This window comes from Triticum urartu, chromosome 5A, assembly GCF_056163025.1.
Source record: "Triticum urartu cultivar PI428250 chromosome 5A, HENAU_Tu73, whole genome shotgun sequence".
NCBI lineage: Eukaryota > Viridiplantae > Streptophyta > Magnoliopsida > Poales > Poaceae > Triticum > Triticum urartu.
This window is the reverse complement of record NC_141877.1, coordinates 480,734,063-480,806,151: the sequence shown is the minus strand read 5'-3', so window position 1 is coordinate 480,806,151 and position 72,089 is coordinate 480,734,063. Positions and strand designations below refer to the sequence as shown.

The window sequence follows — 72,089 nt, the reverse complement described above, 5'->3', positions numbered from 1 at the left end:
ATTCTACGAAGATCTTTATCGGTCAGACCGCATAACAACATACGTTGTTCCCTTTGTCATCGGTATGTTACTTGCCCGAGATTCGATCGTAGGTATCTCAATACCTAGTTCAATCTCGTTACCGGCAAGTCTCTTTACTCGTTTCGTAATACATCATCTCGCAACTAACTCATTAGTTGCAATGCTTGCAAGGCTTAGGTGATGTGCATTACCGAGAGGGCCCAGAGATACCTCTCCGACAATCGGAGTGAAAAATCCTAATCTCGAAATACGCCAACCCAACATGTACCTTTGGAGACACCTGTAGAGCTCCTTTATAATCACCCAGTTAGGTTGTGACGTTTGGTAGCACACAAAGTGTTCCTTCGGTAAACGGGAGTTGCATAATCTCATAGTCATAGGAACATGTATAAGTCATGAAGAAAGCAATAGCAACATACTAAATGATCGAGTGCTAAGCTAACGGAATGGGTCAAGTGAATCACATCATTCTCCTAATGTTGTGATCCCGTTAATCAAATAACAACTCTTTGTCTATGGTTAGGAAACATAACCATCTTTGATTAACGAGCTAGTCAAGTAGAGGCATACTAGTGACACTCTGTTTGTCTATGTATTCACACATGTATTATGTTTCCGGTTAATACAATTCTAGCATGAATAATAAACATTTATCATGAAATAAGGAAATAAATAATAACTTTATTATTGCCTCTAGGGCATATTTCCTTCACTCCTCCCCATAAAATTACCTCACGGTACTTCTTGCGGGTCTGCTTTCTTGTCCAATGACGTAAGTTTACTTCGCATGCTTTGGATTAGTGTGGCGTAGGGGTGGACTGGGGTGAGGAATAAGAATTCCTCACCCAGGGTGACGAATAGCGTGACCCTACACACACACACACACATATATATATAGGGGCAATACTACTATCCTTTTTTCACACTTGTGTGCTTCAAAGTAGCACCATGATCTTCATGATAGAGAGTCTCCTTTGTTATCACTTTCATATACTAATGGGAATTTTTCATTATAGAACTTGGCTTGTATATTCCAACGATGGGCTTCCTCAAAATGCCCTAGGTCTTCATGAGCAAGCAAGTTGGATGCACACCCATTTAGTTTCTTTTTGTTGAGCTTTCATATATTTATAGCTCTAGTGCATCCGTTGCATGGCAATCTTTATTCACTCACATTGATATCTATTGATGGGCATCTCCATAGCCCGTTGGTACGCCTAGTTGATGTGATACTATCTTCTCCCTTTTTGTCTCCTCCACAACCATTATTCTATTCCACCTATAGTGCTATTTCCATGGCTCACTCTCATGTATTGCGTGAAAATTGAAAAGGTTTGAGAACATTAAAAGTATGAAACAATTACTTGGCTTGTCATCGGGGTTGTGCATGATTTGAATACTTTGTGTGGTGAAGATGGAGCATAGCCAGACTATATGATTTTGTAGGTATAACTTTCTTTGGCCATGTTATTTTGAAGAGACATAATTGCTTAGTTAGTATGCTTGAAGTATTATTATTTCTATGTCAATATTAAACTTTTGTGTTGAATATTTTGGATCTGAATATTTATAACACAATTAAGAGAATTACATTGAAATTATGCCAAGTAGCATTCCACATCAAAAATTATGTTTTTATCATTTACCTACTCGAGGACGAGCAGGAATTAAGCTTGGGGATGCTTGATACGTCTCCATCGTATCTATAATTTTTTATTGTTCCATGCTATATTATATTATGCTTTGGACATTATTGGCCTTTATTATACACTTTTATATTATTTTTGGGACTAACCTATTAACCGGAGGCCCAGCCCAGAATTGCTGTTTTTTGCCTATTTTAGGGTTTCGCACAAAAAGAATATCAAACGGAGTCCAAACAGAATGAAACCTTCGGCAACGTGATTTTCGGAACGAACATGATCCAGAGGAATTGGACCCTATGTCAAGACATCAACCAGGAGGCCACGAGGTAGGGGGCGCACCTACCCCCCTGGGCGCGCCCTCCACCCTCGTGGGCCCCCTGTTGCTCCACCGACGTACTCCTTCCTCCTATATATCCCTACATACCCCCAAACTACCAGATACGGAGCCAAAACCCGAATTCCACCGGCGTAACTTTCTGTATCCACGAGATCCCATCTTGGGGCCTGTTCCGAAGCTCCGCCGGAGGGGGCATCGATCACGGAGGGCTTCTACATCAACACCATAGCCCTTCCGATGAAGTGTGAGTAGTTTACCTCAGACCTACGGGTCCATAGTTATTAGCTAGATGGCTTCTTCTCTCTTTTTGGATCTCAATACAAAGTTCTCCCCCCCTCTTGTGGAGATCTATTCGATGTAATCTTCTTTTGCGGTGTGTTTGTTGAGACCGATGAATTGTGGGATCATGATCAAGTTTATCTATGAACAATATTTGAATCTTCTCTGAATTCTTTTATGTATGATTGGTTATCTTTGCAAGTCTCTTTGAATTATTAGTTTGGTTTGGCCTACTAGATTGATCTTTCTTGCAATGGGAGAAGTGCTTAGCTTTGGGTTCAATCTTGCGGTGCCTTTTCCCAGTGACAGTAGGGGTAGCAAGGCATGTATTGTATTGTTGCCATCGAGGATAACCAGATGGGGTTTATTTCATATTGCATGAGTTTATCCCTCTACATCATGTCATCTTGCTTAAAGCATTATTCTGTTCTCTTGAACTTAATACTCTAGATGCATGCTGGATAGCGGTCGATGTGTGGAGTAATAGTAGTAGATGTAGGCAGGAGTCGGTCTACTTGTTTCGGACGTGATGTCTATATACATGATCATACCTAGATATTCTCATAACTATGCTCAATTCTGTCAATTGCTCAACAGTAATTTGTTTACCCGCCGTGAATACTTATGCTCTCGAGAGAAGCCACTAGTGAAACCTATGGCCCCCGGGTCTATCTTCCATCATATTAATCTTCTAATACTTAGTTATTTACTTTGCCTTTTATTTTACTTTGCATCTTTATCATAAAAATACCAAAAATATTATCTTATCATATCTATCAGATCTCACTCTCGTAAGTGACCGTGTAGGGATTGACAACCCCTTATCGCGTTGGTTGCTAGGATTTATTTGTTTGTGTAGGTACGAGGGACTCGTGCGTGGCCTCCTACTGGATTGATACCTTGGTTCTCAAAAACTGAGGGAAATACTTATGCTACTCTGCTGCATCACCCTTTCCTCTCCAAGGAAAAACCAACGCAAGTGCTCAAGAGGTAGCAAGAAGGATTTTTGGCGCCGTTGCCGGGGAGGTCTAATCAAAAGTCAACATACCAAGTACCCATCACAACCCTTATCTCCCGCATTACATTATTTGCCATTTGCCTCTCGTTTTCCTCTCCCCCACTTCACCCTTGCCGTTTTATTCGCCCTCTCTCTCTATCCTCCCTCTCTTTCTCTATTTGCCTCTTTTTGCCCGTTCCTGGTTTGCTTGTGTGTTGGATTGCTTGCTTGTCACGGTGGCTTTACCTAGATTTGGTGATCCTCACCTTAAAAGTTTTGAAGAGATCGAAAGAAACATCAGGAGTTTATGGTTTTACAATTTGAGCATAATAGTTTCTTTAGAAATGAGCTTAAAGAAAAAAAAGTTTTATGAGTTATATGAATAAAGAGCTTGATGATATGTCTAAAGAATTTGATGGTTTGAAATCTCAGATTGCTTATCTTGAGAAGTTAATAGCTGAAGTTTCGGATAAGCAAGCCACCTTAGTTAATAAGATGGCCGCTAAGCCGGAAAATTTTCTGGAAGATAAAGATGAAGATCTAAAAGTTATTGATGTGTCCCCTATTAAATCTTTGTTTTGTAATATGAATCTCTATAATAATGGGACTGAATATGATCCACCTTTACCTAGACGGCGTTCCAAAAATTCGGAGTCTTTAGATCTTGATGCTAAAATTGTTAAAAGTGGGATTGAAGAAGTGAAAACTCTAAATATTGATGAACCCACTATTTTGGATTTCAAGGAATTTAATTATGACAATTGCTCTTTGATAGATTGTATTTCCTTGTTGCAATATGTGCTAAATTCTCCTCATGCTTATAGTCAAAATAAAGCTTTTACTAAACATATCGTTGATGCTTTGATGCAATCTTATGAAGAAAAACTTGAGTTGGAAGTTTCTATCCCTAGAAAAATTTATGATGAGTGGGAACCTACTATTAAAATTAAAATTAAAGATCATGAGTGATATGCTTTGTGTGATTTGGGTGCTAGTGTTTCCACGATTCTAAAGACTTTATGTGATTTGTTAGGTTTCCGTGATTTTGATGATTGCTCTTTAAACTTGCACCTTGCGGATTCTACTATTAAGAAACCTATGGGAAGAATTAATGATGTTCTTATTGTTGCAAATAGGAATTATGTGCACGTAGATTTTATTGTTCTTGACATAGATTGCAATCCTTCATGTCCTATTATTCTTGGTAGACCTTTCCTTAGAACGATTGGTGCAATTATTGATATGAAGGAAGGGAATATTAGATTCCAATTTCCGTTAAGGAAAGGCATGGAACACTTCCCTAGAAAGAAAATTAAATTACCTTATGAATTTATTATGAGAGCCACTTATGGATTGCCAACCAAAGATGGCAACACCTAGATCTATCCTTGATTTTTATGCCTAGCTAGGGGCGTTAAACGATAGCGCTTGTTGGGAGGCAACCCAATTTTATTTTTATTCCTTGATTTTTGCTCATTTTTAATAATAAATAATTTATCTAGCCTCTGTTTTGGTTGTGTTTTTGTGTATAATTAGTGTTTGTGCCAAGTAGAACCGTTGGGAAGACTTGGGGAAAGTCTTGTTAATGTTGCTGTAAAAACAGAAACTTTAGCGCTCACAAGAACTGCTGCCATTTTTATTTGGAAAGTGATATTTTGTTAATTATTTTTGCAGATGATTAATAGATAAATTCCTCATGTCCAGAAATTTATTTTAGCATTTTTGGGGTTGAAGATCTTGCGTTAGTTACAGATTACTACAGACTGTTCTGTTTTTGACAGATTCTGTATTTTGTGTGTTGTTTGCTTATTTTGATGAATCTATGGCTAGTAAAATAGTTTATAAACCATAGAGAAGTTGGAATACGGTAGGTTTAACACCAATATAAATAAATAATGAGTTAATTACAGTACCTTGAAGTGGTGTTTTGTTTTCTTTCGCTAACGGAGCTCACGAGATTTTCTACTTTTAAGTTTTGTGTTGTGAAGTTTTCAAGTTTTGGGTAAAGATTTGATGGATTATGGAACAAGGAGTGGAAAGAGCCTAAGCTTGGGGATGCCCATGGCACCCCCAAGATAAACTATGGACACCTAAAAGCCAAAGCTTGGGGATGCCCCGGAAGGCATCCCCTCTTTCGTCTACTTCTATCGTTAACTTTACTTGGAGCTATATTTTTATTTACCACATGATATGTGTTTTGCTTGGAGCGTCTTGTATTATTTGAGTCTTTATTTGTTAGTTTTCCACAATCATCCTTGCTGCACACACCTTTTTGAGAGAGACACACATGATTCGGAAATTATTAGAATACTCTATGTGCTTCACTTATATCTTTTGAGTTATATAGTTTTTGCTCTAGTACTTCACTTATATCTTTTAGAGCACGGTGGTAGATTTGTTTCATAGAAACCATTGTTCTCTCATGCCTCACTTCGATTATTTTGAGAGTCCTACAAAACAGCATGGTAATTTTCTTTAATTATTTGAGGCATTCAAGATTAAATAAATAAAAAAATTCTTATGGGCGTGTTGAATACTATGAGAAGTTTGAAACTTGATAATTATTTTGAGATATGGAGATGGTGATATTAGAGTCATGCTAGTTGAGTAATTGTGAATTTGAGAAATGCTTGTGTTGAAGATTGTGATTCCCGCTGTCGGGGGTTGGGTGCGACATATGCCAATGGATGACTTATCATGGTGGGAGCGAGTAGAATGTCGCCGGTGCCCGGAAGCGGGATGAGGCGTAGAAACGAACGCTGGCGTACTTTACCCAGGTTCGGGGCTCTCCTAGGAGATAACACCCCTAGTCCTACTCTGCGGGGTCTCTGCATGATCACTAAGGCAAAGGGAGTACAAGGACGCTCCTCGAGCTGTATGCTGGAGGTAGGAGAAGGAAGGGCTAGCTCTCTCCTCCCTCTATGATTTGTTCTAGTTCTAATGGGTGGAACCCTTTGCATGGGTGCCCTGGGGGGTTTATATAGGCCTACCCCCAGGGGTACAATGGTAACTGACTGGGCGCAGGGCCCAGCCGTCAGTCTCTTCGCCTCCCGGCCTCTTTGCCGACTGTTGGGGCCCGCCGACTGATGGGCCCCACCAACTGGTCTGGTATGGAGCCGACAGGCCATACCCACCGCTTGCGGGTCTTGCCGGCTGCTGATTACTGTAGCTGTGCTTCTAATGACGTAGGATTGGTCATGGGGTCGTGGCTACAGCCCCGCCGCCTGGCAGGCGATTACTGTAGCCACTCCCTGTCTCGTCTTGTTAATGGCGCGTGCGACCCATGGGAGGGGCAGGCCGACTCCCGGGGGCCGGCTCCCTTCGGGTCTGACTGGTGGCGCTCTTGCCGTCTTCTAGACTCTCGCTGACCGGTAGGGCCCGTCATCCGTGGGCCGTACTGACAGGCCGTCGTGGGTGCAGGACTCCGCCCACTGTTGCTGATGTCAGGGATGGCATGGCAACAGTGCCACGCCAGACGGAGATCTCCGTTGGTACAACGCACTGTGGCCTAGCCATCCCCTGAAAAGGGGAGGGAGTGGGCTTCACGGTTGCCACTCCCCGTCCCATCCCCCCTGATGAGGGCATGGGCTTTGTTGGTGTCATGGGCCGACTCCCTGTGGCCGGCTTCTCTGGAAGCCGCCAGGCAGGGATCGGCCCGTCCTTATCTCGCTTCCAGGACTCGGCCGCATGCAGGCAGTCGGCTGTTCCTTCAGCCGGCCTCCAGAAGGCGGCTCTTCATCCTGGCATCTTGAGGGGCGCAGTCAGCCTGATGTCTTGAAAGGTTCAGGGCCTCGGGTAAGCCTACCCGTGGCCCATTACTCCGACACCTGTAGCATGCACGTATGGTGAACCGTTATGTTAAGAAGTCGAAGCATGATGTATTTATTGATTGTCCTCCTTATGAGTGGCGGTCGGGGATGAGCGATGGTCTTTTCCTACCAATCTATCCCCCTAGGAGCATGCGCATAGTACTTTGCTTCGATAACTAATAGATTTTTGCAATAAGTATGTGAGTTCTTTATGACTAATGTTGAGTCCATGGATTATACGCACTCTCACCCTTCCACCATTGCTAGCCTCTCTAATACCGCGCACCTTTTGCCGGTATCATACACCCACCATATACCTTCCTCAAAACAGCCACAATACCTACCTATCATGGCATTTCCATAGCCATTCCGAGATATATTGCCATGCAACTTTCCACTGTTCCGTTTATCATGACACGCTCCATCATCGTCATATTGCTTTGCATGATCATGTAGTTGACATTTTAGTTGTGGCAAAGCCACCGTTCATAATTCTTTCATATAAGTCACTCATGCATCATTGCTATCCCGGTACATCGCCGGAGGCATTCATATAGAGTCATACTTTGTTCTAGTATCGAGTTGTAATCATTGAGTTGTAAATAAATAGAAGTGTGATGATCATCATTCGTAGAGTATTGTCCCCAAAAAAAAGAAAGGCCAAAGAAAAAAAAGAAGGCCCAATATATATATATATAAGGGGCAATACTACTATCCTTTTTCCACACTTGTGCTTCAAAGTAGCACCATGATCTTCATGATAGAGAGTCTCCTTTGTTATCACTTTCATATACTAGTGGGAATTTTTCATTGTAGAACTTGGCTTGTATATTCCAATGATGGGCTTCCTCAAAATTCCCTAGGTCTTCGTGAGCAAGCAAGTTGGATGCACACCCACTTAGTTTTTTTGTTGAGCTTTCATATATTTATAGCTCTAGTGCATCCGTTGCATGGCAATCCCTACTCACTCACATTGATATCTATTGATGGGCATCTCCATAGCCCGTTGATACGCCTAGTTGATGTGAGACTATCTTCTCCATTTTTGTCTCCTCCACAACCACCATTCTATTCCACCTGTAGTGTTATGTCCATGGCTCACGCTCATGTATTGCGTGAAAATTGAAAAGGTTTGAGAACATTAAAAGTATGAAACAATTGCTTGGCTTGTCATCGGGGTTGTGCATGATTTGAATACTTTGTGTGGTGAAGATGGAGCATAGCCAGACTATATGATTTTGTAGGTATAACTTTCTTTGGCCATGTTATTTTGAAGAGACATAATTGCTTGGTTAGTATGCTTGAAGTATTATTATTTCTATGTCAATATTAAACTTTTGTCTTGAATCTTTCGGATCTGAATATTCATACCACAATTAAGAGAATTACATTGAAATTATGCCAAGTAGCATTCCACATCAAAAATTCTGTTTTTATCATTTACCTACTCGAGGACGAGCAGGAATTAAGCTTGGGGATGCTTGATACGTCTCCAACGTATCTATAATTTTTTATTGTTACATGCTATATTATATTCTGTTTTGGACATTATTGGGCTTTATTATACACTTTTATATTATTTTTGGGACTAACCTATTAACCGGAGGCCCAGCCCAGAATTGCTGCTTTCTGCCTATTTTAGGGTTTCGCACAAAAAGAATATCAAACGGAGTACAAACGGAATGAAACCTTCAGGAACGTGATTTTCTAAACGAACATGGTCCAGAGGACTTCGACCCTACCCAAGACATCAACCAGGAGGCCACGAGGTAGGGGGCGCGCCTACTCCCCTGGGCGCGCCCTCCACGCTCGTGGGCCCCCTGTTGCTCCACTTACGTACTCCTTCCTCCTATATATACCTACGTACCCCCAAACTACCAGATACAGAGCCAAAACCCTAATTCCACCGCCGTAACTTTCTGTATCCACGAGATCCCATCTTGGGGCATGTTCCGGAGCTCCGCCGGAGGGGGCATCGATCACGGAGGGCTTCTACATCAACACCATAGCCCTTCCGATGTAGTGTGAGTAGTTTACCTCAGTCCTACGGGTCCATAGTTATTAGCTAGATGGCTTCTTCTCTCTTTTTGGATCTCAATACAAAGTTCTCCCCCTCTCTTGTGGAGATCTATTCGATGTAATCTTCTTTTGCGGTGTGTTTGTTGAGACCGATGAATTATGGGTTTATGATCAAGTTTATCTATGAACAATATTTGAATCTTCTCCAAATTCTTTTATGTATGATTGGTTATCTTTGCAAGTTTCTTCGAACTATCAGTTTGGTTTGGCCTACTGGATTGATCTTTCTTGCAATGGGAGAAGTGCTTAGCTTTGGGTTCAATCTTGCGGTGTCCTTTCCCAGTGACAGTAGGGGCATCAAGGCACGTATTGTATTGTTGCCATCGAGGATAACAATATGGCGTTTATTTCATATTTCATGAGTTTATCCCTCTACATCATGTCATCTTGCTTAAAGCATTATTCTGTTCTCTTGAACTTAATACTCTAGATGCATGCTGGATAGCGGTCGATGTGTGGAGTAATAGTAGTAGATGCAAGCAGGAGTCGGTCTACTTGTTTCGGACGTGATGCCTATATACATGATCATACCTAGATATTCTCATATCTATGCTCAATTCTGTCAATTGCTCAACAGTAATTTGTTTACCCGCCGTGAATACTTATGCTCTCGAGAGAAGCCACTACTGAAACCTATGGCCCCCCGGGTCTATCTTCCATCATATTAATCTGCTAATACTTAGTTATTTCCTTTGCCTTTTATTTTACTTTGCATCTTTATCATAAAAATACCAAAAATATCATCTTATCATATCTATCAGATCTCACTCTCGTAAGTGACCATGTAGGGATTGACAACCCCTTATCGCGTTGGTTGCGAGGATTTATTTGTTTGTGTAGGTACGAGGGACTCGTGCGTGGCCTCCTACTGGATTGATAGCTTGGTTCTCAAAAACTGAGGGAAATACTTACGCTACTCTGCTGCATCACCCTTTCCTCTTCAAGGGAAAACCAACGCAAGTGCTCAAGAGGTAGAAAGAAGTAACCGGCTTGCCGTTCTTCTTGAAGTTCCCCTTCTTCCCTTTGCCCTTTTCTTGAAACTAGTGATCTTTTCAACCATCAACACTTGATGTTTTCTTGATTTCTACCTTCGTCGATTTCAGCATCATGAAAAGCTTGGGAATCATTTTCATTATCCCTTGCATATTATAGTTCATCACGAAGTTCTAGTAACTTGGTGATAGTGACTAGAGAACTCTGTCAATCACTATCTTATCTGGAAGATTAACTCTCACTTGATTCAAGTAATTGTAGTACTTAGACATTCTGAGCACATGCTTACTAGCTGAGCTATTCTCCTCCATCTTGTAGGCAAAGTGCTTGTCAAAGGTCTCATACCTTTCGACATGGGCCTGAGTCTTAAATACTAATTTCAACTCTTGGAACATCTCATATGCTCTGTGGCGTTCAAAACGCCTTTGAAGCCCCGATTCTAAGCCGTAAAGCATGGTGCACTAAACTATCAAGTAGTCATCATATTGAGCTCGCCAAACGTTCATAACATTTGCATCTGCTCCTGCAATCAGTCTGTCACCTAGCGGTGCATCAAGGAAATAATTCTTCTGTGCAGCAACGAGGATAATCCTCAGATCACAGATCCAATCCGCATCATTGCTACTAACATCTTTCAACTTAGTGTTTCTCTAGGAACATATCAAAATAAACGGGGAGCTACATTGCGAGCTATTGATCTACAACATAGTTTATGCAAATACTATCAGGACTAAGTTCATGATAAATTAAAGTTCAATTAATCATATTACTTAAGAACTCCCACTTAGACAGATATCCCTCTAATCATCTAAGTGATCACGTGATCCAAATCAACTAAACCATAACCGATCATCACGTGAAATGGAGTAGTTTTCAATGGTGAACATCACTATGTTGATCATATCTACTATATGATTCATGCTCGACCTTTCGGTCTCAGTGTTCCGAGGCCATATCTGTATATGCTAGGCTCGTCAAGTTTAACCCGAGTATTCTGCGTGTGTAAAATTGTCTTACACCCGTTGTAGATGAACGTTGAGCTTATCACACCCGATCATCACGTGGTGTCTCGGCACGACGAACTTTGGCAATGGTGCATACTCAGGGAGAACACTTTTACCTTGAAATTTACTGAGAGATCATCTTATAATGCTACCGTCAAACAAAGCAAAATAAGATGCATAAAGGATAAACATCACATGCAATCAATATAAGTGATATGATATGGCCATCATCATCTTGTGCCTTTGATCTCCATCTCCAAAGTACCGTCATGATCTTTATCGTCACCGGTATGACACCATGATCTCCATCATCTTGATCTCTATCAATGTGTCATCATATGGTCGTCTCGCCAACTATTGCTATCGCATAGCGATAAAGTAAAGCAATTGTATGGTGCTTGCATCTTATGCAATAAAGAGACAACCATAAGGCTTATGCCAGTTGCCGATAACTTCAAAAAAACATGATCATCTCATACAACAATTTATATCTCATCACGTCTTGACCATATCACATTACAACATGCCCTGCAAAAACAAGTTAGACGTCCTCTACTTTGTTGTTGCAAGTTTTACGTGGCTTCCATGGGCTGAGCAAGAACCGTTCTTACCTACGCATCAAAACCACAACGATAGTTCGTCAAGTTAGTGTTGTTTTAACCTTCAACAAGGATTGGGCGTAGTCACACTCGGTTCAACTAAAGTTAGAGAAACTGACACCCGCCAGCCACCTGTGTGCAAAGCACGTCGGTAGAACCAGTCTCGCGTAAGCGTACGCGTAATGTCGGTCCGGGCCGCTTCATCCAACCATACCGCCGAACCAAAGTATGACATGCTGGTAAGAAGTATGACTTGTATCGCCCACAACTCACTTGTGTTCTACTCGTGCATATAACATCTACGCATAAACCTAGCTCGGATGCCACTGTTGCGGAACGCAGTAATTTCAAAAAAAAATCCTACGCACACGCAAGATCATGGTGATGCATAGCAGCGAGAGGGAAGAGTATCGTCCACGTACCCTCGTAGACCGTAAGCGGAAGCGTTATGAGCACACAGTTGATGTAGTCATACGTCTTCACGATCCGACCGATCGAAGTACCGAACGTACGGCACCTCCGAGTTCAGCACACGTTCAACTCGGTGACGTCCCACGAACTCCGATCCAGCAGAGCTTCACGGGAGAGTTCCGTCAGCATGACAGCGTGATGACGGTGATGATGTTGCTACCGACGCAGGGCTTCGCCTAAGCACCGCTACGATATGACCGAGGTGGATTATGGTGGAGGGGGGAACCGCACACGGCTAAAAGATCAACTGATCAACTTGTGTGTTCTAGGGTGCCCCCTGCCCCGTATATAAAGGAGCAAGGGGGAGGCTGGCCGGCCCTCCTAGGGCGCGCCAGGAGGAGGAGTCCTCCTCCTAGTAGGAGTAGGACTCCCCTTTCCTACTCCTACTAGGAGGAGGAAAGGAAGGGGGAAGAGGAGAAGGAAGGAGAGGGAGAAAAGGAGGAAAGGGGGGGGGGCGGCCCCTAGTCCAATTCGGTTTGGGCTAGGGGGGCCGTGCGCCCTGCCTCCTCTCTCCCACCACTTGGCCCATGAGGCCCAATACTTCTTCCCCGTATTCCCGTAACTCCCCGGTACTCCGAAAAATACCCGAATCACTCGGAACCTTTCCGATGTCCGAATATAGTCGTCCAATATATCGATCTTTATCCGTCGACCATTTCGAGACTCCTCGTCATGTCCCCGATCTCATCCGGGACTCCGAACTACCTTCGGTACATCAAATCACATAAACTCATAATACCGATCGTCATCGAACATTAAGCGTGCGGACCCTACGGGTTCGAGAACTATGTAGACATGACCGAGACTCGTCTCCGGTCAATAACCAATAGCGGAAACTGGATGCTCATATTGGTTCCTACATATTATACTAAGATCTTTATCGGTCAAACCGCATAACAATATACGTTGTTCCCTTTGTCATCGGTAAGTTACTTGCCCGAGATACGATCGTCGGTATCTTAATACCTAGCTCAATCTCGATACCGGCAAGTCTCTTTACTTGTTCCATAGTGCATCATCCCGTAACTAACTCATTAGTCACATTGCTTGCAAGGCTTATAGTGATGTGCATTACCGAGAGGGCCCAGAGATACCTCTCCGACAATCGGAGTGACAAATGCTATCTTGATCTATGCCAACTCAACAAACACCATTGGAGACACCTGTAGAGCACCTTTATAATCACCCAGTTACGTTGTGACGTTTGGTAGCACATAAAGTGTTCCTCCGGTATTCGGGAGTTGCATAATCTCATAGTCAGAGGAACATGTATAAGTCATGAAGAAAGCAGTAGCAACAAACTTAACGATCATCGTGCTAAGCTAACGGAATGGGTCAAGTCAATCACATCATTCTCTAATGATGTGATCCCGTTAATCAAATGACAACTCGTGTCTATGGCTAGGAAACTTAACCATCTTTGATTCAACGAGCTAGTCAAGTAGAGGCATACTAGTGACACTCTGTTTGTCTATGTATTCACACATGTACTAGGTTTCCGATTAATACAATTCTAGCATGAATAATAAACATTTATCATGATATAATGAAATAAATAATAACTTTATTATTGCCTCTAGGGCATATTTCCTTCACCAATTTCCTCTGCTCCTCCTACACCTACACCAAGTCCAATTCTTCCTTCTGCATCAGAAGCGAAGAAGACCAACACTGCGGAGCGTGCAGCTGTGAAGAAAGAGAAAGCATCAACTTTATCAAAATCTTCAGCTCCGAAGAAGATGAAGAAATTGACCAGCTCATTTGAAAATCCGATATATATTGTTTCCAGTCTCAAGCATGCCATCAAAAGAGCTCGTTCCTTTTGATGAATAATACGTGATCCCAAGCGGATCCTATGAAGATATTCCCTCTGCTGCTTCTTCAGAGCAGTTGGATGAAGAAATTGAAGTGGATGCAATCCCTTCAACCCCGGTTGTCTCATCGCCCATGCCTCAGTTTACTGCTGAAGAGGCCGGCGTTGAAGAAATGAATGGAGAAGATGAGGATGTGGACATTGGGTGCAAAACGTCAGTGATGAATGATGACTTTTGAGAAAGTCAGCACCCAAATTCTCCTTTGTTCACTCATCTTCAACAAATTCCTCAGTCCACAGTGACTACTGAAGTTCAAATGGGATCTAAAGAACCACACCCCACTTCGTTTATCCCTGAAGAGATTCCAGCCACTAGTGCTGATGAAATTGCTGCTGAAGAATTGAAGACCCAGGTTGCCACTGAAGAAGAAACTGAAATTCCTCTGCCTGCGGATCCTGAGATTGTGATTCCCGAGGTTGTGATGCAATTGACTGACACTCCTTAGCCCAAGCCAAAGGATCCTTTCTCAAAGAAGCAAAAATTCAAGGCTGCTGACTTCTTCCATGAGCATGTATTCTTCCCGGACTACAAACCCTATGACTCTGCTCATCTTAGAAGGAAGCGTTTCTGGACTGCCAGCCAACAAAACTTCTATTCTTCGCTGCTTTTCAACAAAGACAAAGTCTTCGACCATGAGCATATTCCTCACGTGGACATGGAATCAATGCCTTGCTTCATGCCAGTCCTCGGTGTTCTTCATGATGTTGGACTGCTCAACTTTTGCACTAACATTGTTAATTGGAATGAAGAGCTAATTCTTTAGTTCTATGCCACGCTGCACATCACAGGAGAAGCTGAAGATGTGAACTTTTGGATATTGGACTGGATGACATAGAATACACACTTCAAAGCACCGGCCTCTGAATTGCTTCATGCCCTGCCTGTCAGTCCCCCCTTGAAGGCGCTCGTTGCATATACCATGAACTTGAACTTACCGCTCACTACATGCAAGTGTTGATGAAGCCGCTGAAGCCCGGTCAAGCCCCAAGGACCAAGTTCCTCGTGAAGGAATTGTTGTTTGTGCATAGAACTATCTATTGCATTCTAATGAAGACATTGAGTACAATAAAAGGCCACGATTCGAATGACGAAGAAGTTGTTGGCAACATGAAGAATCTGCTATTCAATATCATACATGGCATTCCTATCAACTACCATGACTTCTTCATGAGGACTCTGGCAAATGTTGCACTCTCTCCATTTGATTTGAAGCCTTATGCTCCTTGGATTATGAGATTCCTCAGAACAAGGTCTTCACTCAACTACAATGCTGATTTTCAGAATCATGTCAGTTACCTGCCCCCAATAGAAGTCCTCAAGCGGACATTTTCCTCATCTGATGAAAAGGGCTAGGCTATTGTAATCATTGATGAAGGCATTCGTCCATTGGATGGTCTGTTCCGCAAAGCTGCATCCTACTCCACCAATGATGACTCTGCCACTCATGACTTTGCCGCAAATGCTTCAAAGCAAAATCCTCAAGGCACAGCTCCAAGGGTGATGACTGATCGTGAGCTTCTCCTCAGTCTTCACCAGAAGGTCGATCGCAACCACAAATGGGTTAAGCGTCAGTTTGGTTCTATTCTTCACAACATGACTGCTACGCACAATGCAGTGAAGAAAAACCAGTACTACCTCCATGAAGTTTTTGGTCGCACCTGGGCTGTTTTGTCACATCTGTATGGTGAAAATGATCTGAAGCAAATGGGTTTCAAGCAAGACTTTGACTGGTCTCAGCCACCGGCGAAGAAATTCAAGAAGACCAAAGTTCCTTCCTTGGTAACCAGCTCATATTCTTCATCACGCGCGACTGATGAACATGAAGACTTGGACGACACTGCGGCAGGCCCTACCTCAACAACCGACTCCAATAATGCTGGCACTCCTTCATCGACTCCGTGATGATATTCTTCAAGGGCGTTAGTCCTCATTTTTTGTTCCTTTTGGTCATTCGATGACAAAGGGGGAGAAATTTGAGTTAGTCTTCAAGCGGGTCTACTTTATATGAGCATTTTTTTGCTAAGTTACAACTCTCGTTCTTTTGAAGACTTTGCTGGATCGAGTTGTAAACTTAAACCCGATGGTGGTCTGATACTTTTGTTGTGTTCTTCTGCATGCTTATTCCTCATATATGTTAATGCACGCATGCTGAATTACATCAGTCACCATATTTCATCATGCATTTCAAATTCTTCATATTATATGTTAAATGCGTGTATGGATTACAAGATATAGGGGGAGATCTCCATGATTCTACTCTTCAAGTGTGCATTGCTTCAAAAGCAAATTCCTCACTATGCACATCTTCAGGGGGAGTTCTTCTATATCTTGCAATCAAATTCCTCAATATTAGTATTTACACTTCATATGTTTATCCCCGTTGAAAACTTAACCTATATTGTCATCAATCACCAAAAAGGGGGAGACTGTAAGTGCATCTAGTACCCCTTAGTAATTTTGGTGTATTGAAGACTTATAGGTTAAGAGACCAGTGCGTTTGTGAGTGTACACAGGTCTATAAGTCTATGAGGAGTTTGATATATACAGAGAAAGTCGGCCCCTAAAAATGAAGTTCTTCGACTGAAGACTTTGGATTTCTGAAGACTTTGAAAGTGAAGAAATTGGTGTGACCGCTAAGACTTGGTATTCATTCTAGGAACGTGAAGCGTGAAGACTTTTGTTTTCATAGTTTCATTTTCTCTTTCTTGAGTCATAGGAACACCGTACTATTAAAGGGGGTCGAGGAAATACCAAGGAAAAGTTTCCAAGTGATGCTCAATTCAAAATCCTACACCTACCAATCCCTTCGATTGAAACCATTGGAAATCTCATGCAGTTCAGTTAATTTCTTCAGTGACAGAGACGAAGCTCTTTTGGTCTCTGAGGAATTTGTTCTAACTGAGGAGTTAGAAATTCGCGAGGCGAATTGCCTACAAGTGAGGAACATGATACCCCTGAGGAATTTGATAGTCAAATTTCCGGCCGTTGTTGTGCTATGCGCCAGCTGTCCCAAAATATCTACCCACCTAACGGTCATATCATTGAAGGGCATTTATGTCTTATCATGTCGGGCTGCTCCCTAGGCTATAAATAGCAGCCCCTACAATCACTAGCTGGGTGGCTACTCCGAGAGAAACTGACACTTGTCATTTGAGAGCATCCCATCCTCCGAGGACTTTGAGCGAAAATCATCAAGTGAGGAAAACTAAAACCCAAACGCAAACACCTACAAACCCAAAGTGATTGAGCATCACTGAAGAGATTGATCCTGTGTGGATCCGACGCTTGTTACCTTTGAAGACTATGCATCTTCCAGACGGTTAGGTGTCATGGTCTAGAGCATCCAAGAGGAAATTGTGGATCACCGAGTGACTGAATTTGTGAAGGTTTGGAAGTCACCTGAAGACTTACCACGAGTGATTGGGCGAGGTCTGTGTGACCTTAGATCAAGGGCAATACGGTGCGGACTAAGTGTCCTAAACTGCGTGTTCAGGACTGGGTGTCCGGGACTGTGTGTCCTCAGGTTTGAATACCTAGCCTCCCTAACCAGACGTATGACTGTCACAGCAGCTGGAACTGGTCTACCAAATCATTGTCTTCACCAAGCCTACTGGTTCTATTTCCTCAACCCTTCCATTTCCTCATTACTGTGTTGTGTGCTTGTTCATATCTGTTTGAAGACTTTGATTGAAGTCTTTCTCAATTTCCTCAGTTCAATTTCTTCAGTCTGTTTGTCTTCATCCTGTTTTATCCTGTGTTTACGCGTTCTGTACTCTGTGCTTGTTTTCATTTCATCATGAAGACCATGATTATGTTCTATTATGTTTACATCTGAGTACTTATTCTGCTGCAAGTAGTTCTTCTCTTAGGAATTTCCTCACCCTGAAATTCCTAAGTGAAGATTTCATAAAAATCTCCTATTCACACCCCCTCTAGTCGACTTAACGCACTTTCACAAACACTTAGAACCCTATCCCTAGAAGCCAAATCGGGGTATGGAAAGACAACACTTACGAGATACCGCCGAAGGAGGATGCGTAGTGATGGCTCCCCTCTGGATCTTCCTTGACGGCCTTGGCGAATGCCCTCGCCGCCGCGTATTCAACAAAGTAAGCCGACGATGGCGGCTGTGGAGGAGTCGGTGCCTGAGATGGGTTGAACTGTCGCAAACCTCTGTTGGATCTGCAGGAGCACCACTGCCACCAGATGCATCGCCAGCACCACCGCCACCGCCATCATCACCGCCACGCGAGGTGGCCATCACCGACGGCGAGCAGGGGCGAGAGAGGACAGGGGAGCAGGGCGAGAGAGAGGACATGGGCGCATTGGAGGACTGTTTGAACAGGACCGACTGGCGCGACGTCTTGACCGTTTTGGTCCTAACGGCGCCGTTTGCCTGTCCGTCATGCCACATCAGCGTTTTCGGGGCCCACCTATCGGAAAAGAGATCAAACGAGGCTAAACGGCTGTTCAGTGCTTTTTGCAACAAGTTAAGAGATTTTATGGTGTTTTTGCAACGGATTAACGAGTTGGTAGTTTCATGCAAACCTAGCCACAAATGTGGTGGTTTCTTGCAATGAGGACCGCGATGACGCCTTCAAGAAGTGAAAGTGCGTTATATCGACTAGAGGGGGGGTGAATAGGCAATTTTTATGAAATTCTTCACTAAGGAATTTGCCAGTGAGGAAATTCCTCGGCGAAGAACTACTAGCAGCGGAATAAGTACTCAAAAGTAAACATAACAGAACACAAGCATAGTCATCGTGATGAAATGAAGACAGGCACATAGTACAGGAAGCGTAAGCATCGGATAACACATGATGAAGACAAATAGACTGAAGAGATTGAACTGAGGAAATTGAGAAAATCTTCAGTAAAAGTCTTCAAGCACAGATATGAACAAGCACACAACACAGTTATGAGGAAATGAAAGAGTTGAGGAAATAGAACCAGTAAGCTTGGTGAAGACAATGATTTGGTAGACCAGTTCCAACTGCTGTTTCAGTTGTACGTCTGGTTGGAGCGGTTGAGTTTTTAAACTCAAGGACACACAGTCCCGGACACCCAGTCCTGAACACGCAGCTCAGGACACCAAGTCCTCACCGTATTGTCCTTGAGCTAAGGTCACACAGACCTCGCCCAATCACTCGTGGTAAGTCTTCAGGCGACTTCCAAACCTTCACAAACTTGGTCACTTGGCGATCCACAATTCCTCTTGGATGCTCTAGACCATGACGCCTAACCGTCTAGAAGAAGCACAGTCTTCATAGGTAACAAGCATTGGATCCACGCAGGATCAATCTCTTCAGTGATGCTCAATCACTTGGGGTTTGTAGGTGTTTGGGTTTGGGTTTTTTCCTCACTTGATGATTTTCGCTCAAAGTCCTCGGAGGATGGGTTGCTCTCAAATGACAAGTGTCAGTTTCTCTCGGAGCAGCCAACCAGCTAGTGGTTGTAGGGGGCGGCTATTTATAGCCTAGGGAGCAGCCCGACATGATAAGACATAAATGCCCTTCAATGATATGACCGTTAGGTGGATAGATATTTTGGGACAGCTGGCGCATAGCACAGCAATGGTCGGAATTTTGAGTAGCAAAATCCTCAGGGCTATCATGTTCCTCATTGTGTAGGCAATCCGCACTGGCGAATTCCTAACTCCTCAGTCAGAACAAATTCATCGGAGACCAGAAGAACTTCGTCTCTGTCACTGAAGAATATGACTGGACTGTATGAGATTTCCAATGGCTTCACTCGAAGGGATTGGTAGGTGTAGGATTTTGAGTTGAGCATCACATGGAAATTTTTCCTTAGTATTTCCTCGACCCCCTTTAATAGTACGGTGTTTCCTATGACTCAAGAAAGACAAAATGAAACTACAAAAACAAAAGTCTTCACGCTTCATGTTCCTCGAATGAATACCAAGTCTTCAAGGTCACACCAATTTCTTCACTTTCAAAGTCTTCAGAAAGTCTTCAGAAATCCAAAGTCTTCAGTCGAAGAACTTCATTTTTAGGTGTCGACTTTCTCTGTAAAAATCAAACTCCTCATAGACTTATAGACCTGTGTACACTCACAAAAGCATTAGTCCCTTAACCTATAAGTCTTCAATACACCAAAATCACTAAGGGGCACTAGATGCACTTACAATCTCCCCCTTTTTGGTGATTGATGACAATATAGGTTAAGTTTTCAACGGGGATAACCATATAAAGTGTAAATACTGATATTGAGGAATCTGATTGCAAGATATAGAAGAACTCCTCCTGAATATGTGCATGGTGAGGTATTTGCTTTTGAAGCATTGCACACTTGAAGAGTAGAATCATGGAGATCTCCCCCTATATCTTGTAATTCATACACGCATTTGACATATCAAAGTGAAGAATTTGAAATGCATGATGAAATATGGTGACTGATGTAATTCAACATGCGTGCATTAGCATATATGATTAATAAGCATGCAGAAAAACATATCAAAAGTATCAGAGCACCATCGGGTTTAAGTTTACAACTCGATCCAATAAAGTCTCAGAAGAACGAGAGTTGTAACTTAAAAAACGCCCATATAGAAAGACCCGCTTGAAGACTAACTCAAAATTCTCCCTCTTTGTCATCAAATGACCAAAAAGATCGAATATGAGGACTAATGCCCCTGAAGAATATCAAGTTGATGAAGGAGCGCCAGCGCTGTTGGGGTCGTTTGTCGTAGTAGGGCCTGCTGCAATGTCATCCATGTCTTCATTCTCATCATTGTCGCGCGATGAAGAATATGAGCTGGCCACCAGAGAAGGAACCTTGACCTTCTTGAATTTCTTCGGTGGAGGTGCAGACCAGTCGAAATCTTCCTTGAGACCCATTTTCTTGAGATCTTCTTCACCATACAAATGTGACAGAATGGCCCAGGTGCGACCGAAGACTTCATGGAGGTAGTAATGGTTTTTCTTCACTGCATTGTGTGTAGCAGTCATGTTGTGAAGAAATGAACCAAACTGACGCTTAACCCACTTACGATTTTGATCCAACTTCTGGTGAAGACTAAGCAGAAGCTCACGATCAGTCATCACACGAGGAGTAGTGGCTTGAGGAGTAGACTTAGGTGCATTGGCAGAGTCATGTGTGGCAGAGTCATCATTGGTGGAATAAGAGGCAGCTTTGCGAAACTGACCATCCAATGGACGAATGCCTTCATCTATAACAGCTGGTGCCTTGCCTTTTCATCAACTGACGAATAGGTCTGCTTGAGGACTTCAATCGGGGGCAAGTAGCTGAGGTGATTCTGAAAATCAGCTTTGTAGTTGAGTGAAGACCTTGTCCTAAGGAATCTCATAATCCAAAGTGCATAAGGCTTCAGCTCAAACGGAGACAGTGCAACATTTGCCAGAGTCCTCATGAAGAAATCATGATAAGTGACAGGAATGCCATGAACGATGTTGAATACCTGATTCTTCATGATGCCAACAATTTCCTCATCAGATGAGTCGTGGCCTTTGATAGGACTCATTGTCCTCGTAAGAATACGATAGACAGTTCTGGGCACATAAAGTAATTCCTTCACGAGGAATTTGGTTCGTGGGGCCTGACCTGGCTTCAAAGGTTTCATCAGAACCTGCATGTAGTGATTTTTAAGCTCAGGTTCACTGTAGATGCAACGAGCTTCTTCAAGGGGAGGACTGAGTGGTAAGGCATGAAGCAATTCAGTAGCTGGTGCTGTGTAGTGAGTGTTCTCAGACATCCAGTCCAGCACCCACGAATTCACATCTTCAGAATCTCCTGTGATGTGCAGCGTCGCATAAAATTGAAGAATCAGTTCTTCATTCCAATCGCGGATGTCAGAGCAAAAATTTAACAGTCCAGCGTCGTGAAGAACACTGAGGACTGGTACGAAGCACAACAGAGATTCCATATCCATGTGAGGAATGTGCTCATGGTAGAAGATTTTCTCTTTGTTGAACAGCACTGAGGAATAGAAATTTGCTTGACTAGCAGTCCAGAAACGCCTCTTCCTTATGCGAGCAGAATCATATGGGTTGTAGTCTTCGAACAATACGTTCTCGCCGAAGAAATCATCAGCCTTGAACTTTTTCTTGCGTGAGAATGGATCCTTTGGCTTGGGCAGAGGAGTGTCAGTGAGTTGCATCACGACCTCAGGAATCGCAATCTTGGGTTCTTCAGGCTGAGGAATTTCTAGTTCCTCTTCAGTGGCAGTCTGTGTCTTCAGATGTTCAGCAGCAGCAGTTTCTTCAGCGCTAGTGGCTGGATTTTCCTCACGTACAGATGAAGTGGGGTGAGTTTCTTCAGATCCCATTTGAACAGTTTGTGCAGGGGACTGAGGTATCTGCTGCAACAGTGTGAACATTGGAGAGTTTGGATGCTGACTGTCCCGGAATTCATCACTCATCACTGGTGTGGAGTAGCCAATGTCCACATCTTCATCTTCCATTTCTTCAACGCCAGCCTCTTCAGCTATGAACTGAGGCATAGGCGAGGAGATAATAGGTGTTGAAGGGATCGTATCCACTTCAATTTCTTCATCAATCTGCTCTGATGAAGCAGCAGAATGATTTTCTTCATCAGATCCGCTAGGGATCTCATATTCTTCATCGAAAGGAACATGGTCCTTTGATGGCATGTTAGAGAGAGGAACAGCATCAATGGGATTTTCAAACGAGCTGGTCAAAGGCTTCATCTTCTTCGGAGCTAAAGAATCTGAAGTAGCTGATGCTTTCATTTTCTTCACTGATGCACGCTCTGCAGCCTTGGTCTTCTTCACATCTGATGCAGGTGGAAGGATCAGAGTTGGTGTTGGCGCAGGAGGAGCAGAGGAATCTGGTTGATTTTCTTCAAGCACAACTGATGCAGTTGTCCTGATTTCTTCAGTTTCTTCAGGCACACCACTAGTGGATGCCCTGGCAATTTCTTCAGTGGCTGGAATGCAGTCATCAGCCCTAGAACTCACATTTTCTTCAGCAACCCGATTTTCATCAGCGGTGCTGACATGTTCTTCAGTCGGCTGAGCAGATGCTTCCGCCTGAGGAATTTTCTGTTGCATTGGGGCAGCAATATTGGGAGTGAACTTATTAGCAAGTCTTACAAAACGAACCTTGGCTCCAAGCCAATCAGCACGGTATGCGTCAAATTCATCACTTAGTTTCTTGATCTCAGTTTGAATAGTGACAAGTTCTTCAGTTGTCATAGAGACAGCGTTTTTATTCAGATAGCGCTCCTTCTTGTACTGTGCTTTCTTGATCTGTCTGGCCTTCTCAAATTTCCATTTTTCTTCTTGAATGAAGTGGGTCAGCATGTGACTTTGGCCAGGAGTCAGCTTGAAATCAGGCATGAGAGTGTTGGGGTCCTTGTGCCAAACATCAATGTATTCGAGGATCAACTTGGGATCCAAAAGCAGTGGCACATTTGTTCCCTTGGCTCTAGCGGCCCTAACTTGCCTATCTCTGATGATTTCAGCAAGTTCATCATCATCAGCTTCGTCTTCTTCAGACGGCACTTGGAAGGCGACTTGTTTCTTCTGAGTCCAGCAGTGGCCTTTGTCTTCAGTAGAGAGGGTCCCGTTGAGGAATTTGGTGCAGCTGAGGAACTAGCTGAAGCTCCTGAGGCAATTGAGACGCCTGTGGTCCTTTGACACGTGGTGAGATGCACAGGTGCATAGGACTTTGTCGGAGCGGCCGAAGACTTTGGCGGAGGAGCTAAGGACTTTTGAGGAGCAGGAGCAGCATGAGGAATTGGCCGTGAGGGCTTTGAGGATTCTGGCCGTGAGGGCATTGCTGAGGAACTTGGCCTTGAGGGCACTATTGGTGAAGCACTTGGCTTGCGCGCAGGCTTCTTTGACATAGCCTTCTTCGGCTTCACAGTAGAGGCAGCAGCAGCAACAGAGTCTTCATTGAATTTCCTCACTGCTTCTCTGGCTTGCTTAGCCAACTTGGCTTGACGCTTGGCCCATTCATTAGGATAGTCCTCACCGCGCTTGAGGCTGGTGGGATCTGCTTCTTAGACAGGTGCCAATGGAGGTCTTGGGCATGGAGGATTGAGTGCGAATTTTTTCATGTACTTGGGAGTAACATACCTGTACTCCCTCCACTCTCTTGCCCATCGCCTTTCTATCCTCTGTATGCGCACCTTGCACTGATTTTTGTCCTCTTTTCCAAACTTGGCCTCATCAGGAGTGCAGTAATCTTTGTATATGTCATCAGGGATTCCAAACGCAATGTTGACCTCAGACCTCTTTCCTCCTTTCTGTGGCTTCTTACCGTCAGCCATTTTCTTCAGTTGAGGAATTTGAACAATTGAATTTTCTGAAGAAGTATGCAACTTTTCTTCGGGGAACCCTGCAAATGAGTTAAGTTGATGAGAACCTAGTGATTCAGCAGCTGACATGAGTACCTGTGAATAGAGTATAGTTGCGAGGAATTTGGAGAGGTCATATGCGTTCTCAGAAGGTTTTGTAAAAAGAACAAGTTTGAGGAATTTGACCAGATGAGTCTTGAAGAATTTCACTAAGCGTTCTTTGTCTAAGGTTCTAGAGATGTGTAGATCAAAAATCCACACATTTGAGGAATCTTGAAGAAAAACATAGCTTAGAGAAATAGTGAAGACAATGCAAAGTTGAAGAATATGAACAACTGAGGAAATTCAACTTTTGGTGGTGGCATGACCCACCGTATAAGAATGATGATTTCAGACACCGCATACAATTATCGTAGGGTTCTGAGAATCAATTCTCCGTTAATTTCTTCACACTTAGAGTGTTATTCTTCATTGATTGAAGAAAAAACGTTTCTTCATGTGTTGCACATTTAAGTCATCAATTTTGCATAAGTGTTAGGATGAGTGTCCTTTTCAAAGAACATTCGAAGATTCTAGGATATTTAGCTCACACCGCAACTTGCTAAATCTCTTCTCATCCAAGGGTTTGTGAAGATATCGGCTAGCTGTTCTTCAGTCTTCACATGCTCAATAGAAATGTCGCCCTTCAACACATGATCACGAAGAAAATGATGACGAATCTGAATGTGCTTAGTCTTCGAGTGTTGAACTGGGTTGTGAGCAATCTTGATGGCACTCTCATTTTCACAGAAGAGAGGCACATTCTTTATGTTGACTCCGTAGTCCTTGAGAGTTTTCTTCATCCATAGCAATTGAGCACAGCAAGAACCAGCGGCAATGTACTCAGCTTCAGCAGTAGATAGTGATACGCAGTTCTGTTTCTTCAAGGACCAACAGACCAAAGATCGTCCGAGGAAATGACATGTACCAGATGTTGACTTGCGGTCCACACAATCACCAGCATAGTCAGAGTCAGAATATCCAATGAGATCAAAAGCCGAGCCCTTGGGGTACCATAATCCAAGTGTTGGTGTGTGAGCTAGATATTGAAGAATATGCTTCACAGCCTTATGGTGTGATTCCTTCGGTGTAGCTTGAAATTGGGCACACATGCAAACACTAAGCATTATATCTGACCTAGATGCGCATAAGTACAATAAAGAGCCAATCATGGAGCGGTATACCTTATGATCGAAGTCGATACTATTTTCATCAGTGCACAGATGGCCATTTGTGGGCATAGGAATTTTGACGCCTTTGCAATCTTGCATGCCGAATTTCCTCAGTACATCGTTGAGGTATTTCTCCTGAGATATGAATATGCCATTGCATTGTTGACGAATTTGAAGACCTAAGAAGAATTTCAACTCTCCCATCATAGATATTTGATATTCTTCACTCATCATATAGGCAAATTCATCACTATAATGTTGGTCAGTACAGCCAAAGATAATATCATCAACATATATTTGGCACACAAACAATTCACCATCATAAGATTTAGTGAAAAGAGTAGGGTCGAGTGAACCGGGTTTGAAGCCTTTCTTCATGAAGAATTCCTTCAAGGTATCATACCACGCCCATGGGGCCTGCTTGAGGCCATAGAGGGCCTTGTTGAGTCTGAAGACTTTATCAGGATTCTTTGGATCTTCAAAACCTGGGGGTTGAGCAGCATATACTTCTTCCTCAAGCTTACCATTGAGGAATGCACTTTTCACATCCATTTGATATAAAGTGATATCATGATGGTTAGCATAAGCAAGTAATATGCGAATAGCCTCAAGTCTAGCAACAGGTGCAAAAGTTTCATCGAAATCAATTCCTTCAACCTGTGTGTAGCCTTGAGCTACGAGTCGTGCCTTATTCCTCACCACAAGGCCATTTTCATCTTGCTTATTGTGGTAGATCCACTTTGTGCCAATGATATTGTGCTTGCGAGGATCTGGACGTTTGACCAGTTCCCAGACATTGTTGAGCTCGAACTGATGTAATTCTTCTTGCATGGCCTGAATCCACTCAGGCTCCAGAAATGCTTCATCTACCTTAGTGGGCTCTGTGATAGAGACAAAAGCATAGTGCCCACAAAAGTTAGATAAATGTGAAACTTTTGAGCGTGTGAGAGGACCTGGCACTTTGATGTCATTGATGATCTTTTCAACTTGCACTTATTTTGCAATGCGAGGATGAGCTGGTTGTCGTTGAGGAATTTGATCAGCATTCTCTTCAGCACCATTTTCTTCAATATTTTCTTCAGGTGCATTAGCTCGACGTTCTTCATGTTCTGGAATGAATTCTTCAGCAGATTCTTTAGTAGGAATGACATCCTCAGTAGCCTTGAACTTGATAGTTTCCTCAGGTGCTGGTTCATCTATCACAGTAGGTAGGTGCTCTCTTTGCGAGCCATTAGTTTCATCGAACCGCACATCTACTGTTTCAACAACCTTGTGAAGAACGTTGTTGAAGACTCTGTAGGTGTGCGAGTCCTTTCCGTAACCAAGCATAAAACCTTCATGTGCTTTCGGTGCAAATTTTGAGTTGTAATGAAGATCTCTAATCCAACATTTAGCACCGAAGACTTTCAAATAACTTACATTGGGTTTCTTATCAGTGAGGAGTTCATAGGCAGTCTTCTTGAAGAATTTGTGAAGATATACTCTGTTGATGATGTGGCACGTAGTATCAATTGCCTCAATCCAGAACCAATGAGGCGTTTTGTATTCATCAAGCATAGTGCGAGCCATCTCAGCAAGAGTCATGTTCTTGCGCTCCACGACGCCGTTCTGCTGAGGAGTATAAGGAGCAGATAACTCATGAGTAATGTCGGGTATATACCCCGCGGTATGACCTGGCTGGAATGTTAAACCGGCTGGGACTTGGTAAACCGGCGGATGGTAAACCGGCGGAGAGTTAAGACAGAGTCAAGACAGATGGCTAAGACAGACGGTAAACCGGCTGGTGTTAAACCGGCAGACAATGTTAAACCGGCAGACAATGTTAAACTGGCAGACAATATTTGTAAACCGACAGACCAATGTTAAACCGGCAGACGTTAAGAAGCCCAGGAAGGGAAGTCAAAATAGTTTAAGTTAAAGTCCGACTTGGACTCCACATGTAACCCGCCCCTTCAACATATATAAGGAGGGGCAGGGCACCCCAAGAGGGAGAAGATTCACAAGTTCCACAAGTTGGACAAGTTAGGTTTAGACAATAGCTCTCGAGATAGAGCACTCTTGTAACCGTGATCATCATCATCAATATCAATGAAGCAGGATGTAGGCTTTTACCTCCACCGTGAGGGGCCGAACCTGGGTAAAACATCGCGTCTCTCGTCCCGCTCAACCCCTCTCAAGCTATCACATAGATGCGTTGGCCTCGCGACTAAGTCCTGACACTAAGGACATCTGCCGTGACAATTCCACGACAAGTAATACCAAGCTCATCAAGATAGTCATCTAGACCAGAATTCTTGAACTCAGTTCCATTGTCACTTCTGATGTGCTTGATCTTCACACCAAAGTTGGTTGAAGCCCTCGAGGAAAATCGTTTGAAGACTTCCTACACTTCATGTTTGTAAGTAACAATGTGTACCCATGTGTATCGAGAGTAATCATCAACAATAACAAAGCCATATTTAGATGCATCATTTGAAACAGCAGAATAATGATTAGGACCAAAGAGATCCATGTGAAGCAATTCAAATGGACGAGTAGTGGTCATGATAGTCTTCGCTGGATGCTTAGCCTTTGTCATTTTCCCAGCTTCACGGGCTCCGCATAGGTGATCCTTGAGGAATTTGACATTCTCAATGCCGATGACATGCTTCTTCTTCACAAGCGTGTGCAAATTCCACATGCCTGCATGACCAAGTCGTCGATGCCAGAGCCAGCCTTCTGAATCTTTTGCAAGTAGGCACACGACTGGTTGTGGTCCTGCAAAGAAATCAACAATATACAGGTCTCCTCTCCTAAAGCCTTCGAAGACTTTGGAATTGTCAGCTTCCATAACCACAACACAATGGTACTTGCCAAAGACAACAACCATATCGAGATTGCAAAGCATTGAGACAGACATGAGGTTGTATCCTAGGGACTCGACAAGCATGACTTTGTCCATGTGTCGATCCTTTGTGATCGCAACCTTACCTAGACCCAATACCTGACTTTTTCCTTTGTCGGCAAAGATGATATGCTTCAGATGCGACGGAGATAATGGAGCATCCATCAATAGATTCTTGTCACCAGTCATGTGATTTTTACATCCACTATCAAGGACCCACTCAGTGGCTTTGGGTTGATCATCCTGCAGATGAATTAGTGCAACTTACGAACTCATATACTTCATCAGTGAAGAATATGACATCAATTCATCAGATCAATTTCATCAAGCAAAAGAACAGATAAAGCAGTATGAGGACGCGAGAAATGAAAGTTCATTTCTTCATGATTAGCCCGCGTCCTTTCAGGCATGCTCAGGTCTCCAACAAATTCTTCAGACGATTACGTACGTCTGGAGATCTGACCCTGCAGAAGAGATTAATTCTTTTTCTTCACCAACCACATCTGAAGGGGTGGCAAAGAGTTCATCATTCTGTGAGCTCCATACGAGAAGGATGGCATAGAAGCTAGTCCATTTCGTTTCACATAAGAAGGGTTAGAGTAAGCATAAGAGTAAGCAGGGAAATTCTTCGAGGACTTATGAACAGTACGGCCGCGCACAGTGCCGACAGCGCGCTGGCCCGCGAGGTGAGTGCACGCTGCACCGGCAGCTAGCACGCCGCGCACTACCACAGTACGGCCTAGATGCCCTATGCGCTAGGCGTCGCCGGTGGAGAAAGCGCGCGGGAGAGAGGAAGAAGAGAGATCCAGATGGAGAAGAAGAGGCTGACAGTGGACCCCGGGCCCACCTGTCGGCCAGAGAGAGCACTGTGCTCTCGGGTACGACCAGCATATATTTAAATTTAGAAGTTATTCTAAATTTATACCCAGCATAGAAATCTCACGATTTTGTCCCAAACCGTAGACTTTTCCACGCAGCACCAGTTCTCACACTGTGGTTTTTCACCACTTATTGCCCTCTCACTGTAGCCACATTTTTACTACTTATTGTTCTTCTTAAAACAGCTTTTAACAAATCTCGAGGACGAGATTTTTCTTAAGGGGGGTAGTGTTGTGACACCCCAAATATTTGGCCTTGTTTTAATGAATTAAAAAATTTGCCAGGAATTAAAACTTTGAATTTCTGAACTCCATTTTGATTTTTAAATCATTTCCTTCCCTGTTATGATGAGTTTTTCCCAAAGAGAAAACTTTTCAAATATGTCATTGGACATATTTAATCTCTCAAGAGAAACTTTCCCTTATTTAATATAACTAATTAAATAATTAAGTTGCTTGATCTTTACTTTCTTGAAAATGGTTTTTCAAGGTTAAAATGGCCATATTTGAACTACAACCATTTGATAGATTCACTTAAAATTCCCACAAAAATTTGGAGATGTCATGTGATGTTTTTAAATCACTTTTGTACAAAAATATCTTTTATTCATGTTATATTTTGAGCTCTACACTCAATTTTTCTTCTCTGGCCCAGAGTGCAATTTGCACTACAACCCATTTAAATATTTCTTTCTGGCCTCCACCAAAATTATGGGATGTTGGTAGTAGCATATGATTCAACTTTATGCAAAAACCTAGTGCTGTTCTTTGAAAATTTTGAGTGAATCAACCTCATTTTCATTCTGGTCCAGCCTTGTGATTTCTACTGCAACCCTATTTATTTTTGCTCCAATGATCTTGTGCTTCCTCCTACTTGTAGACAGCCCTACCAAACCCCTAAATCCAGGAGCATGCACCCATTGGATTATTTTTGGTTCATGAAATAATGTCATTTATTTCCTGTCCAGAATTGAAGTTTTGCAAAACTTGCACTAACAGGTTTGTGCTTTTCACAAACTAACCTCACCACCCTCTTGTACATCTAAAGAGACCACCATCTGGAGTTTTTTACCACTCCAAGACTTGCCTAAGTGCCCTTGACATTTTGCCAAACACCTTATGGGCAGGATCTGTTTTGGCATGAACTCTTGGTTTGCACTGTGAACCTGATCCCCTGACCAAACCAGCTTGTCCACTGATCTCCTTGCAAACCCTAACCTAGTCCTGTTTCTTCCCATCCTCAACCGCGGCCTCTAGCATGCTCTGGCATTTCGTTGAGCACATTCAGTGCGTGCACGGGACGCGCCCAGAGCGCGCGTATTGCACGACCCGTGCGCCGAGCCGACACGCTGGCCCCCACGGTTTTGGCCCGCTCTGCAGCACCACGCCACGCGCTCCCCTCCTCACAGCATCGCGCCAAGCCGCCCTGGCAGCCTACAGCGACTCCGACAGAGCTTTTGGCGGCACACCGGCGTCCGCAGCGCGCCTCTGCCACGGTCGGCGCCGCCAAAGCCACCTCCGCTCGCCAGCTCGCCCTTGGAGCAGTAGCCGCTCGTCCGCTAGCTCCTGCCGCCATCCCCAGCCTCGCCACGATGCCCTGCAGCTACAGAATGGCGGTCGCCGGAGAGCTTATCCACGGCCGCCGCGGAACCGCCTTGCCACGCCTATAAAAGGAGCCCCGAGCTCATCTCCGCACGCAGGCAATCCCAAGCCACCTCCCGAGGACCCCCATTGGCAGCCAATCGACCCGGGGAGGCCTCCTTCCTCATCTCCGGCAACCGCGGCCGCCGCCACTGCCCCGGCCATTCCGGCACCACCAGGGCCTCCCCCTCTCCGTTCTCTCCACCAAGAGCTTCCTCATCCTCCCGTGAACCATTCCCACTACTCGATTTCGATCGGGACTCACTGTGGGAGAATTTTCACTCCGCCCCCGAAGCCTCCTCCGCCGCGAAGCTCGCCGCCGGCAGCTCCCTCCGTCCCCACCGGCCTGGCAACCACCGGGAGGACCGCACTGGAGTGGCGGATCCATCCCCGCCCTCGGGGCCCCGCGAAGAGCTGCCAGTCACCAGCGACGATCGCCTGAGCTCCGCCTCCGCTCGGGACAGAGGAAGGAGGGGGAAAGAGAGACTAGTCAAACCTGACTAGTGGGCCCTCTGGACCCACTGTTAGCGACCCCGTGCTTGTCCGCGTGGGATTAAGTGAAGGCGTAATCCGCCCAGTACGTTTCCCCCGCTCCGAAAGCGTATTCCTCTCTGAGACGTTTTCTTTTCTGTTTTATTTTTAATAACAGATTTTGACCACAACTTTGACTGGCTATAACTTTTTAATTATAACTCCAAATGAGTTGATTCTTTTTCCTACCTTCCTCAAATTTGGTCTAGTTTATTTTAAGATTTATTTGAAAATTTTCCAAACAACTTTTTTGTACTGTTTTTGAGATGTGTGTTAATTCAAATATATTTTAAAATAGGATTTTTGGGAGAGAAGGAAGCTTTCAAAAATTTTGGAGAGCACCCCCACCTCTCCACACCATTAAAGGCAAGCATTCTGAACCCCGGAATAATATTTTTGGTATGTTAGTTGACACGTTTATAACACCACCTTATATCGGAGAGCTTGTTATTTCATGTGATATGATCATTTGCATGAGGCATATTAGTGATTTCCTTGCTGTTGGAAATGAATATACCTATGATGGTAATCACCCTCATGTGCCTTGCATGCATGCCGGAAAGGAATCCGGGAAAGCCTCTTCCTTGGGTAGGAGGGAGCTTGTCGCCGGTCCCCGTCGGGACGGTTATGTCCGGTATGGCATGGTAAGGTATATTGAGTGGTGATTTTGTTGATTGAAATATATTTTGTTTACTTGTCATGCAGGGAACTTATAAACCTCCTGAGTCGACCGTAGACCGAGTCTTGTTCCAGTAACCCCCATACTTGCTATGTACTACCACTTGTCCCTGCCGCAGGTAGGGTATGGTTCAGTAAGTCGTCAACCCCTTTCAAGCACACACCGTACAGAGAGGCCATGGTGGAAGATATCGGTTGTAGCCGGTAGGCATGCCACCTGGTCCGGGGGCATGGGTGTTTCCGGTTGGGACCGAGAGGGGAGGCCACCCCTTAGAGCGCGCGATATAAATTTGATCCCATGCTACGCGAGGTTGTAGCCTCCCCACTTAGAGTTTTGCTTAACAGGTGTCGTGGGTGATTCCAGACACCGGTGAGTTAAGCTGGTGTGTGCAAGTTAGGCGTGTTCTCAACTAAAAGGCCGTAGACGGAATTAGTCCCGATGGACTAAAGGAATCCGTTACTCGTGGGTAAAGAGTACACCCTCTACAGAGATTAAACCTATTCGAATAGCCGTGTCCATGCTTAAGGATTACAGTCTGGGATGGGTCAAGTGTTGGTCTTAGTGTCGGTCTTCGGAGGAGAGATTGTTAAACCAGAACTTGGACCGTGACTTGTGATTTGTGAAGATTATGATTATTATCTTGTGATGGACTAACCCGTTGCATTATTTATATTATCTAGTATCCCTGGATGGTTCTACCTCCTGGATATTCATTGTGATTATTTATTTTAAAGCCCTTTATGTGGTGTCGCTCAGACGCCCGACTGTGGCATTTCTTTTAAAGCCCTTTATGTGGTGTCGCTCAGACGCCCGATTGTGGCATTTCTTTTAAAGCCCTTTATGTGGTGTCGCTCAGACGCCCGACTGTGGCATTTCTTTTAAAGCCCTTTATGTGGTGTCGCTCAGACGCCCGACTGTGGCATTTCTTTTAAAGCCCTTTATGTGGTGTCGCTCAGACGCCCGACTGTGGCATTTCTTTTAAAGCCCTTTATGTGGTGTCGCTCAGACGCCCGACTGTGGCATTTCTTTTAAAGCCCTTTATGTGGTGTCGCTCAGACGCCCGACTGTGGCATTTCTTTTAAAGCCCTTTATGTGGTGTCGCTCAGACGCCCGACTGTGGCATTTCTTTTAAAGCCCTTTATGTGGTGTCACTCAGACGCCCGACTGCGGCATTTTATTCCCACTCTATTACTGCTTATTCATGTTGCATGAAAATAACCTGCTTGCATGCATAAAAGATGTTTTATTTATGACTGACGATGTGATCATAGAATATTTCAGTGCATGATTATCAATTATATTATACCCGTGTTCTTAATGTTTGCGAGTACATTCAAAGTACTCACTGGCTTGTCCCTGGCTATTGTCTTGGCCAGATTGCTTGCTTGGAGAGGAGCGTGGCGATGACAGCCCCGGAAACTAAGCAACGGTGATAGCAGCCTCGCGAAGATAGGAGTTAACCTGGTCAGCTGTTCCCGTGGGAAATGGAGTCCCATAGACACTGATGTCTCACAAACCGCTTCCGCCATCGACCACTAGAAACCCAATTGTTTGTACTCACAGGCCAGAATGGTCTTGTACTACATATGTTGTATTTTGCTTGGAATTTCTGTATCAAGTGGAGCCTCATCAGCTAACAGTAATCCTGGGGCTGATGAGCATGACGGTCTTTTCTGGAAATTTATGTCAGGAAAACCCGGCCGTGACAATTTCTTCACCCAACATATCATCGCTCTTATTTAGCATGTATTGAACTTTTTCCAAAGCTCTTTGTTGTTTAGTGGCGAGGGAAGCAAGTTTGACATAGCTGGGTCCAAATTCATCACCAGATTCATCATCACTATACTCGGATAGGTAGCATTCAGTTACCTTAGCATCTTTTGCCATAAGGCATGATGCAGAAGATGATGATTCTGGTTTGAATGTCATCGCTTTGAGAGATTCCTTGAAGTCCTCAAACCAAGGATCATGACAGGTACGATGACCTTCATAGACCTCAGAGAGACGGTCCCAGATAAGCTTCACATGATCGAGATGCATGATATTCCTGAACTGATTTTGAGAAGAGTGTACTTGCGAATGTCATCTGCTTCTGCCATCTTGCACAGATCGGTCAGACCAATCTCAGTGACGGTCCACAGCTCGCTGTTCATCGCCATGAGGCGTTTCTTCATCAGGGCCTTCCACTTGGGATACTCGTGACCGTCAAAGATGGGGCATGTCACTTTCTTCATACCTGCGGTCGACATAACTAAAACTCCACGCGGTTAAACCAAAATTACACATAACAAGGGAGTACCTTGCTCTGATACCAATTGAAAGTGCGTTATATCGACTAGAGGGGGTGAATAGGCGATTTTTATGAAATTCTTCACTGAGAAATTTGCCGGTGAGGAAATTCCTTGGCAAAGAACTACTAGCAGTGGAATAAGTACTCAAAAGTAAACATAATAGAACACAAGCATAGTCATCATGATGAAATGAATACAGGCACAGAGTACAAGAAGCGTAAGCACATGATAACACATGATGAAGACAAACAGACTGAAGAGATTGAACTGAGGAAATTGAGAAAATCTTCAGTCAAAGTCTTCAAGCACAGATATGAACAAGCACACAACACAGTTATGAGGAAATGAAAGAGTTGAGGAAATAGAACTAGTAAGCTTGGTGAAGACAATGATTTGGTAGACCAGTTCCAACTGCTGTCTTAGTTGTACGTCTGGTTGGAGCGGATGAGTATTTAAACTCAAGGACACACAGTCCCGGACACCCAGTCCTGAACACGCAGCTCAGGACACCAAGTCCTCACCGTATTCTCCTTGAGCTAAGGTCACACAGACCTCGCCCAATCACTCGTGGTAAGTCTTCAGGCGACTTCCAAACCTTCACAAACTTGGTCACTCGGCGATCCACAATTCCTCTTGGATGCTATAGACCATGACGCCTAACCGTCTGGAAGAAGCACAGTCTTCAAAGGTAACAAGCGTCGGATCCACGCAGGATCAATCTCTTCAGTGATGCTCAATCACTTGGGGTTTGTAGGTGTTTGGGTTTGGGTTTTTTCCTCACTTGATGATTTTCGCTCAAAGTCCTCGGAGGATGGGTTGCTCTCAAATGACAAGTGTCAGTTTCTCTCGGAGCAGCCAACTAGCTAGTGGTTGTAGGGGGCAGCTATTTATAGCCTAGGGAGCAGCCCGACATGATAAGACATAAATGCCCTTCAATGATATGACCGTTAGGTGGATAGATATTTTGGGACAGCTGGCGCATAGCACAGTGATACGTCTCCAACGTATCTATAATTTTTGATTGCTCCATGCTATATTATCTACTGTTTTGGACTATATTGGGCTTTATTTTCCACTTTTATATTATTTTTGGGACTAACCTATTAACCGGAGGCCCAGCCCAGAATTGCTGTTTTTTTGCCTATTTCAGTGTTTCGGATAAACGGAATATCAAACGGAGTCCAAACGGAATAAAATCTTCTGGAACGTGATTTTCTCACTGAACGTGATCCAGGAGACTTGGACCATGCTCCAATGAACAAAAGAGGCGGTCACGAGGGTGGGGGTGCCCCCCCTAGGGCGCGCCACCCTGCCTCGTGGGCCCCTCGTTGCTCCTCCGACGTACTTCTTCCTCCTATATATACACACGTACCCCCAAACGATCAGAACAGGAGCCAAAAACCTAATTCCACCGCCACAACTCTCTGTATCCACGAGATCCCATCTTGGGGCCTGTTCCGGAGCTCCGCCGGAAGAGGGTCATCATCAAGGAGGGCTTCTACATCATCATAGCCTCTCCGATGAAGTGTGAGTAGTTTACCTCAGACCTTCGGGTCCATAGTCAGTAGCTAGATGGCTTCTTCTCTCTCTTTGAATCTCAATACAAAGTTCTCCCCCTCTCTTGTGGAGATCTATTCGATGTAATCTTCTTTTTGTGGTGTGTTTGTTGAGACCGATGAATTGTGGGTTTATGATCAAGTCTATCTATGAATAATATTTGAATCTTCTCTGAATTCTTTTATGTATGATTGGTTATCTTTGCAAGTCTCTTTGAATTATCTGTTTGGTTTGGCCAACTAGATTGGTAGTTCTTGCCATGGGAGAAGTGCTTAGCTTTGGGTTCGATCTTGCGGTGTCCTTACCCAGTGACAGAAGGGGCAGCAAGGCACGTATTGTATCGTTTCCATCGAGGATAACAAGATGGGGTTTATTTCATATTGCATGAATTTATCTCTCTACATCATGTCATCTTGCTTAAGGCGTTACTCTGTTTTTAACTTAATACTCTAGATGCATGCTGGATAGCGGTCGATGAGTGGAGTAATAGTAGTAGATGCAGAATCGTTTCGATCTACTTGTCACGGACATGATGCCTATATACATGATCATGCCTAGATATTCTCATAACTATGCTCAATTCTTTCAATTGCTCAACAGTAATTTGTTCACCCACCGTAGAATACTTATGCTCTTGAGAGAAGCCACTACTGAAACCTATGGCCCCCGGGTCTATTCTCATCATATCAATCTCCATTACTTTAATCTTGCTTTGCTTTTTACTTTGCCTTTACTTTTTACTTTGCATCTTTATACCAAAAATACCAAAAATATTATATCTATCGGATCTCACTCTCGTAAGTGACCGTGAAGGGCTTGACAACCCCTAATCGCGTTGGTTGCGAGTAGCTATCGCTTTGTGCGGGTACGAGGGACATGAGCGTGGGCTCCTACTGGATTGATACCTTGGTTCTCAAAAACTGAGGGAAATACTTACGCTACTCTGCTGCATCATCCCTTCCCCTTCGGGGAAAACCAACGCAAGCTCAAGACGTAGCACACAGCAACGGTCGGAATTTTGTGTAGCAAAATCCTCAGGGCTATCATGTTCCTCACTGTGTAGGCAATCCACACTGGCGAATTCCTAACTCCTCAGTCAGAACAAATTCCTCAAAGACCAGATGAACTTCGTCTCTGTCACTGAAGAATATGACTGGACTGTATGAGATTTCCAATGGCTTCACTCGAAGGGATTGGTAGGTGTAGGATTTTGAGTTGAGCATCACATGGAAATTTTTCCTTAGTATTTCCTCGACCCCGTTTAACAGTATGGTGTTTCCTATGACTCAAGAAAGAGAAAATGAAACTACGAAAACAAAAGTCTTCACGCTTCATGTTCCTCGAATGAATACCAAGTCTTCAAGGTCACACCAATTTCTTCACTTTCAAAGTCTTCAGAAAGTCTTCAGAAATCCAAAGTCTTCAGTCGAAGAACTTCATTTTTAGGGGTCGACTTTCTCTGTAAAAATCAAACTCCTCATAGACTTATAGACCCGTGTACACTCACAAACGCATTAGTCCCTTAACCTATAAGTCTTCAATAAACCAAAATCACTAAGGGGCACTAGATGCACTTACAAGAAGGGCACGAATTCGCCACCGCCGTCCTGCCCGAAGACAGAGTAGGTTTTCACTTCGGCACCACCGCCACTGATTGTCGCTCCCCGGCCACCACGCCGCCCACACGGCCATGGCCACCGGGCAACACCTAAGCTACGGGCTCCGCCCACAAGCACTGTGCTCCCACCACCAGAATTGCCGCCCTTGAATCCAAGACCGCCCCACCCCCTCCAACCTAGTCAACCGACGCTGCTGCCAGAAAAGCAGGCCCTTTTGGCAAGAACGGGGCCCAGCCGGCCAGAGCAGGGTAGGGGAAAGTCTCGGGTGGTTGGCTGGCAACCACCATGTAATTTATAAAATCGGGGCCAGGTCGCCATTGCCGTCCTTGGCAAAATCAAACCTCGGAGGCACCTCTGCTAACTCCCCGGAGCGCCGCTGCCACCATGGCCAGCCAAAGACGAGAAGCATCGAGCCACCGTGCTCCACCTGTCGGACGCGCCTCCATCCGCAGCTTCGAGCACCCCCAAAATCCGGAGAAGGGGGGGTCGAACCACCGCTACCGCGCTGCCACCCCTACTAGCCGGAGTGGCCCTGGTCGAGGTAGCCGCCCGCAGGCCTCGCCAACTGCGGTCCACGCCGCAGCGACGCCAGATCTAGCCAAGCCGCCAGCACGCCATCCGCGGCCGCTGTCCCTGACCTCCAGCACGCCCACCACCTCCCACCTCCAGCAACCAATGTGGCCACGACATATGTGGCCACCTGTTGGCCGTGCCGCCGCAGGTCCAGATCAAGCCGACGGCGCCACATCCAGACCCCGTGCGTGTTTCGCCACCACGTAGCCCACTGCGCTGGTACCAGATCACCGCATCCCATGCTCCATGGTGCCCCGGCCCACACTAAGCCCCTCTTGTGCGAGGGGGTGAGAAAGCCCCGCCGCCGCCGGCATTGGCCGACCTTCGCCCGTGTGCATCCTATGGCAGCGGCGGGAGGTGAAAGAGGGGAGGAGAGGTGGCGAGGCGGCCGACGACTAGGGTTCCTTCCCTACCACCCGTGGGAGAGCCAGAGGAGGGGGAGGGGGCTCTTCAAGTCCTGTTTCTGTTATCTGTTGTGTACTGGCACTCGCGATGTCGCACATAATAGACCTAGGTTTTCCCTAGTCTTTGGGTCTTGTTTGTATAACTAGAAGCGGAACTAGGTTGTCAGCCGATTTGTCGTTGTGTCCGTCGGGTGTATGGTTGTTGAATGAAATTGATCATGCAAGTCCTTTTGATAGATCCCATCCTCTTCTAAACCCAGCCCGCATGCACCCTTCACTCTCTTCCTCCTGACTCCCACCTTGAGCCGACACCACTGAGCCTCATGCCGGAGACATGCGTGCACCTTCGCACGCATGGCCTCTGCCCCTTCGGCGATCGTTGGAGGATGCCACCGCCAACCCTTCCCCTTCCCCCCTTCTCTCTCCTTACCCCTCCCACTCTCCACCCGGCTGAGCTCCCATTGCATTCTCTCCTCTGACTTTCTCTCAATCAGGATTTGATGGATTGCAACATGGATGGCGTTTCTAAAACATAACAAATGTTTCAATGCGTGGGGTGTGGTTTTTTTTCTGCAACATGAACTCTCTTGCAAAAACAATTCTGCAAGACGACCTTTGTTGCATTTTTTGCAAGACGGCCTCTATTCCAAACAAAATTCTGGAACATGACCTTTGTTGCAAAAAATATGCAAAACATTTCTTCAACACGACCTCTGCCGCAAAAAAAATCTACAACACTACCTCCGCTGTAAAGGTGCAATGGTGGAGGAGGCCGCTTGGGCATTCAATGGCGCAGATCTAACGGCTCGTGACTCGGCCGATTTTTAAAAGATTAGCCGACCGACGCGTAGCATAAGCCTTTTAAAAAAACTGGGTGTTGTCAAGTATTTCCATTAGCCAACCGCCAATGCTAAGCATGGGCCCACATATAATATTTTGCTATTTGTGTGCCATCGTCATTGCAACTTTTTTCTCAGGACCAATGAAAAATATGTGAAAAACATTACAACATTTTGGACCCACCCGTACAATAAAAAGCTTATGTATGCGAAGAAGCCCCATTGGCCAATCGCAATAAATCACCAAGAAATATCGTCGAACTTGTATGCAACATCGAGTCAAAAGTATGCAACAACAGCACAAAAACGACTTGGAACATGAATGCAACATTTACAACAAATTCCAAAGTCATCACAACTTGTGGCTTCATGAACCTTCGAGCTCTCCCGCTTGACGGAGAGCCAAGTCTGGCGACGGTTCATGACCAAGCGAACTATCAACATTCGTCTAGGTCCATGATTGTAGTGAGGTTGATGGAGATAGTTCCGAGAATGATTTCCTCCCATTTGATAGAGTATCAAAAAAGACTCTAGATTGGAACCCCTCAGAACGCGCGGTGGCGGGGGCAAAAAAATTCCTCGATAGTTATTTCCCAGGGGTTCGAGAGATTATAAAGGTGGGGGCTTTGAGGGACGATGGTGCGGAGTGCTAGGGAGAAGTGGTCCCACACGACCATGCCCTGAGATGAGAACCAAGGCGCGTGGAGCCCACATGGCTCCCTTGATTGGCCTCCGATGTCTTTCTTCGTCTTGATGTGAAAATTCCAAAAACATGCAGAAAAAATACCAACTTCCTGGTTAGCGTCACGAGTAAGCTCCTTCCCAAGATGGCCTAGGGGAGGCCCAACAGACCTCAGCCCTGCCACGTACATGCGGGCATCAAGATACCTGGCCATGGGCAACCCGGCCCGGACGGCCCGACCTAACCTGGCCCGATCTTGCCCGCCGGCCGAGCCTGGGCCCATCATATTTGTGATTTATTGAAGAGGCCCGACAGGCTTTTACATTGACGGGCCGGGCTTGGGAGTGGATTTTAGGCCCGACGGCCGGGCCAGGCCAGGCCCGGGCCTAGGTTTTCTTTGTCGGGCTTTGTCTGGCCCGGCCTGGCCCGAGGGATGGCCAGGCTTAAACGGTCCAGGCAGGACGCGGCCCACCCACCGGCGGCAGGCGCACCCGTGATGGCGCCAATCCCGGAGCTTGGCAGCTTCCCTTTCTGGCCCTCCGCGGCCGGAGGCGCGGCGCCATGGCCAGGAGCTCCCCGAGCGTCGGCGGCATCAAGCGGAGCTCCTCCGCGAGACGAACATCCTCGTCCTCGGCAATGTCGGCCCAGCGCAGGCTGCGCGGCACCCAGGCCGGAGGAGCAGAGGACAGGGAAGCCGGATCTGTTGTCCGCCCGGCCACCACGGAGTCCGCGGAGGCGGACGACCATCAGGTCGCCGTGTATCCGCCTTGGCTATGTGCATTCAGGATTCCAGGTCTGGTGGTTCGGTATGTGCTTCTCGGCTCTTGCTGACTCCGCCGCTGTCGCATAGGGCAGGCAGGCAGGGAGCACTTCACTCCACGGCGGTTGAAACCATGAGAGAGACCACGGCTGCTTGTGTGCTTCACCGGCATTGTAAGTCAACAGATCAACTTCAAGGAATCAAGGTACGGAACTGCTGTATATAGAAGTCCAATTCCCTTGAAGTAATAATTTAATTTACTAATTTGACAAGGCATGATTATAATTTAGAAATCTAATGTCGCTCCTCCTTTAATGTTCCAATGATTGAAGGATGGAGAGGTAGAATACAATGAAAGTAGACCCGTGTTTCAAGCTCATTGCTGAAAATGCAAATGCACCCGAGGAAATAGCTGCAAAGGTCATATCTGATGAGATCATCGACATGTTCGACGTTGGTACGTATTCCTGTGTGGTGCCATTGGAACGATTTTTATTTTCCTTCCTTGCACCCTTCATGTCCAAATCCTAGCTCACCCCCTGACTGTTTGTGTTAGAGGTAATCATGTAATAAACAGAAAATTACAGAGTGTATGAGATGCTTATAAGTTCCTTAGGTAATCATTCATGGTTCTTTCATGGAAACATATGATGTTACTGTTTATTATTGGGGTTCAACAATTGTTTGGCAACGCAGGCTCTTGCCACCACTTGGATGATATGTACTGCTAGATCTAGCTGACTGAATGATGATGTGCATTGTCTGGTCATGGAAGTCGAGCTATACATGTCAATAATACTGACTGGATTCCGATAAATTTCAGTCACATTAGAATAGTCACCTTCCCGAAGAGAATTACTTTTTGATACTACATTGGTGTTTCTATAAAATCTAAAGATACATTTCTGTCAAGAAACTAGCAGATGTATGAAAAATGTAGAGAGACACATGCTACTAATTGAAGAATAGTGCTCAGAATACTTTGTACGGTAAATACAATAGGCTCTGGCATCTGGGCATGCCTTCATCAAAAAGTTAAACCTTCCTCTACGCGAGGAAATCTTTGATAGACCGCAACTCTTTGATGGTATCTTTGATCAACATTCTACTCACGGGCATTTCCTGAGAGCAAGATACTCCGAGTCTAAGAAGTGAGGTCAGGCAGTCAATCCTTCTCTCATCAGAAGGATCATACGTTCTTGAAAAAGTAGAAGAGTCATCTGTGGCTGGCGACCCCTTCTCAATGTGGGGAAAAAGCCGCATGTCAACAACGTCCATTACTCCACCATGTATGGCCATTTCAGCATACTTGTGGAGATTTAATCCTTGTATGAGCATGCTATCAGTGGGCCTCTTCCCAGTTACTATTTCTAAGATGAGAATTCCGTAGCTGTACACATCTCCTTGTATAGAGATCACATTTCCAGCACCATACTCTATAACATTGAACATTTGAAGATATTAGCATTTCGGTGATGTAAACCGTTTTAAGGAAACATGGGGAAGAAAGCAAATCGGACAAACCTGGAGCAGCATACCCAATTGTCCCTCTAAATCCCATTGAGCTTGTTGAGCTTTGGGGAAAAGAGTTTCCCTCGGTAAGAATCCTAGCAAGTCCAAAGTCACCAACATGGGCTACCAAATCAACATCCAAAAGTACATTGCTTGGCTTAAGATCACAGTGAGCAATTGGTGCAGCGCCGTAGGAGTGAAGATAATCCAGTGCATATCCCACATCCAGTAGTATGCTCACTCTTTTAAGGAGATCCAAATGCTTCTCCTCATTTTGGTCTGGATGCAACCAATCTTCTAGACTTCCATTAGGCATGAACTGAAAGACGATTGCTTTGAAGTCGTCCCCTTTGGAATCAATGCTTGAACACAATGTCATTATCTTGACAAGATTTCGATGTCGAGTGTTTCTGATTGCTTCGCATTCCACTGTGAAACTTTTGAGTGCACCCGGTGTTTGGAGTTTAAGTACTTTGATAGCAACAATATTTGCACTGTCACCCCTATCTCCGCCTAAGTTTCCTTTATATACAGAGCCAAAAGTGCCACTACCCAACAAGTTTGCTGTGGAGAAACCATTTGTTGATTTTGCCAATGTAAGGTAAGAAACCGAAGGGTAGCCTTGGATAGTTGCAGTCGAAGGGTTACCATTTGATCTTTGCTTGTTCCAAGCAAGCAGGAAAAAGACCAAGAAAATGACACCCAACACCGCAACTAGGGGAATAATGATTGTTTTCAATGGAAGTTTGTTCTTCTTTGATGATTCAAAAGAACATGGGGGCAGGTGAAGATCCTGGATTCCACCACAAAGTTTATCATTACCTTGCACTGAAACTGTAGTAGCATTCGTGAAGATACCGCTAAACGGCACTTCACCAACGAAGTTATTGAAGGAGAGGTTTAGATAGTGAAGTGTGTTGAGGTCCTTCAAAAACTTTGGCATTTGGCCTGATAATTTGTTGCTTGAGAGGTCTAGGATTTCTAAACCCTTCAGTCTGCTCAAGAGTGGCGGAATACTACCTTCCAGGAAATTGTTTTGTAGATATATGTTTTGGAGAATCTCGCAGTCACCAAGGGTAGGAGGGATTTCATGTGATAATCTATTTGACGCCGCTCGGAATTCTACAAGGTTTTTTAGATTTCCAATTTCAGACGGTATCGACCCCTCCAAACAATTATAGGAGAGATCCAAACCTAGAGAGAGTGTGCTGATGTTGAATAAACTACTGGGAATTATCCCTGTCAAGTTGTTGGTTGAGAAATCAATATTCAGCAAGGATGCCAAGTTCCCCACAGTGCTTGGTATGCTACCGCTGAAAGTATTGTACCCGAGATACAAGTTGCTTAACTGAGTAAGATTTCCGATGGTCAACGGGAGGCTCCCACTTAAATTGTTCCTTCCCAGGGACAGATCTCCCAAGTTGGTAAGGATGCTCAAAGAAGATGGAAGAGTTCCCGTGAGAAGATTATTGTCAAGGGATAGGACCTGCAACTGGAGAAGATTTCCAATTCTTTCAGGTATGTTCCCTACTATCCGGTTACGAGAGAGGGACAGATATACGAGCGACGTTGACAGGTTAGAGATCGACGAAGGAAGCATCCCTCCTAATTCGTTTGAGGCCAGGTCCAGATATTGTAACTGGGAGCAATTGGATAAGGTGGACATGAAGTTCCAGTCACTTGGAGTCGTAGCTTGTAGCAGATTGTTCGAGAGAGCCAGCGATTCAAGATTCTGCAAGCCTCCAACCTCTGGAGGAACCGTGCCACTAAAGAAGTTGTACCCGAGCTCAATTCTCTGCAGCTCGGAGGAATTTGCCGATATGGCAGGGACATGGCCATGGAATTGGTTGTAGCTCATGTAAAACAATTGGAGAAGAGGGAGGTTAGCGAATGCGCCTGCAGGTATCGTGCCACGAAGCGCGTTGCCGACAACGGACAATCCTTTCAAGGAAGAAATGTTCCATATTGGAGGAGGGATGAGTCCAGAAAGGTTGTTAAACTGGAGCGAAAGCAAAGAGAGGTGGGGCATGCGACCAAAAGATGATGGAATGGTCCCTGACAGAGTGTTGTTCCCAAGGTTGAGTGTTTGGAGCGAAGACAAGTTGGCTATCGACGGCGGAATCTGCCCCGACAAATTGTTGGCGAAAAGGTTGAGGATCTCTAGATTTTCCAAGGAGCCTATCTGGGCAGGGATCTCACCTTGGAGGAGGTTATTCCTGAGATTGAGGACGCGCAGCTTAGTGCACCTTCCCAAAGCTGCCGGGATGCTTCCTTGGAGGGCATTCAGACTGAGGTTCAGCACCTGCAGCCTGCTCAGCCGACCAAGATCCGGCGGCACCTGCCCGCCAAGGTCGTTGTCACCAAGGTTGAGTGTCCTGAGGAAGGTGAGGTTGCCCAAGAACGGCGAGACACGCCGCCCAGCCAGGTGGGACGAGTTGAGGTGCAGCGCGACGACCCTCTTGGGGTGTCGACGGCCGCAAGTGACTCCTCGCCACCTGCACAGGGGGTTGGACGTGTTCCATGAAGACAGAGCGCCTGCCGGATCCGAAAGCTCCGACTTGAAGAAGAGGAGGTTGTGCTCGTCGGCCGTGCCAGTGCTGCTAAGCTCGGGCACGGCCAGCGACGCTGCCGTTGCACACGAGCAGAGCCACACCGAGAGGAACGCCAGCGCCCGCATCAAGCGGGGGACAGGACACGATGGAGCTTGCATCGGTCCTAGGGTAGATAGCAGTAGCTTTGGTTGATGGCCACAACTCACGAGAGTTCTGCTGTGAAGACGAGAAGTGATGGTGTACGGTGGTGCAGCCTTGCAGCAAGCTAGTAGAGATACGCACATCTATAGCCCTGTCTGTAGTCAAGTAAACGCGTCAAAAGCCTGACGTCAATGGTCCGGTCTTCCGATCACATTGATGATGTTGGCTCGACGCTGAAGTATGAACATCTTCCCTCGAGATGCTAGCGCTGCAAACTTGACTGTAGTCGTTGGAGTTTAAAAGTCTTGTCCCCTGACCTAGCGCGTGCAAGAACCGGCCGGGCTGTAGTCCAACGCCAGAGAGCAGGTAGCACCAGAGACACCGGACAACAGGACACCGTTTAATTGTCTCTGTAGCCGGCCATCCTGCATTTTTTTCCCGTCGATGACTAGCTGGAGTACCACTCAATTAACGGGGTGTGGACTATGGTTTCTGCATCTAGACAGCATGACCCCGGGTCTTCGGTCAATCCTATGACTAGGAATGGCGTTTTGCTAAGGCTAGTCATAGTGGAGTAACTTAGATGGTAACATAGCGCATTTTAAAAAAAAATTGCTTACATGGCAAGTAGTTAATAAAAGATGATAACATAATATGTTACCGTAACATAGCGCTTCCCGAGACAAGATGAGTCTACAAATTAATAAATGAAGTCATCTATAATACTACTATTATATTATTTTGCATTATGAAGGTGCTAACTTAGACTAGTGTCATATGCATGACACTAGCCCCACTATGACCAACCTAACAATGAGGTTCCATCGGCTAGGGGGAGGAGCACCGTTTTCCCATTCACTGGGGCAAGGGCTATTTGGCGGTTGCCCGCCCAAGAAGATCCTGTCGGTCACTTTTCGAGAGGTACCGTGATCCCCGCTGGAAGGATCCTGTGAAAAGCAGCTTTATGCTTTGGTTTTAAACTAAAAGTTCCATGGGCATAGAACAAATTCTATAGATTTCAGGTTTCACACCGTATCCTTCCACTTTGGGAAGGAAAATAAACAGCACAAGCATCATCTTCGGTGTGTCGGAAGTGCTGTTTATTTTACTTTTACTTTTTATATGCAGACATTTTCCACCCGTTTACCCCCGTCATTACAATATACTCCCTCCGTTCCTAAATGTTTGTCTTTCTAGACATTTCAAATGACTACTACATACGGATGTATGTAGATATATTTTAGAGTGTAGATTCACTCATTTTGCTACGTATGTAGTCACTTGTTGAAATGCCTAGAAAGACAAGTATTTAGGAACGGAGGGAGTAGACCTTAAAGTTGCAACTTTGACCTTTATTTTTTCATATCAATATATATTTCTTATAAAAAATATGATTACATTGATTGTTCATATCCTCCTCATAAGAAAGTTACCTTGTCTTTTAATTCTTGTTTGAATATTCAATTAGATCTATTTTTAAAGAGTTTTCTTAATAAATTAATGGCCATCACGCCCTTAACCCTAGGATTGCGGCAATCAATGTCCATTTACATGCTTCTCTATCGATTGCCGGTGCCTAAGAATTTTGTTATGTTGCTCATTGTATACAGGCTGCGTCAATTAATTCGGATCAAAGGAAGGACTAATTTTGTTTTGAGTTGATAGTACTAAATATTTACTGAGCACACGATGGTATAGTACTAAATATTTACAGAGCACACGAACGTGAGAGATATTTTTCTCCTTGTTGTCGTTTTCTTTTGCATAGTAATACATGTCTCATTTCTATACCTATACATAAGGGGAGAATCATTTCTTCCTATTCTTTCATATGTTTTCATTCATACATTTCATTTGTCACGCATCTGGGTTTGTATGTCATTGTTCAATTTGTGTGTCTCGAAAGCCGGTTGATTTATCTTTCGCGTCGTCAGGTAAACAACCCATCGAGCAAGGCCGAATTATTCACGCAAGCGGCTGGCCCGTGAGTATGGGCTTAGTTGCTTGTGTGGGCACGACTGTTGGAATTAAGCATGAGTCATAACCTGGGTCAGACCCGTTCGTCCCAAATCCTATTCGGTGTCTTCTGCGCCAATTAATGTACATTTCGTTAACCGGCGCCTGGAGGCGTTCGGAAAAGGGCCAACCCATCTAAGGTTGGAGCGGGAGGAGCTGGTCCCCTTTTTAGGAAGCTTCCTAGCCGTTTTTTTTTCTTTTTAGGTTTTTCTGGACCGTTTTCCCTTTCTTTTTCATTCCTTTTTTATTTCTTTTCTTTTTTTCCTTTTTTCAAATGCATGAAACTTTCTCAATTTGATGTTTTTTCCAATTGGCAAAAAAATTCAAATCTTATTTTCAAATCCGTGAACTTTTTTCAAATATTGATAAGTTTTTTAACAATTTGTAACCCTTTTAACCTTTTTCAAAATATATGAACTTTTCTTCATTTTCCTTGAACTTCTTTCGCAAATCTATGATTTGTTTTCCAAAATAGGTGAATTTTTTCAAATTGCACATTTTTTATCATAATATATGGAAAAAATTCAAAATTCATGAAAATATTTTCAAAAAAGTGAACACTTTTTGTTTTTTCCCATGAACATTTTTTCAAATCTATGATCTTTTTTCAAATTTTATGATTTTCTTTTCAATTTTTAAGTTTTTCTTCAAAATTTATCAACCATTTTAAAATTATGAACTTTTGTTTTGATTTCACAAGAATTTTTTTGTTTTGTATTTTTTAATGTATGCATTTTTTTCAAATTCGCAAACTTTTTCTAAATTTCACGGTTTTCCCCTAATTCATGAACTTTTGCCAAACATATGATTGTTTTGAAAATCAGTAAATCTTTTTGAGTTCATAATTTTTAACCAGTAAATGAGAAAATTGGTGAACTTTTTTTTAAAAAAATATGAACTTTTCTTCAAAATTGATGTAGCTTTTTTCAAAATTGATGAACTCTTCAAGTATTTTTCAAATTTAACTTAACGTTTTATTAAAAGCAAGATTAACTAGCGTTGTTTTCTATTAGTAGACAACAAAATGTATTTGGTGCAGTGGTTGTTGCGTTAGTCTACCGCTGTTTTTCTTCACGTTTTTCTTTTGGAGCAGGTAATGGGCGGGCCCGCTACGCAACAATTGCGAGTGCCGGTAGAGTCAACCGACGCTCGAAGTGCTGATCAGGCGCTCCCTCCTGCCGCAGTAAGCGGCATATAGGATTTTCCGATGGAAGCCACCATACTCTTATTTAAACGGAGTGCAAAAATGCAATCTTTTGTTTCCTAATAGTCCACAGCTTAAGCGTGCCTATTTGTATCTTTGTAACAAAGACCATCTCATTCCTTCATTGATACAAATGAAAGCTATTTTAGCTATATATATGTCACATAAAATTGGTTTTGGGTCATTTGATTTTTCTAACAGCTTTTTTTAGGGGAGATTTTTCTGACAGCTGATTTATGCTTTGAGATTCATGTTTCCTTTTTGTCTGCTTTGTTTTGTGAGTTGTTTCGGGCTTTTTTACTGACCACAGATTTGGGCCTGTCAATTCGTTAATGGGCTAAATCCTCTCTCTCCTTTTGTTCTTTTCTGTTTTCTGTTTTTATTTATTAGTCGTTTTTAATTTTTGCTTTTGCTTTTGCTTTTTATTAATTAGTCATTTATTTATTTTATTTTATTTTCCCTTTTATTTTTTATTTATTAGTTTTTTTATTTTATTTTGTGTGTATTCTTGGAATATGGGGTGTGTGATATATACAGACAAATACTACAAAATATATGTGAAAATTGTACTATTGTATGATTATTTTTTGCATACTACAAAAACGTGCAATCTTAGTGCAAAGTTGTGTGCAATTTTTTTAAGTCATTTTCTTTACTCTCAATGACTAATTCCGTTGCCAGTAATTCAATATTTCTTATCAAACTTTATTACTTGATTAAGTTTTAGTTATTACTTTATTTTATTTATTTTTCAAGGGTAAGTCCAATGTCATTAATTCGTTCCTTGTTAGAAAACTTTTTTTTGCCAAAATTCCATTATTATATGCTTATTATTGCATATATTCAAAACGTGCAATTTATGTGTATATTGTGGGCAAATTTTGTCATTGTTTTTAATTTTTCTGTTTCCTTTCTTCTTAAAAATTAATACCAATGCCACTAATTAATTCTTTCTCGGAAAACCTTATTATCTTGATTTTATATTATTTTTCATTTTCTTTCTTCTTAAAAGTTAATTCAAATCCACTATTTTTCATTGAAAAATTCATTATTTCAATTTTTATTTTTTTATTTCATTTCTCTTTCTTCTTAAAGGTAATACCAAACTTCATTATTTTTATTTTGCCTTATTTTTATTTAATTTCATTTTCTTATTTTATTGTAATACCAATGCCGCAAATACATTTCTTATTACAAAACTTCTTTCTTACGCCACTATATAAATTTATTTTCATTTCTGGGTAAATTATGTGCAACTTTTGTCATCATTTTGTTTTATTTTTTAATACTTTCTTTGTTTTTAAGGACAATACTAGTGCCACTAATTCATTTCTTCTTAGAATTTTCTGTTTTACAAACTCTTACTACTATATGTTTATTCTTACATACTATAAAAAGGCACAATTTTTGTGTAAACTATGTGGAAATTTTGTCATTATTTGATTTTTTTTATTTTTTTTCCTTTTAAGGTACCATCAATGCCACTAATTAATTCTTCCTTGGAAAACTTCATTTTTTTGTTTTCTTTATTTTTTTCATTTATTATTTAAGGTGACACCGCCACGGGTATTAGAATTTCAGGCTTTTTCTTCTTTTGGTTTTTAGGGTTAACAACTCACGGTAATTAAAACCATGATATAATTATGAAAATTGTGGTATTCTAAGAATACTTGGGAAATATTTTGTTATCAAATAGGGCGTTAGTTATATATGATAGGATAGTTGTGTGGTTGGAAGGGCATCTAATCATAATGTGATGAATTAGACAAGACTAGATTAATGCACGATCCAGCTTTCAGTGAAAATAGCAAACAAACAGGAGCATGCCACAGAGAAACATACATACAGATGCTAAAATTTTACTGTGGGACATATTTTGTATAGCTTAATGCGTGCTTAATAGGAATTCCAGATTTGACCCTACATGCTAAGAGAAATCCTGTTGAGTGTCAAATTAGTGCAACCTTAGTATGACCGATAGGCTCGACTGAAACAAGTTTTCGTTAGTGAGGTGAGTAGGTGACCAAAGTTTTGTTTCCAGTTGACTGAACTGTAGTCAGTCCCGATGAAAGCAGCGCTTTGTTGCTCTTCATAAAAAAAAACTAATGTATCAGTAGGAACGGTTGTTGAGCTATACTAAAATTATTTTCTAAGGTTTCTAAGAAAAAGTATTTTTTGAGACATACCTAAAAAATATTTTATCCAACTTATTTTCGTTCTTCTCATCCAAACAAGACAAGCTAAGCACAATTTAGCAGAGTAACAACGTAAGAGATACTATCGTAAAGATACACTCTTTTGATCCCCCACCCCTCACTAGTAGAAAACAGGGCTTTGGTTCGAGCCTGCCAAGCCCATTAGTTCCGCTTCAGTCACGAACTGGGACCCATGGGGGGCATACGTCCCGGTTCATGCACCCAGGGGCCCGGCCGGGCCTCGGGAGGCATTTGTCCCGGTTTATGTGGACCCATTTATCCCGGTTATAGGCACGAACCGGGACCAATGAGCCTCTCTCTTGGCCCACAGCCATTGGTTCCGGTTCGTGCCTAGAACCGGTACAAAAGGGGGGCTTTTAGTCCCGGTTCCTGCCACAAATCGGGATAAATTAGTTGTCTATATATACCCCCTCGCCGATGAGCAGAGCAGTCCACACTGCACTGTTTTTTTGGCCGGCGAGGGGAGGGCATTTGGGTGCTCTAGCTCACCTCCTATGCACATGAGGTGTTCGATGAAATGCCCGAGCCACGCTAGTTAAGTTTTGTCCTCTCGAAGCTCGACCTCCGAGCTCCATTTTTCTCGAGATTTGTCTAGGTTTAGTGGTCCGTCACGTTTCGTCCCCGTCTTCACCGCCGTCGATCGCCCGCGCCGATCTCGTCGCCGGCACCACCATGGTGAGCCTCTTGTTCTTGTCTTCTTTCTGAAAAAAAATCTTACTTTAGATAGATACTTGTCTGATTTTCTTACTTTTGACACACATAATTATATATAATACACGCAAATGAACCGGCAATGGATGTACGGTGACAGACACACCTCCGAGTACATTAAGGGCGTGCATGAATTTCTCGAAGTGGCTGAGGCAAACAAGCAGAATGGTTTTATGTGTTGTCCATGCCCTAAATGTGGGAATACGATGTCTTACTCTAACCGAAAAATCCTGCACACCCACCTGCTTCACAACGGTTTCATGCCACACTATAATGTTTGGACGAGGCACGGAGAAATAGGGGTTATGATGGAAGACGGCGAAGAAGAAGAGGACGATGACAACTATGTGCCCCCTGAATACGGCGATGCTGCAACGGGGAGGGGGAGCTCCTGAAGATCAAGAGGAACCAGACAATATGCCCGATGATGCTGCAACGGGGGAAGCTGCTGAAGATCAAGAGGAACCAGACGATGTGCCCGATGATGATGATCTCCGTCGGGTCATTGTCGATGCAAGGACGCAATGCAAAAGTCAAAAGGAGAAGCTGAAGTTCGATCGCATGTTAGAGGATCACAAAAAAGGGTTGTACCACAATTGCGAAGATGGCAACACAAATCTCGGTATCATACTGGAATTGCTGCAGTGGAAGGCGATAATGTTGTGCCTGACAAAGGATTTGAGAAGCTACTGAAAATATTGAAGAAGAAGCTTCCAAAGGATAACAAATTGCCCGACAGTACGTACACAACAAAGAAGGTCGTATGCCCTCTAGGATTGGAGGTGCAGAAGATACATGCATGCCCTAATGACTGCATCCTCTACCGCGGTGCGTACAAGGATTTGAACGCATGCCCGGTATGCGGTGCATTGCGGTATAAGATCAGACGAGATGACCCTGGTGATGTTGACGGCGAGCCCCATAGGAAGGGGGTTCCTGCGAAGGTGATGTGATATGCTCCTATAATACCACGGTTGAAACGACTGTTCAGAAATAAAGAGCATGCCAAGTTGATGCGATGGCATAGTGAGGAACGTAAGAAAGACGGGAAGTTGAGAGCACCCGCAAGTCGCAATGGAGAAAAATCGAGAGAAAGTACTGGGCTGAGTTTGCAGGTGACCCAAGGAACGTATGGTTTGCTTTAAGTGCGAATGGCATTAATCCTTTCGGGGAGCACAGCAGCAATCACAGCACCTGGCCCATGACTCTATGTATGTGTAACCTTCCTCCTTGGATGTGTATGAAGCGGAAGTTCATTATGATGCCAGTTCTCATCCAAGGCCCTAAGCAACCCGGCAACGACATTGATGTGTACCTAAGGCCATTAGTTGAAGAACTTTTACAGCTGTGGAATGGAAACGGTGTACGTGCGTGGGATGAGCACAAACAGCAGGAATTTAACCTGCACGCGTTGCTGTTTGTAACCATCAACGATTGGCCCGCTCTCAGTAACCTTTTAGGACAGACAAACAAGGGATACCACGCATACACGCACTGTTTAGCTGACACCGAAAGTATATACCTAGACAAATGCAGGAAGAATGTGTACCTGGGCCATCGCCGATTTCTTCCGACCAACTATCAATGTCGAAAGAAAGGCAAGCATTTCAAAGGCGAGGCAGATCACCGGAAGAAGCCCGCCATGCGTACCGGTGATCACGTACTTGCTATGGTCAATGATTTACATGTAATCTTTGGAAACGGTCCCGGTGGACTAGCTGTTCCGAATGACGCTGAGGGACGCGCACCCATGTGGAAGAAGAAATCTATATTTTGGGACATACCCTACTGGAAAGACCTAGAGGTCCGCTCTTCGATCGACGTGATGCACGTTACGAAGAACCTTTGCGTGAACCTGCTAGGCTTCTTGGGCGTGTATGGGAAGACAAAAGATAAAACTGAGGCACGGGAGGACCTGCAACGTTTGCACGAAAAAGACGGCATGCCTCCAAAGCAGTATGAAGGTCCTGCCAGCTATGCTCTTACCAAAGAAGAGAAGGAAATCTTCTTTCAATGCCCGCTTAGTATGAAGGTCCCGACTGGCTTCTCGTCGAATATAAAGGGAATAATAAATATGCCAGAGAAAAAGTTCCAAAACCTAAAGTCTCATGACTGCCACGTGATTATGACGCAACTGCTTTCGGTTGCATTGAGGGAGCTTCTATCGGAAAACGTCCGATTAGCCATTGTGAAGCTATGTGCATTCCTCAATGCAATCTCTCAGAAGGTGATCGATCCAGAAATCATACCAAGGCTAAGGAGTGATGTGGCGTAATGTCTTGTCAGTTTCGAGCTGGTGTTCTCACCATCCTTCTTCAATATCATGAGGCACATCCTTGTTCATCTAGTTGACGAGATTGTCATTTTGGGCCCCGTATTTCTACACAATATGTACACCTTTGAGGGGTTCATGGGAGTCCTAAAGAAATATGTCTGTAACCGCGCTAGGCCAGAAGGAAGCATCTCCATGGGCCATCAAACAGAGGATGTCATTGGGTTTTGTGTTGACTTCATTCCTGGCCTTAAGAAGATAGGTCTCCCTAAATCACGGTATGAGGGGAGACTGACTGGAAAAGGCACGTTTGGAGGGGACTCAATAATATGCAGGGATGGGCATTCTTGGTCTCAAGCACACTACACAGTTCTACAGAACTCTACCTTGGTGACCTCGTATGTCGATGAACACAAGAACAGTCTGCGCTCCAAACACCCGGAGCAGTGCGACAACTGGATTACATGTGAACACATCGGGACTTTCAGAAGTTGGCTGGAAACACGTCTCAGAGGTGACAACACTGTTTGTGATGAGCTGTACTCGTTGTCCACGGGACCATCTTCGACTGTATTGACTTACAAAGGATACGAGATAAATGGGAATACATTTTACACCAACCAAAACAGTTGTGTCCGCTTTGATGCAGCAATCGAGATGGAAAAGGACACGTATTATGGTTACATAGTGGACATATGGGAACTTGACTACGGACATGATTTTAAGATCCCTTTGTTTAAGTGCAAATGGGTCAATCAGTTAGGAGGCCGGGTACAGGTAGACCCACAATACAGAATGACAACAGTGGATCTGAACAATCTTGGGTACACTGACGAACCGTTCGTCCTAGCCAATGATGTGGCATAGGTTATCTATGTGAAGGACATTTCTACCAAACCGAGAAAAAGAAAAGATAAGGAAGCGAATACATCATACGATGAGCCAAAGCGCCACATAGTTCTTTCAGGAAAAAGGGACATCGTGGGTGTGGAGGGCAAGACAGACATCTCCGAAGATTATGAAAAGTTTCATAAAATTCCTCCCTTCAAAGTCAAGGCTGATCCAAGCATCCTAATAAAAGATGAAGATTATCCATGGTTACGACGCAATAAGCAAACGACACAAGCGAAGAAAAAGTGAAGACTTTCTCTCCACAACTATTAGGATGATACCATGCCAACTTTCAACCTTTTCATAGTTCATTTGAAATGCCTGTTGTAACAGACAAGTTTCCGTATGAAATCCTGATACTTCGAAAGAGATTGTCCGTTTTGTACACAAAGTGCATCCAGTTTTTGCCGTAACCCTCTCAACCTTCTTGCACATGCTATGTGGATGAAATGATGATACCATGTCAACTTTCAACCTTTTCAGAGTTCATTTGAAATGCTTTTCAATTTCAGGGTCTTATAGCTCAAAATAATCAGTAAATGCATGAAAAATAACAAATGAAGTCAGAAAGGGTTGAAAATTGATGATGTGGCTTTGAATGGTGCATTTTGAACACACAAAAAGTCAGGAGTTCACAGAATTTTCATAAAGAACTTTTTTGTTACAAACTTTAATAGCAAAAAGAATTATCATAAAATAAATTCAATAAGTAATTAGAAACAAAATAATATAAACTTTAATAAAATATATAAGTAGAAACAAAAGAAAACAAAATAATATAAACTTTAATAACATCAGTAAAATTTATGAAACTAAAATTATCAAAGTATTTTCTATTCAAAACATTATAAGCAACCTCTAGTATTATTGAAACTAAAATTACATATAAAATTGATGCAACTAAAATTATCAAAGTATTTTCTGTTCAAAATCATTAAAAGCAAAAAGAATTTTCATAAATAACTTTTTTTGTTAGAAACTTTAATAGCAAAAAGAATTATCATAAAGTAAAATAAGTAAGTAATTAGAAACAAAAACAAAATAAAATAAATAAGTTTTTTGTTGTAAGTAGAAACAAAACAAGATAAATAAAGCAAAAAAGAAAACAAAAAAGGGAAAAATAAAAAAATATGCCACCTAGTCGGCCTCCACGGCCTGAATACGACTAGAAACCCATCCATGGGCCAGGATTCAGGCCCGCAGAAGGCCCAGTAGGCCCATCAGACATACTAGTGACAATTATGCCCGAAAGCCTGCAATGGAGAGGAGCTCAAGAGGGGTGCGGCAGTGGGGCTTATAAACCACTGTGCGCGCCTCTCAGCTAGCGGGGTGGGACTGAACATTTGGGCACGGGCAGCACACCAACCGGTACGAATGCCCCCCTTTGGTACCGGTTGGTGCCACCAACCGGAACCAAAGGCAGTCGCTTCCCACCCTTGGGGCTGCCGAAAACTGACCTTTGGTCCCGGTTCGTGGCACCAACCGATACTAAAGGGGGGCTGATGACCCACAAGTATAGGGGATCTATCATAGTCTTTTCGATAAGTAAGTGTCGAACCCAACGAGGAGCAGAAGGAAATGATAAATGGTTTCCAGCAAGGTATTCTCTGCAAGTACTGAAATAAGTGGTAACAGATAGTTTTGTGATAGGATAATTTGTAACGAGCAACAAGTAACAAAAGTAAATAAAGTGCAGCAAGGTGGCCCAATCCTTTTTGTAGCAAAGGACAGGCCTGTACAAACTCTTATATAGAGAAAAGCGCTCCCGAGGACACATGGGAATATCGTCAAGCTAGTTTTCATCACGCTCATATGATTCGCGTTCGGTACTTTGATAATTTGGTATGTGGGTGAACCGGTGCTTGGGTACTGCCCTTACTTGGACAAGAATCCCACTTATGATTAACCTCTATTGCAAGCATCCGCAACTACAACAAAAGTATTAAGGTAAACCTAACCATAGCATGAAACATATGGATCCAAATCAGCCCCTTACGAAGCAATGCATAAACTAGGGTTTAAGATTCTGTCACTCTAGCAACCCATCATCTACTTATTACTCCCCAATGCCTTGCTCTAGGCCCAAACAATGGTGAAGTGTCATGTAGTCGACGTTCACATAACACCACTAGAGGAGAGACAACATACATCTCATCAAAATATCGAACGAATACCAAATTCACATGACTACTAATAGCAAGACTTCTCCCATGTCCTCATGAACAAAAGTAACTACTCACAAAGCATAAACATGTTCATAATCAGAGGGGTATTAATATGCATATAGGATCTGAACATATGATCTTCCACCAATTAAACCAACTAGCATCAACTATAAGGAGTAATTAACACTACTAGCAACCTACTAGCACCAATCCCGGACTTGGAGACAAGAATTGGATACAAGAGATGAACTAGGGTTTTGAGAGGAGATGGTGCTGATGAAGATGTTGATGGAGATTGCCCTCTCCCGATGAGAGGAGCGTTGGTGATGACGATGGCGATGATTTCCCCCTCCCGGAGGGAAGTTTCCCCGGCAGAACAGCTCCGCCAGAGCCCTAGATTGGTTCCGCCAAGGTTCCACCTCGTGGGGGCGGAGTTTCGTCCGAGAAGATGGCTTCTTATTTTTTTCCATCGAAAGACTTCATATAGCAAAAGATGGTCACCGGAGGGCCACCAGGGGGCCCACGAGGTAGGGGGCGCGCCCAGGGGGTAGGGTGCGCCCCCATCCTCGTGGGCAGGGTGTGGCCCCCTGGTGAAGTTCTTGCTCTCAGTATTTTCATATATTTGGAAAACGTCTTCCGTGGAGTTTCAGGACTTTTGGAGCTGTGCAGAATAGGTCTCTAATATTTCCTCCTTTTCCAGCCCAGAATCCCAGCTGCCGGCATTCTCCCTCTTTATGTAAACCTTGTAAAATAAGAGAGAATAGGCATAAGTATTGTGACATAATGTGTAATAACAACCCATAATGCAATAAATATCGATATAAAAGCATGATGCAAAATGGACGTATCAACTCCCCCAAGCTTAGACCTCGCTTGTCCTCAAGCGAAAAGCCGAAATCGAAAAATATGTCCACATGTTTAGAGATAGAGGTGTCAATAAAAATAAAATACGGACATGAGGGCATCATGATCATTCTTAGAACAACAACTTATATAATTCTTGTCATATGATTTCTTATGCTAGAGTAATAATATAAACGCAATCTCAAGTATGAATAGTAAACTTCATTGAAAACTAACAAACTATAATCTCAGTCATTGGAGCAATTGCAATTTATCATAACATAGGAAAGAGACAATGTATAATAGCTTTTCAGCAAGTACACATACTCAACTATCATATAGTCTTTCACAATTGCTGACACTCACACAATACTTATGGGTATGGAGTTTTAATCGGACAAAGAGAAAGATAGGGGCTTATAGTTTTGCCTCCCAACGTTTTACCTCAAGGGTAATGTCAACAATAATAGTTCATGAAAACTCACATCCAATTAGCCATATATACCAGGATCTTTCCAACATACTATGCTTGCCAAAGGATAAAATGTAAAATGGAAGGGTGGAGATCACCATGACTCTTATGCAAAGTAGGAGATAAAAGTAAAAGATAGGCCCTTCGCAGAGGGAAGCAAAGGTTGTCATGCGCTTTTATGGTTGGATGCATAAAATCTTAATGTGAAAGAACGTCACTTTATATTGCCACTTGTGATATGGACCTTTATTATGTAGTCTGTCGCTTTTATTTCTTCCATATCACACGATCGTATAAAGCTTATTTTCTTCCACACTAATAAGTCATACATATTTAGAGAGCATTTTTTATTGCTTGCACCGATGACAACTTACTTGGAGGATCTTACTCAATCCATAGGTAGGTGTGGTGGACTCTCATGACAAGACTAGTTTAAGGGTATTTGGAAGCACAAGCAGTATCTCTACTTGGTGCGATGAATTTGGCTAGCATGAGAGGGAAAGGCAAGCTCAACCATGTTGGATGATCCATGACAATATAATTTATCTCAGATGTAAGAAAACATAACCCATTACGTTGTCTTCCTTGTCCAACGTCAACTCTTTAGCATGTCATATTTTAATGAGTGCTCACAATCATAAAAGATGTCCAAGATAGTATATCTATATGTGAAGACCTCTCTTTCTTTATTACTCCCTATTAATTGCAACGATGACCAAAACTATGTTTGTCAACTCTCAACAACTTTCATCCACCATAATTTTTCTATGTGAGCTCATTACTCTCCATAAGGCTCACATGATCTCTTTGTTTCTTTTTATTTCTTTCTCTTTTCTTTTATTCACTTAGGATCATGGCAAATAATCAAGCCCTTGACTCAACACTAATCTTTATTATATATAGCTCATGGACTTGATTACATAGAAGGATAATAAAGTAGAACTCACAACTAGATCATACTAGGAACTTTTATTCTACTAGATCAAGATATTACCAAAAGGATCGAACTAAGAAAAACGATAAAGATAAAAGTGATGGTGATACGATATCGGGGCACTCCCCCAAGCTTGGCAGTTGCCAAGTGGAGTGCCCATACCAGATACTCAATTCTTCTTCGTTGGTGGAGATGGTGGTGACTTTGTTGATGGCGTAGGCTTGTCGTCCTTCTTCCAAGGCATAGGCTCACCATCATAGAAGGATGACCGAGTCTCCGGGATCCTCAAATCTGTAGCCAAACTCATCCTTTTGAATCTATATTCATACTCACAGTTTTGGTTTTGCAGGTCATAGATTTGAGCTTGAAGGTGCTCGATTTTCTCGTGAAGCTTGAAGATGGTCTCCCCAATGTTGTCGGCATCCAGCTTGTGTTTGTTGGTGAACTCTGCGATCATCATGTGGATGGAGTTGAGTCCACGCTCCACCATCCCCTGACACTTGAAAACTTGTTGCTCCATTGCTTCAAGCCTCGTCTCCACGCTTCCAGTCCCCTTCGGTCCCTCAACATCACAGATGTGCAGCAACCCTTCATGCATCTCAATGGTTTGAGGGTGTCGCTGCACCTCCGCGAGGTAAGGGTTGATGACCTTCTCGAAGAACTTGTCCTTGGGAGCACTTGGAGACGTCATGATAATCTAGATCTGTCAGAAAAATAGCTTGAAATAAAGACATGAGATTTTAGCGTGATACGGGAGTCAAAACCCCCGGGAGATTATATAATGAATTTTTACCGACCAAAATATGTGTCGTGTACGAAAACGGAGTCCGGAGAGCACACGAGGTGCCCACGAGGTAGGGGCGCACCCAGGAGGGTAGGGCGCGCCCTCCACCCTCGTGGAGTCCTCGTGTCCTTCCCGGACTGCTTCTTATTTTTCTATTTTTCTAAATATTCCAAACCGGAGAAATATTGCCTTAAAAACTGTTTTGGAGTCGGTTTACTTACCGTACCACATACCTATTCCTTTTCGGAGTCTGAAACGTTCCGGAAAGTGTCCCTTATGTATTGCTCCGGGGTTACGGTTTCAATAACATTGGTTTCAACATTTATGGGATTACCTGAGATATAATGTTTGATTCTTTGACCGTTCACCACCTTCGGATTTGTGGCTTCGAAGTTGTTGATTTTTATGGCACCGGAATGATAGACCTCCTCGATAACGTAAGGACCTTCCTATTTAGAGAGAAGTTTTCCTGCAAAAAATCTTAAACGAGAGTTGTATAGCAATACATAATCACCTATATTAAACTCACGCTTTTGTATTCTTTTGTCATGCCATCTTTAACTTTTTCTTTAAACAACTGGCATTTTCATAGGCTTGGGTTCTCCATCCATCAAGTGAGCTAATATCAAATAACCTCTTCTCACCAGCAAGATTAAAATCATAATTGAGTTCTTTAATGGCCCAATATGCCTTGTGTTCTAGTTCGAGAGGTAAGTGACATGCTTTTCCATAAACCATTTTATAGGGAGACATACCCATAGGATTTTTATATGCAGTTCTACAGGCCCATAATGCATCATCAAGTTTCTTGGACCAATTCTTTCTAGATCTATTAACAGTCTTTTGCAAAATTAATTTGAGCTCTCTATTACTCAATTCTACTTGACCACTAGACTGAGGGTGATAAGGAGATGCAATTCTATGATTAACACCATACTTAGCAAGCATTTTACGGAAAGCACCATGAATAAAATGTGAACCACCATCAGTCATTAAATATCTAGGGACTCCAAATCTTGGAAAAATAACTTCTTTAAGCATTTTAATAGAAGTGTTATGATCAGCACTACTAGTTGGAATAGCTTCTACCCACTTAGTAACGTAATCAACATCAACTAGAATGTGTGTATAACCATTAGAGGAAGGAAAAGGTCCCATATAGTCAAAGCCCCAAACATCAAATGGTTCAATAACGAGTGAATAATTCATAGGCATTTCTTGACGTTTACTAATATTACCAATTCTTTGACATTCATCACAAGATAAGACAAACTTACGGGCATCCTTGAAGAGAGTAGGCCAAGAAAAACCAGATTGCAATACCTTATGTGCAGTTCTATCTCCAGCATGGTGTCCTCCATAAGCTTCGAAGTGACACTTGCGTAGGATCTGTTCCTGTTCATGCTTAGGTACACAACGTCTAATAACACCATCTACTCCTTCTTTATAAAGATGTGGGTCATCCCAAAAGTAATGCCTCAAATCATAGAAGAACCTTTTCTTTTGCTAGTATGTGAAACTAGGTGGTATAAACTTAGCAACAGTGTAATTAGCATAATCAGCATACCATGGAGCATTATGAGAAGCATTTATGACATTTAATTGCTCATCAAGAAAGCTATCATCAATAGGTAGTGGGTCATCAAGCACATTTTCTAACCTAGACAAGTTGTCTGCAACGGGGTTCTCAGCTCCTTTTCTATCCACAATATGTAAATCAAATTCTTGTAGCAAGAGAACCCATCTAATAAGTCTAGGTTTAGCATCTTTCTTTTCCATAAGATATTTAATAGCAGCATGATCAGTGTGGATAGTTACTTTAGAATCAACAATATAAGGTCTGAACTTATCACAAGCAAATACAACCGCTAAGAATTCTTTTTCAGTAGTAGCATAATTTCTTTGAGCATTGTCTAGGGTTTTACTAGCATATTGATAACATTTAATTTCTTATCAACTCTCTGTCCTAGAACAGCACCTACAGCATAATCACTAGCATCACACATAATTTCAAATGATAAATTCCAATTTGGTGGCTGAACAATAGGTGCAGAGATCAATGCTTTCTTAAGTATTTCAAATGCTTCTACACAATCATCATCAAAAACAAATGGTATATCTTTTTGTAATAAATTAGTCAGAGGCCGAGAAATTTTCGAGAAGTCCTTAATGAACCTCCTATAAAATCCGGCATGGCCAAGGAAACTTCTTATACCTTTGATGTCCTTGGGACATGGCATCTTCTCAATAGCATCAACTTTGGCTTTATCAACATCAATACCTCTTTCAGAAACTTTATGCCCCAAGACAATACCTTCATTAACCATAAAGTGGCACTTTTCCCAATTTTATACAATATTAGTTTCTTCACATCTCTGCAAAACCCGATCAAGGTTGCTCAAGCAATCATCAAAAGAAGATCCATAGACAGAAAAGTCATCCATGAAAACCTCACAAATCTTTTCAAAAAAGTTAGAGAATATAGCCATCATGCATTTTTGAAAGGTAGCAGGTGCATTACATAAACCAAAAGGCATATGTCTATAAGAAAAAGTACCAAAAGGGCATGGAAAAGTAGTCTTTGATTGATCTTTGGCCGACACAGGTATTTGAGAGAAACCAGAATAACCATCTAGAAAGCAAAAATGTGTATGTTTAGATAATATTTCTAGCATTTGATCGATAAAAGGTAAGGGGTAATGATCCTTTTTAGTAGCCTTATTTAATTTGCGGAAATCAATTACCATCCTATAACCTGTAATAATTCTTTGAGATCAATTCATCTTTATCATTAGGAACAACAGTAATACCTCCCTTCTTAGGGACACAATGGACAGGGCTTACCCACTGACTATCAGCAACGGGATATATTATACCTGCCTCAAGGAGCTTTAGTATTTCCTTTCTTACCACTTCTTTCATTTTAGGATTCAGCCGGCGTTGATGGTCACGAACTGGTTTAGCATCTTCTTCCAAATTAATTTTATGTTGACATAGAGTGGGACGAATTCCCTTAAGATCATCAAGAGTATACCCAATAGCAGAACGGTGCTTCTTCAGAGTTTTCAATAATATCTCTTCCTCATGCTCTGAAAGGTTAGCACTAATAATAACTTGATATATCTTTTTCTCATCAATATAAGCATATTTAAGAGTATCAGGTAACAGTTTAAGCTCAAACACGGGATCACCCTTGGGTGGAGGAGGATCCCCTAGGATTTCAACAGGTAAATTGTTTTTTAGAATAGGTTCCTGTTTAAAGAATACTTCATCTAATACCCTTCTTTCATTCATAAACATATCATTTTCATGGTCTAGCAAATATTGTTCTAAAGGATCACTAGGAGGTATGGCAATAGAAGCAAGACCAATAATTTCATCCTTACTAGGTAATTCTTCTTCACGGTGTTGTCTACTAAATTTAGAGAAATTAAATTCATGAGTCATATCATCTAAACCGATAGTAACAACATCTCTTTTGCAATCTATGGTAGCATTAACAGTGTTCAAGAAGGGTCTACCAAATATAATGGGACAGAAGCTATCTTGTGGGGAACCAAGAACAAGAAAATCAGCAGGATATTTAGTTTTCCCACACAAGACTTCAACATCTCTAACAATTCCCATTGGTGAAATAGTATCTCTATTGGCAAGTTTAATTGTGACATCAATATCTTCCATCTCAACAGGTGCAATATCATCCATAACTTCTTTGTATAAGGAATAAGGTATTGCACTAGCACTAGCACCCATATCACATAAGCCATGATAACAATGATCTCCTATTTTAAGAGAAATAACAGGCATGCCTACCACAGGTCTAGGTTTATCTTTAGCACAGGGTTTAGCAATTCTAGCAGTTTCATCATAGAAATAAATAACATGCCCATCAATATTATCAGACAAGAGATATTTAACAATAGAAATATTAGGTTCAACTTTAACTTTCTCAGGAGGTGTATATGTTTTAATATTGCGTTTACGAACTACATTTGAAGCTTTAGCATGATCCTTTATCCTAATAGGGAAAGGTGGTTTCTCAACATAAGCAGCAGGAACAATAGGATCATTATAAGTGACAATCTTCTCTTCAACTTTAATAGGTGCAGCTACTTTTACTTCTACGGGAGGATGATATTTAAACCACTTCTCCTTGGGGAGATCAACATAAGTAGCAAAAGATTCACAGAAAGAAGCTACTATCTCAGAGTCAAGTCCATATTTATTGCTAAATTTACGAAAATATCGGTATCCATAAAAGATTTAACACAATCAAAACTAGGTGTCATACCTGACTCCTTACCTTTGTCGAGGTCCCAATATTCGGAGTTGCGTTTAATTCTTTCCAATAAATCCCATTTGAATTCAATAATCTTCATCATAAAAGAGCCAGCACAAGAAGTATCAAGCATGGTGCGATTGTTATCAGAAAGCCGAGCATAAATTTTTTGGATAATCATTTCTCTTGAGGCTCATGATTGGGGCATGAATATAACATTGATTTAAGCCTCCCCCAAGCTTGAGCGATGCTTTCTCCTTCGCAAGGCCAAAATTATATATGCAATTGCAATCACGATGAACAAGATGCATAGGATAAAACTTCTGATGAAATTCCAATTTCAATCGTTTGTAATTCCAAGACCCCATATCATCACATAGCCTATACCATGTCGATGCGTCTCCCTTTCAAAGATAAAGGGAAGACCTTCTTCTTAACAACGTCTCCGGGTACACCTGCAAGCTTAAATAATCCACAAACTTCATCCACATGTATTAGATGCTCATCAGGATGTTTTGTTCCATCTCCTAAAAAGGGATTAGCTAGCAGTTTTTCTATCATACCCGAAGGAATTTCAAAGTAGACATTTCCATTTTCATTTTCATTTTCAGTAGGTTTAGGAGCAACTCTTTGCGCTACTGGTCGGGGTGAAGATACCCCAAACAAGCCCCTCAGAGGATTACTTTCCATAGTAACAAGTGACAGTAAATTTCAGCACACTATATAAATTTTTCCTTACCAAATTCCACCTACCAAAGGCGCTTCACTCCCCGGCAATGGCGCCAGAAAACAGTCTTGATGACCCACAAGTATAGGGGATCTATCGTAGTCCTTTCGATAAGTAAGAGTGTCGAACCCAACGAGGAGCAGAAGGAAATGATAAACGGTTTCCAACAAGGTATTCTCTGCAAGTACTGAAAGAAGTGGTAACAGATAGTTTTGTGATAGGATAATTTGTAACGAGCAACAAGTAACAAAAGTAAATAAAGTGCAGCAAGGTGGCCCAATCCTTTTTGTAGCAAAGGAAAGGCCTGGACAAACTCTTATATAGAGAAAAGCGCTCCCGAGGACACATGGGAATATCGTCAAGCAAGTTTTCATCATGCTCATATGATTCGCGTTTGGTACTTTGATAATTTGGTATGTGGGTGAACCGGTGCTTGGGTACTGCCCTTACTTGGACACGCATCCCACTTATGATTAACCTCTATTGCAAGCATCCGCAACTACAACAAAAGTATTATGGTAAACCTAACCATAGCATGAAACATATGGATCCAAATTAGCCCCTTACGAAGCAACGCATAAACTAGGGTTTAAGCTTCTGTCACTCTAGCAACCCATCATCTACTTATTACTCCCCAATGCCTTCCTCTAGGCCCAAACAATGGTGAAGTGTCATGTAGTCGACGTTCACATAACACCACTAGAGGAGAGACAACATACATCTCATCAAAATATCAAACGAATACCAAATTCACATGACTACTAATAGCAAGACTTCTCCCATGTCCTCAGGAACAAAAGTAACTACTCACAAAGCATAAACATGTTCATAATCAGAGGGGTATTAATATGCATATAGGATCTGAACATATGATCTTCCACCAATTAAACCAACTAGCATCAACTATAAGGAGTAATTAACACTACTAGCAACCTACTAGCACCAATCCCGGACTTGGAGACAAGAATTGGATACAAGAGATGAACTAGGGTTTTGAGAGGAGATGGTGCTGATGAAGATGTTGATGGAGATTGCCCTCTCCCGATGAGAGGAGCGTTAGTGATGACGATGGCGATGATTCCCCCTCCCGGAGGGAAGTTTCCCCGGCAGAACAGCTCCGCCAGAGCCCTAGATTGGTTCCGCCAAGGTTTCGCCTCGTGGCGGCGGAGTTTCATCCGAGAAGATGGCTTCTTATTTTTTTTCCCATCGAAAGACTTCATATAGCAGAAGATGGTCATTGGAGGGCCACCGTGGGGCCCACGAGGTAGGGGGGGGGGCGCCCAGGGGGTAGGGCGCGCCCCCACCCTCGTGGGCAGGGTGTGGCCCCCTGGTGAAGTTCTTGCTGTCAATATTTTTTATATATTTGGAAAACGTCTTCCGTGGAGTTTCAGGACTTTTGGAGCTATGCAGAATAGGTCTCTAATATTTGCTCCTTTTCTAGCCCAGAATCCCAACTGCCGGTATTCTCCCTCTTTATGTAAACCTTGTAAAATAAGAAAGAATAGGCATAAGTATTGTGACATAATGTGTAATAACAACCCATAATGCAATAAATATCGATATAAAAGCATGATGCAAAATGGACGTATCAGGGGCATTGGTCTCGGTTGTTGCCACGAACCGGAACCAATGCTTTGGGTATATAAGTTGGACTTGTGAAAATTTCACAATTTCATCGTCAGTTGCCCCCGCCCCCCGTCGTCGTTGCCCTCCGCCGCCCCCAAGCCGCACCTCGTCGCCGTCGTCGTAGCCCTCCGCCCCCGCCGTCGCCCTCCGCCCCCGCCGCCGCCCCCGTCGTCGCCCCCCGCCCCCCGCCGTAGCCCTCTGCCCCCCGCCGTCGCCACCGCCGTCGCCCTCTGCCCCCCGTCGCCGTCATCATCGCCCTCCGCCCCCACAGTCGTCGCCCTCGCCGGCCGCCCCCGATGTGAGCCCCCGTTTTTTTAATATATGTATTAATTTCTTATTTAGTTTGTTAATAGATATCAATTTTAGTTTAGTGCATTTTAGGTTAGTGTAGAGGAAAAAGTAAAATAAGGAAAGGAAGAAAAGATGAAGAAGGAAAGAAGGAAGAAGAAGAAGAAGAAGAAGAAGAAGAAAAAGAAGCAGGATAGGAAGAAGGAGAAGAAGAAGGAGAAGAAGAGGAGAGGAAGAAGAGGAAAAAAGAGGTTTCTATTTTTTCTTCTTCTCCTCTATTCCTTTCATTTTCTCCTCTTTTTTTATTTTTTTTCTTCGATATTCTCCTCTATTAATCCTTTCTTCTTCTCCTCTTTTTTCTTCTTCTTCCGGACACTGCGGAGGTGGTGAATTAGTAGTTGAACTAGTTAAACAAGTTTATTTATAGTAAATGCTTAATTAGTAGTTGAACTAGTTGATTTAATAAAACTACTTTATTTATAGTAAGTGCTTAATTAATTAGTAGTTGAACTAGTTGATTTAATAAAAACTACTTTATTTTACTATATATAGAAGTAGTTTATTTTTAGTAAGTACTACTTTATTCTATTTATAGTAAGTGCTTAGTAGTTGAACTACTTGATTTAATAAAACTAGTTTATTTTACTATAGAGGTAGTTTATTTTTAGCAAGAAAATTAATAAAACTAGTTTATTTTTTAGTTCAATCAATTATTCCCGCATCGACGTCGACGATGCCTATCTCGCATCCTCGTCGTCGACTCGACGGAGGAGGCCGGCTTGATCAGAGGGGCCATGTCCGGGACTGGGCTCCGCCGGGCTGGTTTTGAGAGGAGCTACCTTCCGGGGGGAGTAGGTTGGTGAGGAGCCAGCCCGACGTTGACCCGATCCTTGTTTGGTGGCGGTCGCGTGGGCCAGTGACGGTGCCGAGGCTTCCGGACACCTCGGAGGTGGTACGTCACCGTGTTAGCGAGGAGGACGAGCACGTCCGTCGCTACATGGTTGCGTTGGAGGGCAGGTTCGACAATACCTGGCAGGATCATCAAGGATCTCACTGGAGCGATCCTGTGATGGTTCCTTCTCTTTGGGTGTCCACCACCCGTGCCGATAACCATCGGGCACTACGGTTCTAGCTGTACTAGCGATGTTATATGTATGATAGTATTCGAGGTGTATTAGTGATAATATTCGACGATGTAGGGACGCAAGAGATGATGTAGTTTTGCTTATAATTGAATGCATCCTAATTTGAATACTACTTTATTTTGTGATTTGATTTTGCTTATTGAATGCTCAAATTGGAAAAATACTCCTACTTTGAATGCTAAAATTGGAGAGCACTATGCAAGGCGCATGCATATGATTAGTTGATAGCTTATATGGTTTTTGTTTTCGCAGAAATCTAGGAGCCCCCCTCCATCATCCCCACCGCCATCCCCGTCACCGACCCCCTCCGACCTGGAGGTGAGACCAACCAAATCCTTTTTTAGAAAGATAATTAAACGATATTTCGGGTTGACTTTAAGTCTGTCGAGTCTCCACCATATATGAGAGGACGAAGAAGCCCGACTGTTGTCGTGGGGGTCGTTTCTCCTTCTTCTCTGGGTGCTAGACCTTTGTTATGCACTAGGGGAAGAAGGAGTAACGACCATCATCGACGGTCGCAAATGTCAGAGAGGAATCAGTGAGGGAGAGTTCCACCATATATATATGAGAGGACGAAGAATCCCGACTATTGTCGTGGGGGTCATTTCTCCTTCTTCTCCGAGTGCTAGACCTTTGTTATGCACTAGGGGAAGAAGGAGTAACGACCATCACCGACGGTCGCAAATGTCAGAGAGGAATCAGTGAGGGAGAGTTCCACCATATATATATGAGAGGACGAAGAATCCCGACTGTTGTCGTGGCGGTCGCTTCTCCTTCGTTCCCGTGTGCTAGACATTTTGGTGTAATGCACTCGGGGACGAAGTGAGGAGCGACCATCACCGGGAGTTGAATATATACACCACGTGAGCTGAGAGTTTTCAAGAAAAGACTCGACAGACCGATAGTCAACCCGTGATGAATAATAATGATCTAATTTAGTTTTTGTAGTACATATATTTAATTGTACAAGTTTAATCTTTAAATTATGAACGTAGGAAATGTTGTCATCAGACGACGAAAGTCTCCCAGGGGAGTGCAGCTAGTGCCACGAAGATCGAGGTCTGTGCGACAGGCCTCACCTGGACGATGATCGGCGCTTTAGCATTAAGCTCGAAGAGACCTTCGATGTTGAAACGGTACACAACGACGACAAGTGTTTTTTCGTAATTAAGCATGACTACAACTATTTCAACGTGTAATTTTCATCTTTTACAATTCGAGTAGCTTATCCCATGCCATGCAAGATGCTATGTCTTGGAGAGGATGGATTTTGAAGACCATGAAAGTTCCGAAACAAAGAAAATTCACCTAAGGACTCATCATGATGTGGATTTTGAAGTAAAGCTGTACAGTTCTGAGAGCGTAACCCATTTTGGTTGCAAAAAATGGGAAGCACTTTGCAAGATGTATGGTTTTGATGAGGGTATGCTTGTCACCATGGATCTTGATGATCCTGAAATCGAGCAAGACAATATTGACATTTGGGTCCTTGTTGATACGCCTCCAATTCTACCGCTATGCGAGTTTCTCAAACATAGTTATTAGCTAATTTATATTGTTTATTTAAAAATAGTTGACAACTTATTTCCATTGACAGCTTATTTTCATTCTTCAAAAAATGTGCGGGAGATGGTAGACAAAACCCACTACACCGATGGCTCCGAATTAACTTATCAGGAGAAAAATCATCTGGTCGGATTTTGTACTGACATTGAGAATTACAATATCTACAATAAAACTCCTCAACATTATGGTCAATACGTGCCACTAGTGCACGTGTTGAACTACGGTAACTACCATGGAGATACCCTGGTAAGATTTTTTACTATTACGACATCCGTGCATCTTTTGCATACTTCTAAAACTAGTACATCATTGCTAACTATGAAGTTATTACTATGTTTTTCAATAGATAGTACTAGAGAATTGTGTGTCTCACCCTGACTCTCCATTATGGAGAATGGAGATCATCCTGTCTCCAATTCTTGCGCTTCGCTTCCTTTTGCTTCCAAGAACCTCCTTACGACTGTCCATACATTTTTTCCATCCTTTGATTTGCATGTCTCCATTCCTTTTAGAAATCTGGTATGGACAGTTGAGATTCGTAGGATGACCTGGCTGTATGTTCAAAACATTAAGGCTACCTTTCTGATACATCAAATGGGCCACACAATTCTCTGGTATTATCTATTGAAAAACATAGTAATAACTTCATAGTTAGCAATGATGTACTAGTTTTAGAAGTATGCAAAAGATGCACGGATGTCGTAATAGTAAAAAATCTTACCAGGGTATCTCCATGGTAGTTACCGTAGTTCAACACGTGCACTAGTGGCACGTATTGACCATAATGTTGAGGATTTGATTGTAGATATTGTAATTCTCAATGTCAGTACAAAATCTGACCAGATGATTTTTCTCCTGCTAAGTTAATTCGGAGCCATCGGTGTAGTGGGTTTTGTCTACCATCTCCTGCACATTCTTTGAAGAATGAAAATAAGTTGTCAATGGAAATAAGGTGTCAACTATTTTGAAATAAACAATATAAATTAGCTAATAACTATGTTTGAGAAACTCACTTAGCGGTAGAATTGGAGGCGTATCAACAAGGACCCAAATGTCCATATTGTCTTGCTCGATTTCAGGATCACCAAGATCCATGGTGACAAGTATACCCTCATCAAAACCATACATCTTGGAAAGTGCTTCCCGTTTTTTGCAACCAAAATGGGTTACACTCTCAGAATTGTACAACTTTACTTCAAAATCCACATCATGATGAGTCCTTAGGTGAATTTTCTTTGTTTCGAAACTTTCATGGTCTTCAAAATCCATCCTCTCCAAGACATAGTGTCTTGCATGGCATGGCATAAGCTACTCGAATTGTAAAAGATGAAAATTACACGTTGAAATAGTTGTAGTCATGGTTAATTACGAAAAAACATTTGTCGTTGTTGCATACCATTTCAACATCGAAGGTCTCCTCGAACTTAATGCTGAAGCGCCGATCATCGTCCAGGTGAGGCATGTCGCACAGACCTCGATCGTCGTGGCACCAGCTGCACTCCCCCGGGAGACTTTCATCGTCTGATGATGACATTTCCTACGTTCATAATTCAAAGATTAAACTTGTATAATTAAATATATATACTATAAAAACTAAATTAGATCATTATTATTCATCACGGGTTGACTATCGGTCTGTCGAGTCTTTTCTTGAAAACTCTTAGCTCACGTGGTGTATATATTCGACTCCCAGTGATGGTCGCTCCTCACTTCGTCCCCGAGTGCATTACACCAAAATGTCTAGCACACGGGAACGAAGGAGAAGCGACCCCCACGACAGCAGTAGGGATTCATCGTCCTCTCATATATATATGGTGGAACTCTCCCTCACTGATTCCTCTCTGACATTTGCGACCGTCAGTGATGGTCATTACTCCTTCTTCCCCTAGTGCATAACAAAGGTCTAGCACCCGGAGAAGAAGGAGAAACAACCCCCACGACAACAGTCGGGATTCTTCATCCTCTCATATATATATATATATATATATATATATATATATATATATATATATATATGGTGGAACTCTACCTCGCTGATTCCTCTCTGACATTTGCGACCGTCGGTGATGGTCGTTACTCCTTCTTCCCCTAGTGCATAACAAAGGTCTAGCACCCGGAGAAGAAGGAGAAACAACCCCCATGACAACAGTTGGGCTTCTTCGTCCTCTCATATATGGTGGAGACTCGATACACTTAAAGTCAACCCGAATTATTGTTTAATTATCTTTCTAAAAAAGGATTTGGCTGGTCTCACCTTCAGGTCGGAGGGGGTCGGTGACGGGGACGACGGCGGGGATGATGGAGGGGGGCTCCTAGATTTCTGTGAAAACAAAAACCATATAAGCTATCAACTAATCATATGCATACGCCTTGCATAGTGCTCTCCAATTTTAGCATTCAAAGTAGGAGTAGTTTTCCAATTTTAGCATTCAATAAGCAAAATCAAATCGCAAAATAAAGTAGTATTCAAATTAGGATGTATTCAATTATATGAAAAACTACATCATCTCTTGTGTCCGTACATTGTCGAATATTATCACTAATACACCTCGAATACTAGCATACATATAACATCGCTAGTACGGCTAGAACCGTAGTGCCCGACGGGAATCGGCACGGGCGGTGGACACCCAAATTGAAGGAACCTTCACAGGACCGCTCCAGTGAGATCCCTGAAGAACCTGCCAGGTATTGTCGAACCTGCCCTCCAACGCAACCATGTAGCGACGGACGTGCTCGTCCTCCTCACTGACACAGTGACGTACCACCTCCGCGGTGTCCGGAAGCC

The 72,089-nt window shown here is 43.1% G+C and overlaps 1 protein-coding gene across 1 annotated transcript; it reads right to left on the bottom strand.

The window, feature by feature from the left end:
• Positions 1-41,779: 41,779 nt before the first annotated feature.
• Positions 41,780-45,273, bottom strand: LOC125509886 (receptor kinase-like protein Xa21). The gene is made up of 2 exons (XM_048674910.2): positions 42,482-45,273; positions 41,780-42,393 (listed from the first exon to the last, which is right to left on the bottom strand). Exons 1-2 carry the CDS (start codon positions 45,177-45,179, stop codon positions 42,005-42,007), a joined length of 3,087 nt encoding a protein of 1,028 aa, XP_048530867.1. The 5' UTR covers positions 45,180-45,273; the 3' UTR covers positions 41,780-42,004.
• Positions 45,274-72,089: the final 26,816 nt, after the last annotated feature.

What these genes read in the sequence shown, in the direction of transcription:
- LOC125509886 (XM_048674910.2), bottom strand. Translation starts at nt 45,179, where the DNA reads ATGCAAGCTCCATCGTGTCCTGTCCCCCGCTTGATGCGGGCGCTGGCG. An exon ending in AATTGGGTATGCTGCTCCAG is followed by an intron (nt 42,394 to 42,481) that starts GTTTGTCCGATT and finishes TCAATGTTATAG; the next exon opens with AGTATGGTGCTGGAAATGTG.